The sequence below is a fragment of the Xyrauchen texanus genome, chromosome 25, assembly GCF_025860055.1.
Source record: "Xyrauchen texanus isolate HMW12.3.18 chromosome 25, RBS_HiC_50CHRs, whole genome shotgun sequence".
NCBI lineage: Eukaryota > Metazoa > Chordata > Actinopteri > Cypriniformes > Catostomidae > Xyrauchen > Xyrauchen texanus.
The window spans coordinates 38,074,016-38,127,883 of NC_068300.1; the positions used below are offsets into that span (position 1 = coordinate 38,074,016).

At 40.0% G+C, this 53,868-nt stretch overlaps 2 protein-coding genes across 2 annotated transcripts; one reads left to right on the forward strand and one right to left on the reverse strand.

Moving 5' to 3' along the window:
• The first annotated feature begins 884 nt into the window (after nt 1-884).
• On the forward strand, nt 885-20,392 carry tcp1 (t-complex 1). Its single transcript, XM_052091946.1, has 12 exons — nt 885-1,008; nt 4,410-4,495; nt 4,644-4,772; nt 8,081-8,178; nt 8,279-8,389; nt 10,716-10,897; nt 14,056-14,182; nt 16,319-16,494; nt 16,706-16,829; nt 17,686-17,878; nt 19,542-19,705; nt 19,988-20,392. Exons 1-12 carry the CDS (start codon nt 936-938, stop codon nt 20,199-20,201), a joined length of 1,677 nt encoding a protein of 558 aa, XP_051947906.1. The 5' UTR covers nt 885-935; the 3' UTR covers nt 20,202-20,392.
• A 191-nt stretch (nt 20,393-20,583) lies between these two features.
• LOC127619163 (inactive serine protease 35-like) lies at nt 20,584-25,596 on the reverse strand. Its single transcript, XM_052091948.1, has 2 exons — nt 25,451-25,596; nt 20,584-23,031 (listed from the first exon to the last, which is right to left on the reverse strand). Exon 2 carries the CDS (start codon nt 23,016-23,018, stop codon nt 21,699-21,701), a length of 1,320 nt encoding a protein of 439 aa, XP_051947908.1. The 5' UTR covers nt 23,019-23,031; nt 25,451-25,596; the 3' UTR covers nt 20,584-21,698.
• Between the last annotated feature and the right edge of the window lie 28,272 nt (nt 25,597-53,868).

Below are 53,868 nucleotides of genomic sequence, written 5' to 3' on the forward strand. Positions count from 1 at the left end.
CGAAACATAGACTGATCTGGAGATTCCTTCAGCTTTTGACAAAAGTACCCGCCCCAGAATTGATAGATCCCTTTGTAGCCATGCATTAAACCTCTTACTAGTTTTGATAATAATTGGGTTGAAGTTTAAATTATTACGCAAATTCTCATCTTTACATATAACAACTCCCAGATATGTAACTTGATTTGCAATTGGAATATTACATAAATTAGTTAAACTACATTCTTTAAGAGGAAACAGAACAGACTTATTCATATTCATTCCTAGCCCTGATACATCTGAAAACTCTTTTATGCATTTTACTGCTTTGATGATTTCATTTCTATCCTTCAAAAATAAAGCAGTGTCGTCTGCAAACTGACACAACTTAAATGTTTTCCCTAATGCTGTAATTCCTTGAAAATGTCCTTTTTAACGTGAAGGGCCATTATTTGCGTTGCTAACAAAAACAAAAATGGGGAGATTGGACACCCTTGTCTGATCCCTCTTCCTATTTCAAATCTGCCAGAAGTCCCCCTTGCTAATTTTACAGAACTAGTACATCCTTTATATAGAGTTTTGATAGCCCTTTGAAAATAATTGCCAAACCCAAAAAAATCAATTGCTTTAAATAAAAAATTATGTTCTATGGTATCAAATGCCTTGTGAAAATCAATAAATAAAATAAAACTATCATCTAAAACATAATCACTGTAATCTACCATATCAAGTATCAATCTAATATTATTACTAATGTGCCTTCCTTGAATAAATCCAGTCTGTCTCTTTAGACTTGTTGAATAGTTTATGTATACTGAGTGTGACGTGAAGACTCATCATCAGGATCAATCTGGAACTTTCCACCCGAGGCCACACCCGTGCTCACTCCCATAACCCACCGCGCGCTCATTCCCATAATCCACCGCGAGCTTGCCCATTCTTCTCTCCGGTTCAAAATGTCCATGACAGAGGGTCCGTTAAGCGTGCTCGGCCAGAGAACGACCGGCGAGTCCATTCGGACTCAAAATGGTGAGTCCGAATGAGTCTACATTCACCCGTGAATATAAAACGCGTGGAGTGATGTTTCACCGGCTGTGGCGCGTGCGGCCGGTGTCTAGCATAGCACGTGTGGCCGGTGTCTAGCGCAGCACGTGCGGCTAAGCTCAATAAGCGTATTAGTCGTCCGATTGTTTAATTTAACTCTTTAAAAATTACTATTGTAGCATAAACGTTGTTTTCTAAATCCTCAATTAATATCCGTACCGCTGGTTTGCGCTCTGTTGATCCAGTGGTTTGGTTAAATGCAACATTGAGCTGCATTAATCATTGCGTATATTTCAGATGATTGAGTGCATGTCATATCTGAGGTTACAATGCATTTATTATGTCTGTTGTCCAATCATAAGACCGGTGAAAATATTGCGCGCTTCTCCAATGTGTTGGTCGAACATTGGACATATGAATGAAAGAACAACAGTTAAAGAATGCACGATGTATAATATACGTCAAGTACATTTTATATATTACAGTTGGAGTGTTAAAAGGCTACTTTTGCACTAACAACTATTTTGAATATCGATCAGGCTGTCAATTATTTCTTTTATCAGCCTATTCAAGATTAAAAAGCCAACGTTTCGTTTCCTGTTAAACGTATGAATGAGTGCACGTTACATGTAGTGTCCAAAAAAAAATAACAATAGACTTGCATTTTATTTTATATGTGACGACACTGGCACACGTCCTCCATGCCACAGCGAACATACTTGACTAATTGGTAATGGGATTTTTTGCAGCCCTGTTTATATACTAGGGATGGGCATGGGTGCCAGAAGGATTTAATCGGAGGGTATGTACAGAAGTCTGCCTAGAGGTCTGCATGGGCCTTAAAATGAAACCCGATACCATGTGGCCTGAACACAAAATCGCTTCTAATTTCCTCTAACAAATACTGTAGCAATAGGCTGTATTTTAATACAAGCATATATTCAACGTTCTTGACCGTATTGAAACCGTAAACATGCACTGTTTTAGCAAGGCACGGCAGCCCCTCAGTACACTAGAGCAGAAGGGGGGAAAAAAGCATTGATTTACCATTTATTTGCTGAAACTTCACTTGGTGCAGAACATTGTGGAATTATATGAAACAGTCACCTTATTCAGATTGTTGAATCTTTGTGACAATTGCGCTAAAACATTCTAGACGTGGTGCAAAGAATGAAACGCAGGTGTCTCAACATTTTTTTATTTTTACCCTTGGCATGGTGTTAAAATATGCCTGTCCTGTGTGAGACGCTGAAGAAAAAGCGAGACACGGTGCAAATGTCAAAGACATCCATATAGCAAGTGTTTAAACAATGGGAAAACAGAACGGACGTTGGCAAAACACATTTGGTGTGAACGGCCCCTAACCGTTCGTTCAGACCAGAGGCGGCAAGAGCGTCAAAATTCGCTCTGGCTGCCCTGCCAACAATGCTATAAAAAATTTGTGGATGCTCTGACGTATTTGAAATAGGCGGCAACGTTCGTTGAGTGCTTGGTTTTGTGAACTATATTTAAGGGGGCCACAAAACATCCAGTATCCGACCGGTATCTTTTTGACGACATATCACAAGTAGTGTATATCCTCATGGAATATTTTAATACATTATTATATAATATTATATAAACCATAATATCCACTTCATCAACTCACCTGGCACACTAACAATTTCAGACACCTTTGTCCACTCATCGTTTTCTGAATTTTATTTATATCCCTGTAAGCAAACTGGGATGGATCAAATATTACGGGAAAACCCACCACGGCAACAATCAGTTTCTCCTCCATTTTGTCTTCGGAACTAATGTTTGGTGGAAACCAAAGTTTACACTGTTGTGTTCTCTAGACTTCGCTAGAGCGGAGCACTTCTATATTCCAATAGGTTGCCGCCGAACAAAGCTCATTACCATAATGTTGCCCGCACTTGAACTTTCCTCTGACGCCCACACCGCCCAAGTCTCGCCGCAGAGAGATGCTGGCTGTCATAGAAAATGAATGACTTCTGGTCGATTTGATGCTCTCGACGCCTCTGGTCTTAACGCACGATAACTCGTCCATTCGCGTCTGTGAGTGAGACCGTGAAACAAGTGAGCTTTTGTTTTTTTGTTTTTTTAATTACAAACCTGAACCAAACCTGAAACCTATCTGGTTCACGTGTCCTGTCGGGTAGCAGAACTCTAAATCTGCCTAATAAACCTTGTATCTAGTGGGGTTCTATATATCTAGAAGCATTCATGTAACTGTTGGCTAAAGCATTTCTTCCAGTAACCGTTCAGACAAAAAGTAAAACGCACCACAATAGAGCAGAACGCAGGTGTCTCGAGATGCATTTTTATCAGTTGAAGTTCTTTTTAACTTGACACAGCATCTAAAAATGCAGCGCTCCCATGAGAGATGCTAAAAACACAGTGAAACGTGACGCAGTTGTCAAAAGACATCCATCTAGCAAATGTTTACATGGAAAACGATTGAAAACAGCACAAGCGGATGCAAAAACACATTCAGTTTGAACAGCCCCTTGGCCACATGACACCGCACTAGCTGAAGTTTCTCAAAGTTACCTCTCAAAAAGGCAGCCGTTTGTTTCAGTTGACTGCAGGTAAATTTACATTGTATCCAGCACTGTATTCGTAAACCTCCCTGCCCTGGGTGACAACCCACCTGCATCTCGACGAAATGGGAGTTGAAGATTTCAGCATGAGTTTCCAAGTTAGGAGTCCGACAGAGTGTCATTCCGTTGCACTTACCCCAGTTGAAAGGTGGAAATTACGACTCTGCGAGTTGAATGGAATGGTTCATGAATCACCACAGCAACAACAATATGGAGCATCAATGCTTTCCCCGCATGAGTGAACATTTAGGTACATTTGGGCGTGTTTCAGTGCACTCGATGCGCTGAAGCAACGCCTATATAGCAGGCGAGCGTTTCATACCGTTAGACAGACTAAATGGAACAGAATGCAGCGACTGAACTTTAACTTAAAACGCATAATAAAAATGCTATGGTTATGGCGTCTCCTGTTAAGCCAACTGCGATTTGAAAATAGATGGTTCAGACAGTCAATAAAAAAAACTGGTGTGCGCTTACTAAGAACCTGAAGGAAGAACAGACAGACGTGCGTTGTGCACATTCTTTTGAGCTGGGCAGCGAATCTTCACAATGACAAAATAAGATGCATTATATATTTATTATGCAGTCTTTTGTACATTTTGTAACAATTATTTTATAACAGCCAATAAAAATGAATAGACAATACACTGGAACAACAAGACGCAATGTAGCAGCCAAAGATGTTTGTCAGACATTATTATATACAGTTATGAACGTATCATTGTAGACAACATGCCCATCCCTATTATATACTGATACGGTTCATCTGTTCATACACAGTCGTGGCCGCTTCATCCATCGCTAACATCGTGAAGAGCTCTCTCGGCCCTGTCGGACTCGACAAGATGTTGGTGGATGACATTGGAGTAAGTGCAGACATTTTATATTTGTCAAAGTAACCATTGATATTCACCTAGCATAATGCATACATTTGGAACTATTAATAATTATGTAGTTTATATAATACTATGTTGTCTGTTCTGTTGTAGTTTCTAATGCTTGAATGACTTTCAGGATGTGACCATCACCAATGATGGAGCCACCATCCTGAAGCTGCTGGAGGTGGAGCACCCGGCCGCTAAAGTCCTCTGTGAACTGGCAGATCTACAGGACAAGGAGGTTGGAGATGGAACAACATCAGTGGTGAGACATTTGCTCTTGCTGCATGAACTTATGTTATTCAATAACAAGGTGCCATCAAATGTAGTATGATGTCTTGACATATATTTTGGAAACGTGCCATGGACTAGCAAAGGTAATCTTGGAAGCATGTAAATCGTATGGTACATGTGTGATAATTTGGGGCTGACCGATAAATCAACCAATTTTTTTGTGTTTTTAAAGGGTCAGGAAACCCACCTAGTTAAGCCCCAATTTTCACATATCAGACTGAGAAATTACTTTCAAATTGGTCAGGTAAATGTTTGGGTGGGAAGATGGGAAAACTGGAGGGTGTCTAGACCTACTTCCAAAAACACAGACAGCATGGATGGCTCATATAATGAAAGGAACAATACACAAAAGTTGGATGATAAGTGTGTTTGGAGCAGGACTTGCACAACTGCAGCCAAGGAATGCTCGCAGTGGTCCGGTAATGGACTGTGGTGCATTTTGTGGAGTGATATCAATCTGACCACGGTGTTTAGTGAAAGTCCAATCTCATTTCTGTTCCCCGAGTGCTGTTGAAGTCTCGTGCCTGCGGAACAGCTGTTTTGTCCATGTCATGTTTTTTAAGATCTTCGCTGTGACTAATAATATGATCAATCTAGTGACATAAATGCATGCTGTCCTACCAATAATTCAGTTTACGCAAATGCCTCATTTTTGTGACGTTGCTTCAACTTTTCTTTTGAAACTGAAAGTATGAAATGGCTCAACAAAATGAAAAAATAACCACTTTACCCTTTACAGTAAACACAATGAGTGCCATCATTGATTTCAGGGAGGTGAATCCTGTACATTTATCTGTTCAAATCTCAAAGTTCTTTTGTTTCATGACCCTTTAAATTATCGCCATTGGCCGAAATTTTCCTGTTTTGGCAGATTGGTTTCTCAAGCCGCAACAGTGCCAAGAATCACCTGTTAACCATTGTTTTGTTGTTAGTGCCATTGTGTTTCCACAATAAAAGTCCGTTGTACAACATTTAAACGGTCCAGCATATCATGGCCGCGACAGATGCGTTTGAGGTCATGTTTCAAGTGTTCCGTTGTTCTATTGTCTTCCCCTTCTCAACAATTCCTTGTCTTGTCTAATGATAAAAGGTAAATATCAATAAAACGTGTATATACTGTCTGCAAATAATCAGTTTAGAATATCTTTACATTATTGTGTGGAACTAATTGGGAGTACTCTTTAATATGTAAAGAAACCCAAACCTCTAACTGCACATTATTATAAATGTATAACTTATTAAGAAAAACTTTATTATTAACTAGTCTACTGGATAATGTAGTAGCACAATTAACAGTAATTCCAGTACAAGTAATTTTTTTTTTGTTCAACTGGTTTCTGGACTTTAAAGGATTCAGATTTTTTTTTTTTTTTTTTTTTTGAGATGTAAGATATCAGCTCGTTCACGGAGTTATTTTTTGGAACCCATTAAACTTAAATATTATTATATATGTAAACAAATAATGTTTTAATAGTAATATATCTCAATCATGCACCTTTCATTTTAAAGTCCCCATGAATTCAAAATTGACCATACTTTGTTTGCCTAAATTGATCGTTTTGTGTTGAACAATTCATCCATGCAAGTCAATCCACACAAAAATGTTTGGCTTCGTAATCTTAAATCAAAATCTGAAAATTCCCTGCCCCTCTGCATTGGAGGACCTTGCCTGATGACGTAGGTTTGACGGTTTAGGTGTCTCCTTAACATCCGTAACCACGCCCCTCCAACTGACAGTAGACAGGCTGCCTGTGTGTTTGCGAGCATTGACAGCGTGTGTAAGGAGAGATGGCGAGGAGGTGTATTTTAGGTTGTGACACTCACGGAACACTTTTTACCATTCAAATCCTCCATGTAACGGCTCAAACATGTAAGGTCTGATTCCCCCGTGACGAAATGATCCTCCGTGTGTTCCTCCTCCTGCTGCAGGAAGGGGACTGCTGGCGGTGTTTCAGGCGGCGAGTAATCCTCAACAACCGATTGTAAACTTGCGTTAAGATCTGCATCCATTTCTGAATGAAACACCTACTTTTTTAGATCCAATCAGGTGCTAGTTGGAAAAAAAAGCCAAGGCCACTATTTTGCCTCATTTAGTATTCCGTTTCTCTCGGAAATGCGTCACAACACTGGAGAAAAGTCATTTGCAACTTCCGGTTCACGGGGACTTTAAACCCTCACGCTTTTATTTTGACATTCTGACTCTTCAGGAAGTCCTGTATGTGTCTGTTTGTAGTGAAGTTCACAGTTATTTAATTTGCTTATTCATATTATAAGTGAACCGAACTATTGAGCATCTACAGCCAAGATGTTGCACGTGAGTAGCGCTCAAATATTGCACACTGTGAAGCCTAAAAATAGCCGCGAGTGTGTGTTAACAGAGCAGCGCCATTCACTGATGCACTGGAGCTCTGCATGCATTTTATATATTTGCTTATTAAACAGCCTTTTGTGATTCACAGAGCTGTTGCACGTTTTCATGTGACTTTGAATAAAATCCACGAGTCACATGAACATGACTAACACACCGTATCGGATTTGGATCTGATCCATCTAAAAGCTTCAGTTTCAGAGCAGATACTGAACCAGGTTTCGGATCGGTGCATCCCTAACAGTATCGTGGTTCTAGAAAACCTGGAAATATCAGCGAATTAAAAAAAAAATGCCTGGAAAAGTAATTGAAATTAATATCTTAAGTCTTGGGAATTTCTAAACTGAGTATAAATTTTCTAGTTAATCTCTGCTCAAGTATTTCATCACTTAGGCTTATATATTGCTCTTGGTTAGAGCTTGTGTGAAGTAAAACTCGCAAATGTATGTCTTATTTGTGAGCAAACTTTATTTTCAGTACGTTCTTTTCACTTAATTGTTCGAAATGATTCAGATATCAGCCGGAATGATTCTTTAGTGGTTCTTTCATCATATTAATTTCAAACTGAATTAAATGACAACATACTCTGGTACAATGCAGTTTATTTTGCTGTAGTGCTCTAGAATCAGCAGTGCAGCAAACAGGAAGTTGCTTTGGATAATACTATCTTCCAAATGATAGCTACAAAATGTCCTGTTTTAGTACCATTCATCTGTCCTCTATCAGTATGTGTGGCTATGCTAACAGGATAGATAAAATATGTCATAAATGTTGGAATTGCAGCTCTTCCCCTGCAGCCTCCACGTGTCTGGCAGTACACTAGAAAATGTTCATATTTAAAATTAACTCACCTAACTTAAAAAAAAAAACTTTTAAAAAAGATTACCATTATGTTGTGAAACTGTGTGTAGGTGATCATTGCGGCTGAACTGTTGAAGAGCGCTGATGAACTGGTCAAACAGAAGATCCACCCCACCTCCATTATCAGCGGATACAGGCTGGCCTGCAAGTAAGTCACTTCTTGTGCCAACAAAAAGCCCTATGCGTCTTAAGCATGATTCATAAAGACATAAACATAAAATGACTGACTCATTTGCTGTTGTTCACAGAGAGGCAGTGAGATACATCAATGAGAATCTGACCATCAGCACAGATGACCTGGGAAGAGAGTGTCTCATCAATGCTGCCAAGACATCCATGTCTTCAAAGATCATTGGAGTGTATCCTTTATGGAGTGCTGTTTATCATAGTTTTGTGTTCATAGAATCAAACACTCTGGACGGCTCTATTACTTTTATGAAATTTCTTTAATGGGAAATCAATGATTTTATTTTTCATATCCTTTTTATGTTTTAGTTGTTCTTTCTTTTGATATACACTCACCTAAAGGATTATTAGGAACACCATACTAATACTGTGTTTGACCCCCTTTCGTCTTCAGAACTGCCTTAAAGGGCAACTAAACACCTGCTCAGAGTCTGACTCCACCCACTAGAAATATTTGAAAATGCTGGAAAAGTGGGCAGACCCCGGCGGGGATAGAGGGAACGAACCGAGTGCGGTGCGGGGGGGGCACCTGAGACTCGTAGTGACGGATTAATTGACAGCTGCTGTCAGACTCTGTTATTATTATTCCTCACACGGTCGCAAGACGACATGTACGTGCATCTGGCATGGTGAGCTGGAACCTGCTTACGTCAGCTGTCACCGCTTACGTCACGAAGTACCGCAAACAGCCAATAGGAAAATGCAACTGCAGTAGCCACCGTTCAACCTGAAGAGGGCAGCACTCAGACGTTTTTACACCATATCTTCTAGAATTAAAACACTTTATACACAAATGTCAAAAAAATTACTTGAATCAATGACCAGTACTAATAAAGCCCCATGCTTACAGATCATTAACTAAAAAAAGTTGGTTTAGGGTTTAGTTACCCTTTAATTCTACGTGGCATTGATTCAACAAGGTGCTGAAAGCATTCTTTAGAAATGTTGGCCCATATTGATAGGATAGCATCTTGCAGTTGATGGAGATTTGTGGGATGCACATCCAGGGCACGAAGATCCCGTTCCACCACATCCCAAAGATGCTCTATTGGGTTGAGATCTGGTGACTGTGGGGGCCATTTTAGTACAGTGAACTCATTGACATGTTCAAGAAACCAATTTGAAATGATTCGAGCTTTGTGACATGGTGCATTATCCTGCTGGAAGTAGCCATCAGAGGATGGGTACATGGTGGCCATAAAGGGATGGACATGGTCAGAAACCATGCTCAGGTAGGCCGTGGCATTTAAACGATGCCCAATTGGCACTAAGGGGCCTAAAGTGTGCCAAGAAAACATCACCCACACCATTACACCACCACCAGCCTGCACAGTGGTAACAAGGCATGATGGATCCATGTTCTCATTCTGTTTACGCCAAATTCTGACTCTACCATCTGAATGTCTCAACAGAAATCGAGACTCATCAGACCAGGCAACATTTTTCCAGTCTTCAACTGTTGAGCTCTTGCAAATTGTAGCCTCTTTTTCCTATTTGTAGTGGAGATGAGTGGTACCCGGTGGGGTCTTCTGCTGTTGTAGCCCATCCACCTCAAGGTTGTGCGTGTTGTGGCTTCACAAATGCTTTGCTGCATACCTCGGTTGTAACGAGTGGTTATTTCAGGCAAAGTTGCTCTTCTATCAGCTTGAATCAGTCGGCCCATTCTCCTCTGACCTCTAGCATCAACAAGGCATTTTCTCCCACAGGACTGCCACATACTGGATGTTTTTCCCTTTTCACACCATTCTTTGTAAACCCTAGAAATGGTTGTGCGTGAAAATCCCAGTAACTGAGCAGGTTGTGAAATACTCAGACTGGCCCGTCTGGCACCAACAACCATGCCACGCTCAAAATTGCTTAAATCACCTTTCTTTCCCATTCTGACATTCAGTTTGGAGTTCAGGAGATTGTCTTGACCAGGACCACACCCCTAAATGCATTGAAGCAACTGCCATGTGATTGGTTGATTAGATAATTGCATTAATTAGAAATTGAACAGGTGTTCCTAATAATCCTTTAGGTGAGTGTATATTTAAAGGGACAGTTCACCCAAAAATAAATAAATAAATACTGCTTTTAATCACCCTCTCTGTTCAAAACCAATGTCTCTTTCTTTAGTAGAACACAAAGGAGATGTTAGGCAGAATGTTACAGCCTCTGTCCCCATCACTTCCATTGTGTTTATTGGATACCATTAAATATACTGTATGATAATCATATTTGTGTACAATAGTATGTACAGGTTACTCCACAGTATTTAAACAAATACCAAGTTATTACCTCCATGATAGTGTTCAAAACCCATGATATTAATGGCAAGTCCAAAAAACATGGTAATTCCAATAAACAATGTAAATACTGTTTTTTTTATTTTTTTTTATTATTTTTTTATTTATTTTTCATTATTATTTGCAAGGTTATTCAGCATGCACCATCTTTTCAGAATTTGAAACTTAATCATTTGAAATGAGGATGTTGGTCCTTGACCTTTTTTGTCAGTGATGCAGACTTCTTTGCTAACATCGTGGTGGACGCTGCCCTGGCTGTGAAGTTTGTTGATGGAAAAGGTGTGGCTCGCTATCCCATCAATTCTGTGAATGTACTGAAGGCCCACGGACGCAGCCAGAAGGAGAGTTTCCTTGTCAATGGATATGCACTCAACTGCACTGTTGGATCACAAGGTTTGTCCTTTTGTTTGCAGGTTTTGTTCTTTTGCAGGATGTATTTTTTGCATTTGTGTGGTTTGTAGGTCTAGACAATGGAGCGCAGCGGTGCCCGCCCACTTTTTCAGTCTTCTGCGTTCCTAAAGTATTTCCCATTCATTTCTTCCATAGACTTTTTATAAAATCCTTCATAAAATAGTTTTAATGACTCAAACCAACCAGCTCTGAGGTGAATCGCAACATCACAAACTTTGTTTTGAAGCAAAAAAAGTATTTGAAAATAGAGCATAAAGACAAAGGTATAAGGCTGTGTACTTACTGTCTTTCAGTACGGCACAGGCTACAATCCCATAAAGCATTGCAAATGATGTCATTGAATAAAAACTATGGGAATATATAAAACTATTGATTTTAGATTGGTAATTAGTATAGATACAATATATTGTTTATTGCAAAATACTCATGTCCAAATATATAAAGTAGTTTAAGGGTCAAGTGAAACAGACTTGATTATTTCATTCACAGTGCGTCGGAGTAGGTGGTCGCTCAGAGGCATGTTTCGTTAGCTGCGGTTCTCTGACAAATGAAAATGAATAGCTTAATGGGCCATAGTCCAGCTGAAAGTGTAGGTGAAAGTCCTAACCTCAACTTTTTGTTTTCATTTGTTTAAAGTTACACTATAGTTTTGTTAAATAACGTAATTAATCTGGACAAACTATATATATATATCTCTCATTAAAAAGTTCTAAGCCTCGGGCATCGATTTTAAGACCATTATTTTACAGTAGAAATGATACTGCCAGAGTAATTAATTTATATCAGTGTCAACAGATCAGAAGAGATTATGAAAAGCGTACCTATTGAATGACGTAAAAGTCCTGCTGTTTTATCCAATGCAGACTTCAGTTAACAACATCCAATTGAACATTTAGTCCAAAAGTGTGCATTTACAGAAATATTGACGTATTCTCATTTATTTCATGAAGAATTATTTATGTCAGTTTTCCACTAAATTATGCAATGTGATTCGCTGACATGCTGTAATACTTTCATATGGTGATTTACAATCCACCAGAAATCTAGAAGCACAAGTTCATTACTCATGCCAAATATCTTCAAACAAAGAAGACTTGCTATGACATCATGCCTACCTCAGTGGCCACATGAGGTCATGTGTAGAAGGGATCCCTTTCTTGTCAACTACTCGCGCATGCGCATTCTGTTAAGATGCTTTCGTTTTTTGTTTTTTTGGCTCATCTCAGTGTGTTAATGATGGAAAGTATTAGAATTAGAAACTTCAATAATATAACATTATTATTGTTATCATGGTAACTATTTGCACGAGGTGTAAATGCCACATACTGCAGCTGTTTGCACTGAAATGGTCTGCTGGAAATAAAGAAGTTAAAGACAAACTGCTGCTTGAGTGTCTTTGCAATAGCTTAGTTTATTAGGACGATATTAATGTAATTTTTCTATGCGACTGACCTGGGTTCTAATCATCTTTGACCCAGTTTTCCCGATCCCGTTTCCTGTCTCCACTTCATATTTCTTTTAATACTAATAATAATAATAATAATAATAATAATAATAATAATAAATAAAATTAATATAAAGGTTGATAAGGTGGTGTAGGGTGTCTGTGGGGCACTAAAACACTGCAGTGGTGCTCTGTTAGAATTCCCCCTGGGAATGTGTTGAAAGAAATAAAAGCTGAAATAAATAATTCTCTCTACTATTATTCTGACATTACACATTCTTAAAATATAGTGATCCTGAGCTAATACAGGGAATGTTTTCAACTATTAAATGTCAGAAAAACTAAGTTTAGATCTATTTGGCTAAGGTGTATGTAAACCTCTCACTTCGACTGTATATCGGGCGTGTGCCTTGGGCTTTGAGACTGAGAAAGCATCAAAGATTAATACACATTATTAAAGCTGTGCCCAAAACACATTTATACAGGAGAATATAACGTTGTGGAAATGTTATATAGACGTAAATTGTTGCCTTAAAACCAACCAGTCAATGGAAACGATTGTCACAGTTGTGAACTTCATAACCAAATTGTTTTAAATGCAGGACGTATTGCTCATATCACACAAATGAAAGATTGTCATATATTGAGGCGATCATGTTTATGTCCATTAAATCATACAATGAACCATAGTGCCAGAATAGCTTGTTTTGACATGCAACAAAAAAACAATTGCAAGTTACTAGTTTCACTACAGCACTCTTCCCACTGTTCAGAAATACTGGAATGGACTGCACCAATTAACTAATCTGACCACCAAAGACAACAATATTAACCTGAATCCACAAAGCAAATCTAATGTAAACTTTATTTATTTATTTTTTTAATTAATTAACCGACACTGCACCGTAATGTTAGAACTATAAAACGGAGCATAACACAAGAACATGATTGCCAGATCACCACTTCATAGTGTCAGACTAACCAGAAACAATGACCTAGTATCAACAACACAGATTTGTAATAAATATTAACTTGCCTTTACTTCACAAAATCCATGTGTCTCCCCTTGCAAATGACATCTCCGTCACTTTGTTGTAAAAGTCGCCCGCTTGTTTCAATAGCCTCTCAATTTTCAATTGAAATTAACTAATTAAGCCAAATTCGTGTCGGTCATCAGTGCTTGCAATATATCCATTTTGGCACTTAACTCAGTTACATGAACATGCTAATGCTAAACTAAAATCTAGCCTATCTGATAGTGTGACTGAAGGAAAGAACTCATTTTAGTAAGCATGCTTGCCTTGGTCATTTGTAGTAGCGGGCGTGATTCAGTTTGAATGTATATTGAATAAAAGGACTAAACCGTGCTTCAAGTCAGAGAAAGCATAAAGTGCTTACACCTGAGGGTGATGCTAAAGCTAATAAATTAATAGCTGTCTGTGCTGCTCAGCTGAGATGAAGGATGACGAATTTGAATGAAAACAGTAATTTATAGCAACAATTGTATTTAAATATTTCATAGTGTCATTTCTTTTCTTTCTTCTGTTAGGTAAGCACAGATTACCCTGCTTATGGATAGCAGGTCCCAGATAGATGTTTGTGTTTACATGTTGTGTAATATTACATCTGTTGCCCAATGCCCATCCCTATATGCCAGTATTTCTTTGTGTGATAAAATGTCATCTTGTATGTTCAGGAATGGTGAAGCGTGTGTCCAACGCTAAGATCGCCTGTCTGGACTTCAGTCTGCAGAAGACTAAGATGAAGATGGGAGTTCAGGTTGTCATCAGTGATCCAGAGAAACTCGACCAGATCAGACAGAGGTGAGATCTCATTCTTACACAAGAAACATTCTGAAACTGTAAACTTTCCCATTTCAATTGCTGCCACACCATCAGTGATGTGTGTAGTTATACGCGTGGGATAAAGCACTCTCTGCCCAAAGCAACTTACACACACACACTAATGTGTCTGTTTTACCTTTGGGCTGTACATCTGTCTGGACATAGCAGTCAGAGTTCTCCTAAAATTGTGATTTCCCAGAACCAAGGGTGGGTGGTATAACAAAATTCTTAAGTCGCAGTAGCTGTATACAGTTTAAGTCAGAAGTTTACATACACCTTAGCCAAATACATTTAATCTCAGTTTTTCACAATTCCTGACATTTAATCATAGAAAATATTCCCTGTCTTAGGTCAGTTAGGATCACTACTTTATTTTAAGAATGTGTAATATCAGACTAGAGAGAACTGTTTATTTCAGCTTTTATTTATTGTATCACATTCCCAGTGGGTCAGAAGTTTACATACACTTTGTTAGTATTTGGTAGCATTGCCTTTAAATTGTTTATCTTGGGCCAAAACATTTTGGGTAGCCTTCCACAAGCTTCTCACAATAAGTTGCTGGAATATTGGCCCATTCCTCCAGACAGAACTGGCGTAAATGAGTCAGGTTTGTAGGCCTCCTTGCTCGCACATGCTTTTTCAGTTCTGCCCACAACTTTTCTGTTGGACTGTGGTCAGGGCTTTATGATGGCCCCTCCAATACCTTGACTTTGTCCTTAAGCCATTTTGCCACAACTTTGGAGGTATGCTTGGGGTCATTGTCCATTTGAAAGACCCATTTGTGACCGAGCTTTAACGTCCTGGTTGAAGTCTGGAGATGTTGCTTCAGTATATCCACATAATTTTCCTTCATGATGCCATCTATTTTGTGAAGTGCACCAGTGTGTCCTGCAGCAAAGCACCCCCACAGCATGATGCTGTCACTCCCATGCTTTACAGTTGGGATGGAGTTCTTCGGCTTGCAAGCCTCACCCTTTTTCCTCAAAACATAACGATGGTCATTATGGCCAAACGGTTACATTTGTTTCACCAGACCAGAGGACATTTCACCAAAAAGATCTTTGTCCCCATGTGCACTTGCAAACTGTAGTCTGTCTGTTTTTTTTGCCGGTTTTGGAGCAGTGGCATCTTCTTTACTGAGCAGCCTTTCAGGTTGTCAATATAGAACTTGTTTTACTGTGGATATAGATACTAGCCTACTTGTTTCTTCCAGCATCTTCACAGGTCCTTTGCTGTTGTTCAGGGATTGATTTGCTCTTTGCGCCCCAAACTACATTCATCTCTAGGAGACCGAATGAGTTTCCTTCCTGAGCGGTATGATGGCTGCGTGGTCCATGGTGTTTATACTTTCATACTATTGTTTGCACAGATGAATGTGGTACCTTCAGAAATTTGGAAATTGCTCCAAAGAATGAACCAGACTTGTGGAGGTCCACAATTTTTTTTCCTGAAGTCTTGGCTGATTTAAAAAAAAAATATATATTAGATTTTTTTCCCATGATGTCAAGCAAAGAGGCACTGAGTTTGAAGGTAGTCCTTAAAATACATCCACGGGTACACCGCCAATTCAGTACACGTCCTATCAGAAGCAAATTGGCTAATTGTCTAAAAACTTGACGACATTTTCTGGAATTTTCCAAGCTACTTAAAGGCACAGTTAACTTATATAAACTTCTGACCCACTGGAATTGTGATAGTCAATTAAAATTGAAACGATCTGTCTGCAAACAACTGTTGGAAAAATTACTTGTCATGCACAAAGTAGATGTCCTAAATGAAAAACTATAGTTTGCTAATATTAAATCTGTGGTGTGGTTAAAAAAAGTTAATGACTTCAATCCAAGTGTATGTACACTTCTGACTTGAACTGTATCACATCAATTTTTTGGAAAATCTTTTATTTTTTATTTGGAAATTTACATCTACAATCCAAATATGATTTCATAATAAATGTACATCCAGTAAATAAAGGGTATAGCAGTTTCTATCAGTTGGCACTATTCTACTGTTGTAGGTTACATCATACCACCAGCACTATTCCAGACCCTCGCTCTGTGTAGTTGGTAACTAATTTCCCTCTTGTTTGTTAATCTGCCTTTTGAATTTGTTCCTCAGGGAATCTGACATCACTAAGGAGCGCATTCAGAAAATTCTGGCATCGGGGGCTAATGTGATCCTTACCACAGGAGGCATTGATGACATGTGTTTGAAGTACTTTGTAGATGTAGGAGCTATGGCTGTGAGGAGAGTGCTGAAGAGAGATCTCAAACGCATTGCCAAAACAACTGGAGGTCAGCTGGCTGCATTTTTATTCATAGTTGTATTCACTTTTACACCTGAAAGTGCATTGTGTTTTTGTGTGTTTTTTTTTTAATTTTTTTTTTAACATGTCGCCTTGTGCAAAAAGATGTTCAAATCAAATTAGGGCATGTCTTTAAACATGGAAGTACTATAGTCTTGGCTGTTGATTCTGAAATATGATGTTCCATTTGTCCCCTGCAGCAACTGTTTGCTCATCTCTGTCTAATCTGGAGGGAGAGGAAACATTTGAGGCAGCTATGTTGGGACAGGCAGAGGAGGTGGTGCAGGAGAGAGTTTGTGATGATGAGCTCATCCTAATCAAGAAGTAAGATCATGTTCATAAAATCAATCAATTACGGTCATGCGTTTGTGCCCTTTACACTGCGTCAGCACTAAATGCAGGTGTAAATGGGATTTACTTTTGTGTTTAAGTAAAGATTGAGTGATGGGATCACTTAAACTAAATGCTTATGCATCCCAGACCATGAATAAGGACTGTCTACTTTTAAAAAATTTCTCCAGTTTACTAGATTTGTGTCTCAGCATTGTTGATGTCAAGCATGCACATGTGAAGTACAGTAAATATAATAAAATAACACGAGCGTTCCCCTTGAAATGTCTGCAGAGAGAGTAAAATGTAGAAGTATATTTGGAGCAACAATGTGCTGACTTATTTTTTGTGCTTCATCAAAATCTAGTAACACTTGACATGGTGTGAGTGATGAATCTAGTCCTCAAATCAGACATAATCTAGTTACAGGAGACGCATGTCCGTACCAGGTGAAGGACCTTTAATGTAGAATGAAATGAACAAAAGCAGAATTTAAATGGATCTCCAATTTCGTACCAACCAATGAAACCCTAACTGTGTGTTATTTTTGTCACGCATTGAATGTTTACATGCACAGCAGTATTTGAGATTTATTAGTATTACGTGAGATTTGAAATAATCAGATTATTCTCTGTTTTTGATGTCAATACGTAAACGGGCATTTTGAGGTTTTGGCAAACATCTGCATTATTTTTTTCTCTTTCATTTTGAGATTAATTTGTTGAAGCAGAGTTTTATCAGATGTCCTGTTTTAAATTTATCTGTGTGCATTTATACTTTATTGGACTTTATTGTTTTTTTTTTTGTCTAATTGTATTAAATACTTTACCAATGTCTCTTTCTGTCTCAGCACAAAGGTGCGTACATCTGCCTCAATCATCTTGCGTGGTGCGAATGATTTCATGTGTGATGAGATGGAGCGTTCGCTGCATGACGCTCTGTGTGTGGTGAAGAGGGTGCTGGAGTCCAAATCAGTGGTACCTGGAGGTGGTGCTGTTGAGGCTGCACTGTCCATTTATCTGGAGAACTATGCAACCAGCATGGTGAGGACTTGAGATTTTTGTCCAAATTGGTGTCTCTAGGATTGGTATATTTATACAAATTGTGATTGCATACCAACATCTGAGCTCATGTTAGTTTGCATGTATCAGTTTTATTTTAGACTTTGTCTTCAGACTGTTTTTAAATCACAATGCACTCCCATTTTATTGCTGCCTTGCCTGTATAGTGGTGTGTGCAGTTATACGCGTGGGAGACAGTGAGAGTTCAGAGTGGTTAAAATGGGGCTGATAAATAGCTCTGCTGACAGCTGCATCCATACTGCTCAGAACAAACATGCCTGATTTATCTTTCAGATTTAAGCTCTTATTAACCCTCACTAGACCTGCAGTGTGATTTTGTTAGACTATTCACAAAACTATGGAGTTTTGTGTTCCTTGCAACAGTCGCCTTCAGGTTGCTCACTGGGGTTATTAATACATTTATTATTTAATTACTTATTTTTAAACCCATTTAACAATCGTATTTTATCTTATTACACCGTGAGGACTCATCGACATTATAGACATTAAAGTTTTATCGTCTGTTAATGCTGATCTGCTGTAAAGCTGCTTTGAAGCTATGTGTGTTGTGAAAGGCGCTATACAAATAAAATGTAATTGACTATTCAGAAAAGACTGCAACAATTGGGGTCCAGAAGTCCCACTGATTTTATCCATGGAGGAATTCATTTTTTCATCATAACATTTCAAGATGGGGTTAAAAGATAGAGATGCTTCTGTACAAGCCATTTCGACATTTAAAAAAAAAGTGTAATAGCCAAATTCCAGGTAAAGATGACACTGATTATTAAATTAAAAATAAATTATTTGAAGTTTAGAGCTTGCCGACAAACCACTCTGACTAACTTCATGTTTGCTAGTGTTTAGCGGCAAAAGCCTTGTGTCTGGTAGCGAAAACATGTCACAGTTCAGATTTAGATTAACAAGAACGTCATTTGAGATGCCATGTGATTTATATTGATGATATTTTATGAACAAATTATGTGTTCACATACTTGAGGCAAAGTCACAAGACTTTTTTTCATGTGCATCTATCTATAATCCTATATAAATTCTATAGGAATAGATTTGGCAAATGTGTTTCCTTTGTAGTTTATGCAAATGTATCCATCTCAAGCGAGAGATACATTTTTGTGAATTTTTGATTTATTCGCTTCTAGTTGTTTCCATTCAGCATTTATGTGATTTATATATGGAAAAATTCACACACATGTGAACGGAATCCCAGCTAATGTGTATAATATACCTGTATTTTACAATAAACTCTGCAGATTTCCACAAAATTGCAAGTTCTAGACCTTCTCCACCCTTCATTTTTTTAAATTACCAATAAGTGTATAGTACTCTGCGGCTTTTAACACTTTTTAAATTGTTACAACTTTTTGCAGAAATCCACAAACATTTGAATCAAATGTTAGTCTTTTTTTCTTTTTTTTATCCCATTGAATAAAATGAATGGGAATTATTATTTTGGAACCAAAACCACTGCAAAAGTGGGCCGTTATTGTTGCACTGTGTTTCGAATAGACAGGAATTGAATTTGTGCTTTTCCTTCAATTTCTTTTAAAGTATAGCTAGAGATTCTTACAAAATGTAAATAAAGTTGGGCATAAAAATAACCTTATCACTTGTGTATTTGTTGAAGGGCTCTCGTGAGCAGCTGGCTATTGCTGAATTTGCTCGCTCTCTGCTCATCATTCCTAAAACTCTGGCAGTCAACGCTGCGCAAGACTCCACTGACCTGGTGGCAAAACTCCGAGCCTTTCACAATGAAGCTCAAGTCAACCCAGAACGCAAGAACCTCAAATGGTGAGTCATCACACAGGGAACATTTTCAAGTCTTAGAAATATGAGCGTAGACTGTCAAACATCGGACAAACATACAATTAGGAATATAAATTGTGGTGTTTTATATGTGAAATAAATATGGTGTTGGTTTACTTTTAATTCCCTAAATGTGTCCTTTGAAACCATTTTAAAGTGGAATGGGAGTTAAGACAATGAACTAGAACCACTGTTTGGCACATTATGGAAAACCAGATGGACAATTCGGTTTAAACTGTATTTTTTTTTGTGTTTGTCTGCATTTAGGATTGGGTTGGACCTGGTAAATGGAAAGCCAAGAGACAACAAACAGGCTGGTGTGTATGAACCCACAATGGTTAAAACCAAGAGTCTGAAGTTTGCCACAGAGGCAGCTATCACCATCCTTCGAATCGATGACCTTATCAAGCTCTTCCCTGACCAGAAAGAGGGCGGGCCCTCCTACCAGGATGCTGTCCAATCAGGCTCTCTGGAGGAATAAAGTCCAGCTGCATTGAATGTTTTATTGGCTGGTTCTGGTGTCACTGCTCAGCTTTGTATTTATATTTGAATCCAACAGATGAGCTGTTAGTGTAGACCGTGCACTTTGTTTACGTTACTTTTTTTTGCTAAAATTGTGACCTGGCTCTTTGTCATGTGTAATGTAACAAATGTTCCTTTTTCCTCCATTTAAAAAAAAAAAAAAACAGAATGGTGTGATATTGTGACTTTATTTATTTCTTGGCTTCTTAAAAGTACTGGTTATTTCAGTAAAAGGAAAATTCTTTAATACTGTTTCCACCTAGTATTAAGATGCATTTTGGGAGATCTGTTCACAAGTGGACAATCACATCACCCATCACCATTTACACCTGGTGGTGATATGCGTTGCGTCTCTTTTAGAGACATCACACACTACGTCAGTGTATTAAATAATGATTATAAAGTGCACAAATTAAAGTGAGGAAAAGGTGCTTAAATCTGGTGCAGGTATATCTTAATTACACTTGTACTTAATAAAGTGCAAACATGACGTTTGGAGCTAAATTGTTTTAGTGGAGTACTTCTATTAACTGACCTTCAGATGTGTCTGCTTATGCCAGATATTGATATGTAGCAAAACAGATAAGTGTTGTGCTTGAATGTATTAGTTTTCAAAATTTTCAATTTAGATGATCATTTCCTTTTTAAAGCCACATGTAACTGGTGAAGTTTTAAACTTTTATTTTGATTGATATAAGGGTGATGAGGTGGCATTTCATTACTGTTTGAATGGATAAGTGTCCCCGGAGTGGTTTTCAACCACTTTCAGCTACCTCTGAATGAGGTTGAAGTGGAGGACTATCAAATGTTTTGTATCCCATTTACACTGGTCTCTAGCATTGTCCCATTTTAAATAATCACCCAAAATGCATGTTAATACCAGGTGTGCTTTGTAGCAGTTCAGCAGATTACAGCATAAAGCAGTGCATTTGAAAACAGATGAAGGTAACTTGTAATGCATTTAAAATTATTGAATGAACTGAAAGTGAATTTGCTTTATAAGACAAATGCATTAAATTAAATACTAATACAGTTAAGACTATAATTACTTAATTGGAAATGGTTGAACAAATGTCCAATGATTTGGTATCTGCTGGAGAAACTTTTGAAAAATACCCACATTTACTGTTCATATAAATTTTATGTAATTTCCTAATAACTACAGGAAAATTTTGAACAAGTATCCTCAGCTGGGGATGTTGGTATTGGGACATAAACATGGCCTTGAACATGACATTACAATACCAACAGAAATAAACTCCCTCCAGAGATCCTATGGTTGCGTGTGTGCGGTATTAAAACCCAGTCAAGGTCATGGCTGTTTGGCAACAAACATGACTAGTGTTCAAAAGTGCTTCTATCCAAAGACCATCCCAGCAGTCTAGGACCTGTTGACACCAAGTTAGATGTGATATATGCGGTTACTTTCACCAGAGAATGTGTATTCAGTGACTTCTCAGGCCAATCTACACTGGCTGGCATTTCCATGGATCCAGTGGCATATCTGGGCATATTTTGCAGGTGTTATTCTGATAGCCACATTATAGTCCTTCTGTATTCCATCAACATCCAACCATTGGTGTCCAGAGAACACACCAATTACCTTCCTCTTCCATTTCTCTTTTCCTCCAATACTCCTGTCTGGCTCTCTTAGCCTTACGTACACACCAGCTCCACTGGACCCCTTTTGTGCATCACAGTACTGGTACATGAGGTCATTTGATTCTTCGAGAACTGAACAGAATCGGTAGACCACACCTGACTGATCATTATCAAAACCTGAGAAGTGGATTCTACCTGCAGGGATGTCCCTGACAACAGGAACTCCTAATTCCATGTACTTCATCTTATGGGGTCGTTTGAGCTCTAGTAGGGCGTAATCAAAATCAATCGAGACCTCATTGCCTACTCTCATCATCCAGCCAGTAGGCACTTGTATTACTTTGGTGCGTGTCCACCGGAACATTGGCTGTCTGGAATCTGTACCTGTTAATCTGGACTGATATGAATCAGAACTACGCCTGAAATGGTTCTTCCTTTTCCGCTTGTGTTCCCATTCTCTTTTAACTTGCCCTCTTTCAGTGGCTGCATCTTCTTCATTTCCCACTTCACTTTCTTTCCTCTTTTCTCCTCTCCTCCTGCCTCCTCGTTGGCGTCCTCCACTACGCTTGGAGTGAAGTTTCAGGATACCAACTCTGAGCTTCCTGGTCCCTTTAAGGTAGCCTTGGCCATCATGGACACAGTGTGCAGCAGTCAGTACGTGTCTTGGAGAAACCAGGATCCCAGAGCATCCAGTAGAGAGCTTCACAGAGGCTGAAAACGGGTAGTTGGTTGTAAAGTGTTTATCTGTGATCACAAAGCGTCCGTCCATGCCATAGACCTGACGTTTTCTGCGTTTGAGGTGACCTGGATTGCAGAAAACTGAAGATACATTCCTTAATTCGTTGAGCCCTTCCAGTTTGATTTTGGTGAAGGTGCGCGTTCCGTTCTCGTAGATTGTTTCATAAGACAATAGTCGATTCAGCTCAGCAGGACTCCGCTCTGGCAGGTTCTTTTGGCACTTGATCCCACACGTTACTCGTGGCTCATTGACATCATCAGCAATGAATTCTGGGCTTTGAAGCCTCACAGTGGTTTGGTCTAGAATCATTGGGACCGCCATCTGCGACAAGTGACAGTCTTCTTCATTCTTAGAGCTAGAAGCACTACTGTAGACCAGCGATGAAACCACAGCCAATGTTGTCAGACCGAACAGGAGAGACAGAGAACTTGTCATTTTGCTTCTCGACCTGAGGGTTAAGAGAAAGAGTTCAGAAGTTAAGAGGCTGATCTTCAAGACCCTGGTATGGTCAGGGTATGCCATCATTTTTTGTGAATGAAAACAAGGTTGTGAGGATAGACATACAGTCCAATAATAACCACATAATGTAGGATGGTTGGCACGCCAAAGAATATGTCATATTTAGTTTTTAATCATTGTCGTTTTTACATAAATGGGGAAAAAACAATGTTACGGATGTGATATCTCTTTGTTACGGACGGGACAGTTGTTAAGCAGCACTTGCATCATGAGGGGAAACCATCTAAAACACTTTGAAACCTGCAGACTTCAATATCTGAGATATATTATATTATGTTATAATACCCATCAAGTCTGAATGATGAATTGAAATAAGATTGAAATTAGCATTTTTCCATTGTATGGATGATATTTTTGTGGAATTGTCCAATAGTCGATATTCTATATTGGTGTGTATGGGTATATTTTATTGTGTATTTATATTTCCTTTTTCCCACTGTACTCCCTGAAATGTTTAATTCTCTCTGCTGTGGTGACTTGCTGATATGATGTAGGGCTCCATAACGATTGTCATCTGGTCTGTTCCATGCACACGTGTTGAATATAATCATTAGAATCATTCTGTAATGCTGACATAGCGATTGATGTCACCATGAAATCAAAGGCACTCCCCTCAAAATCCAAACACAAAACGTGATCAAAAGAAATGCACGCATATTATGACCAGGTGTAAATGGTGATGTGTCCTGTTCTTCAAAAAATCTGTTAGAATGCCTCAAATGCATTAACATGACCACATAAGCTGTGCTCTTCTGGTGTGTTTAACCGATTTCACATTGCTTGTAAACACATTTACCTGCGATCTTACCAGCTTACTCAATGTGTGAAAATGTTGCATGCATGCCTATTTGTGTTTTGACATGAAAAGCAGAGAAAAATCTGATGATTTAAAATCACATGTGGCTTCTTGTTTTGGCTTTTTTTATTTTTATAAATAAGCAGATTTTTGATAGTTATCAATAGAAAGTGCTTGTAAATGCGCTCAGTGTTTTGTTGACTAAAAAAAATGAATAAATGAAAATGTAAGTAAAAATTAAGTAAAAGGTGCTGAGGAGACTTGAGCCATGGCAAGTGTGCAAGGCCAGCAGTGACACAGCAGATGGAAGTCTATAAAGGGTGTTACTGATCTGATACAAGAACCCCTGTGTTATAAAACATTTAAGAAGTTTGCAAGGTTTTTTTCCCCGATGTTTTTAAAAAGGCAATTTGGTGCCTATTCAGCTTTTTGCATTTGCTAAAAAATAAAAAATAATAAATAAATAGAAATGTACTTTTATAATATTTTATGTCTTAAAATATTTTATTCATTAAAGGGAAATGTTAAAGGGTTCAATACAAGTTAAGCTCAATCATAAACATTTGTGGTTCCAAAAATCGAGGATCCAATGAGGCACTTGCAATGGAAGTGAATGGGGGCCAATCATTTTTTCTTTTTACATTAAAATACTTTTGTATCATGTGTAAACATGATAAAATCACTTAGGCCTACTAACTTCTTCTGTGTAAAGTTACAGCCAATTTTACAACGTTGTATCCATAATGCTGTAATGTCAACAAAACCTAAAACGATGGTAAAAAAAAAAAAAAAGACTAAACTTTGCAGCTCAAATAATACACAAGTTTTAACAGAATAATTAATGTAAGTGCTTTTATAAAATTACAAGTTTCACATTTATGTTTAAAGCCTCCAAATATTAGTCACGTTCACTTTTATTTTCCCCAATCACTTCCATTGTAAGTGTCTCACTGTAAACTCCATATTTGCTTTTTTTTAATAAAAGGAGGAACAAGTCCTTTTAAGATTTATTTTTGCGGTAATCAAAATTATGCCACAAAAGTCTGTCCATTGAGCTTAACTTGTATTGAACCCGGAATATTCCTTTAAATTCTATGTTATCCAGGTAAAGTTAAATGATTGTAATTCAGTCATACGATCAGTAGTAATGTGTGACTGAATAATACTGTGAAAACACGAGACTTTTGTTGTTGATTAATTTCAGTAGCCTAATGCAAATGAATAATGCTGTAAATAGGAAAGAACAGAGATTTTGTCGTTCTTGGTACATTTAATGAGTAATAAATTGAGTGACTAGGGCTAAAGATAATGACTTACTTTATATAATATCGCCTAGTAAAGTGAATAAATAATACAGTTAAGAGGTCAGGAAGTGAGTTATTCATGCTCTATTTTTTTTAAATAATTAAATAACGCTGTGTATAAATAATGCTGTGCAAAACAAATCGTCTCCGCCTGATTGAAATGTGGATCATCGTTGTAGCATCTGTTAATAATTTCAAATCGGTGCTCTACTGAACTAATAAAATAAATAATAAAATCACAAACTCACCTTCAAATTGTATGACCCCAAAGAGAAAATACAAAAATATCCACAGCGGTTGACTCTTCTGACTACAGTGACTACATGCATCCAGATTTCAGCTAGTTTTACCCGTGAGCTGCTCAGTGAACGTCAGTGTTGTGATGAAGTGTTCACCGCGCGATAGAGGCGGGAGCGACCAGAGGGCGAATACACTTTTATCATATGTGGCAAACACACCCAGCGAGGCTACAGGCTGTTTTTTTGTTGGGTTAAAGCGGGTTCACATTGATTTTATATATTCCTCAGAAAAGTTCCAACTGTAAATTCGTGAAACTGCGTTTCAGAGTTCATGCTAAATGTCTAGAAGGATCCATCGACCACCATATTTTATTTGATCCTCTGACTATGCTTAAAAAGATCAACTCTTATTTCACAGTGGTTAAAACAAACACACATTTGTTTGTCATTTTTTGCTTTTTTAGATGTTTCCTCATACTTCTAAATATTGTGTATACACACACACACACACACACACACACTGGCGGGCAAAAGTTTGGAATAATTTACAGAATTTGATCTTATGGAAAGAAATTGTTACTTTTATTCACCAAAGTAGCATTCAACTGATCACAATGTATAATCAAGACATTAATAACGTGAAAAATTACTATTACAAAAAAAAAAAAGCTTACCATAGATGTGACTGTCTTGTCGGGCAATTCTCACGCACCTTACAGTCTAGCTGATCCCACAAAAGCTCAATGAGGTTTAGATCCATAACACCCTTTTCCAATTATCTGTTGTCCAATGACTGTGTTTCTTTGCCCACTCTAACCTTTTCTTTTTGTTTTTCTGTTTCAAAAGTGTTTTTTTCTATGCAATTCTTCCCATAAGGCCTGCACCCCTGAGTCTTCTCTTTACTGTTGTACATGAAACTGGTGTTTAGCGGGTAGAATTCAATGAAGCTGTCAGCGGAGGACATGTGAGGAATCTATTTCTCAAACTAGAGACTCTGATGTACTTATCCTTTTGTTTAGTTGTACATCTGGCCTTCCACATCTCTTTCTGGCCTTGTAAGAGACAGTTGTCCTTTGAAGAATGTAGTGTACAACTTTGTATGAAATCTTCAGTTTTTTGGGGCAATTTCAAGCATTGTATAGCCTCCATTCCTCAAAACAACGATTCACTGACGAGTTTCTAGAGAAAGCTGTTTCTTTTTTGCCATTTTTGACCTAATATTGACCTCAAGACATGTCAGTCTATTGTATACTGTGGCAACTCAAAAACAAAGTTAAGCTTCATTTAATGAACCAAATAGCTTTCAACTGTGTTTAATATATTGGCAAGTGATTTTCTGTTCCAAATGAGCAATTTATCATGGTTACTCAAAGATGAGTGTATTTGGTGTAAACATTGGCTATACTGACCTTTAAGCCCAAATTATGCTTTGGTTGTCCGCTTTGCTATAAGCGAGACTCAAATTTCATCATCGGCACACACTGCCCACGTGCCGTGAAAATCTGAGCCGCACATGGACAGTCCTCTTCTCTGCACATCTTTTCATGCATGTGCCTGCCATGGACTGTACTAAAAGAGCATCACAAAGCAGTCGTAGTGCGCATGTGTCTAACACGTTCGTATTTGCTTGCCATCAAAAGAGTATACCGAAAGGCAAAATGGTCGACTGAGTGCAATCCGATCCGGAATGCGGAAAAACTAAGTATACCTGGGTTTAAAGGCCAAAGTAACCTTGGTTGTCCGTGCTATAGATCGGAATGCACACATAAAGTGTGAAGCAAACTTTGGCTATGCGCTGCCCAGATTTTCTCGACACATGGACAGTCCTCATCTGTGCGCGTTGTTGGTGCATGCACCTGCCAGTCATTGTTCTAAAAGAGTTTCACAAAGCAGTCGTCGAACGCATTCATATTCGCTTGTGGTTAAAATGGTATACTTTAAAGGCAAAGCGGTCGATCATGTGCGAGGTGATAAAGAATGGGGAAAAAACGGGCATTAAAGTCTCACTCTTATAAAAACACTTATAAGCTACACACTTATATTATACAGCATAAATGTCATTACATTGGATAACAAAATATCAGATCAAGTGGCATCTTCAAACAAATGATGCTAGAGCTTTTCACAGAACTAACTTCACTTTTCTGAGCCATCTCTCGAGGTGAGTGGTTTTTAAGGGATGTATGAAGTTGCATACATTCACATACATATAGACATACATTTTTAAATGTTACATATTTGTCACTTCTCAGGTCACTTCTCAGGTCACTTCTCAGCTGTCTTTTGCTGTGTCTCCAACTGTTTTCACCTCTCATTTTGCCTTGACCACTGAATTCAGATGTAAGCATCAGGGCCTGGCCACAACCTGTTTTCCAGTGTGGACAGTTGATCATAGAGGTATGTGATGCATCTCTCTGGCATAGATGACAATTTCTACTGCTGGCTAATTAGCCACTCTGTTGCCACCGAGCAAGACATTTAATCCCAGGTTGCTCCACAGGGATTGTCGGCTATTTACAGTACACTACAATTTGCACATTGCGGCTTTGATTTAAATCTCTGAAGTCTCTGAAATGTTTCTAAAAAAATGATATATGATTATTATGAGGCTTCAACACCCACATATATTAAGATGTATAACTCTCTGACACACTCTCTATTCATGCCACGTTGGACATTTTAAATTTTAATTTCAATCTGTTGTGAACAAACCACAGCATAAACTCAGCCCTTATTAAACTGCATCAGCATCACAAGTGAGTTTTCATTTTATGAGAAACCAGATCATCAAATATGTATAGATAATACATTACCAGATTTATCTCTCACTCTCTCTCTTTCACGCATATGCACGACATTCATCAATGTTCTGTTTAACTAAACTGTGGACAGGTTGTTTCTTCTGCCAAAATAAAATTACATCTCTAATTCTTTCCAGTCATCAATCAAAAATAACAGCACTGGGAGCGGAGCCCTCTGGATAACAGTGCAAATGACATCATTAAAGGAATATTCCGGATTAAATACAAGTTAAGCTCAATCAACAGCATTTATTGCATAGTGTTTTCTTGCCGGAGACCCTGGTTCGAAACCCGCACGGAGTGGATCGGAAGGACCGGTTACATTTGTATATTATAAACTCAAAGTCATGCAGGTTTCCATTTCCATTTTGCAAAACTACTTGTCCAAAATATCAAGCGAGTCATTGTTACTTCAAATAGGCCAAATTAAATTTGGCTTTCTCTTTTGATTAATCAAAAAGTGAATCAATGGAAAATAACCTATAATCAAAATATTGTTTTATAATGTGATGTATTCAATCATGAATGAATAAATGAATGATGGCTTACCAGTTGGGACATATTATCTTTGCTGGCTCACTATTGGCTGATTCAGTGTTTAAGGGTAGCCAGAAACATCATTGTAGTCTTTATTTCACAACACTTAAGTGAATTTCAGTCAGAATTTAAGATTCAGTCTTAGACTTGGCTAAAAGTTGCATTTAGCATTTATATAAAAAGCTTCTACTCTTACATAAGTCCTACTCTTTACTAAGAATTGTTTGATACTTCAAAGCTTAAGAGCATTTTTGAGAAGTTTTATACATCCAGCCCCAGGTTGCTATCAAGGCATGCAAGAAATTATTGATTCCTGTTTTTCACATACACCAAACAAACCACTGAAAGCCTGGATTGAGACTGACAGGACAAACAATTAATAAGAACTAGTTTAAAGGTTAAAAGTGCTTTTACCAACAGTCAACTTAAACACTACCTCTGAAGCTCAGCTGGTCTGAAATCTGATAGCAATGTCACAGGAGCATGAATGAGCTCCCTATTAGCTACTAGTAAAGTAGGCTATGTGTCTCTTGACTTCAGTTTTTAATATGTAATAGTAAATGTTACAAACATGCTCTTTCTGAACAAGTTTTAAGTGACCGAGCAAGCCTTTTTCAATTGTGGGTACAGGTAAGGAGGCCTGTGTTATGTGCATGCTCCATACATTTTATATATGAAGTCTATATCAAAGAGGAAATAGAAGGAAAATTAACAATAATTGTGGGAGGGCGGGGCCGGATTGTGATTCCACACACCCGGCCCCTAATCAGGCTAATCAAGCCTCAGAGAGGGATAAAGAACGACTGGAAGCTGCAGTGCGAGAGAGAGAGAGAGAGAGAGAGAGAGAGAGATTTACGGACAGCTGTCCAACATCTTGTTTTATATTAAACTATTATTTATATTCTCAAGCTGTTTCTCGTCTCCTCCTTTCCATTAATCCCTTTACAGACATATATAGAGTTATATATTTGTTTTAGTTAAAAACAGTACGGGTCAGGTGCTTCAGTTGATGTGAACATCAACCATCAGAATGGGGAAAAATGTGATCTCAGTGATTTCGACCATGGCATGATTGTTGGTGCCAGATGGGCTTGTTTGAGTATATTTTAACTGCTGTTCTCCTGGTATTTTCCAAAAACATCCAGCGAACGGCAGTTTTGTGGATGGAAATGTCTTAATGATGAGATAGGTCAACAGAGAATGGCTAGACTGTTTCAAGCTGACAAAAAAGCTACTGTAACTTAGATAACCACTCTGTACAATTGTAGTGAGTTGAATAGCATCTCAGAATGCACAACATGAGGCGGATGGGCTACATCAGCAGAAGACCATGTCTGGCACTTTATCAGGACCATAGTGTTCCTAATAAAGTGCTAATTGAGTGCATATTTGAAATATTCTTGTCTGCTTAATTGCCCATTGGTCCCTTGAAGCACCATTATAGCTTGTTTTATCATACATAAACAGCTTTTGCAGATGGCTAATAGACAGTTCACTCTAGAACTCTTGGCTTTGTGATACTAGAAGCAATAGATCCAGGACGTCACATGGCTAAAATTTCAAGAACGCACAAGGCTGATATGCCAGCTAGACAAGCTGCAACCTGAACAGCATCAACTATCTGAGATATTAGAGCAGTACAACAGCACTGAGCAACAGATTAAGTATGCCCGCCTTGATAAACGCAAGTTTATCAGTAACATTGCAGTGAATGCAGAGTATGCTACAAGAAATGGGGATATGTGCGGTGTGTATTAAGCCTTTCTCCAACTTAGCGGCAGGGGTTTGAAGATATCCCCACTGTAATGGCATTCTGAATAGCCGATATGGTACATTTACCAGTAATGGCAATCCATTAATTTAACTGCAATTTACCAGGTTCCATGTGTGAAAGTGGCTCATGTCAATCTTCATTCCAGCCCATGTAAGAATAATAGCCATCCATTCAGTTTAAATGCATATTTTTTATATAAATATCTTTTTACAGAGATTAATTGTAGATTCTGATTATATGAGTAATGTTTCTACTTTTTATGGGCTGGCTTTCTAAACCAAAATCAAAAACAGATTCACTGAACCTGCAAAGTTGTACAATGACACAGATGACAAGCTCATAAGACATAATCTGTTGCAGACGAAACAATCACAATTTATGCTGTAGTGAGGCAGTTTGCCTCTTTAGTATAGTGAAAGTTTTTATGCAAATTACTTTAAATACTGATCTAATGCACAGATTAAAGGGATCTATGCATGTTTGAAACCGAATGTTCCAGTACCCTGACAGTGATCCCATTCTACTTACTGACTTGTGGCATCTCTCATCAGACATCTTTGAAGTTCTTAAGCATTTACCTTATCCTACTGATAGCGGGTTGTGTGAGCAGCCTCAGAAACACAGGAGAAACATGAATTCTGGTCCATTGGAAACCAGAAAGTGATCATGGCTCTTCCTGTCAAAGTGTGTGGTTCTTGGCCATTTAAAGCTGTAATAGAGTCCAGATCTTTTGCTGTAGTTGGATGTCTGTCTACACGAGATTAATCCCATATTTATATTGTCACTAACAAAACTTTACAATGTGTACGTGGCCTTAGAGTCCAAACCAAAGTCAGACAGACTAACACACAGACTCAGCAAAATGTGCAAATGTTATCTTTTAAATTTTTATTTGCTTTATTCTAATGTGACTCATATTGAACAGTCTTATGGAAAAAAGCACACAAAACAACTTTGCACAGCAATGCTCTAGCAAACATCCACAACACCTGAGCATTATGGCAATGAGTTAAGAAAAGGCATTTCACTCATTTTCCCCAGAACATTTAAATATTCGTTTGAATTATATTGCTTTTTAATTTAAATTTAAGGACTATCAGAGTGCATTTTTCAAGATACGCACACATATGTTGGCAGTATCTTCCCATTTATCAAGTTCAAACACAAACACCCAAATGAAAGCTTATTTTAGGCCACACTATCATTTAACATAATCACAGTTTCTTCATTTAACTCTCACCTCAAATTACTGTAGATGAGCATCTTTCCCAACACACATACAAAACCCAAATTTGAGAAGTTTTGATTTAAGACAAGTAAGTTATTTTCAACTGGTTTTTCTTCAAGTGGTGACCAAATACAGTACCAAAATTATTTATCATACAGAGGATAAACAAAATCTAAATACATGTATATTACCATGAACTGCTTAGACACATAAACATGTAGAATTAATGAGACAGTTTGCGGTTTCATATTGCTCTGTGTGCCAAAGTTTTTGTTTGCATTTTACGTGATATGCGTGATATGAGTATGAAGCGATCGTCTGTGTTCTGCAACTGCTTTCGGGTCCTTGAATAATGTATAACGTGCAGGTAAGGGTAGCCGGTGGACTTTCTGGTGCCCTCCTAGGGTAAGATGGTGCCCCCCTAGGGAATTGGTGCCCTATGCAGACTGCGTAATATGTATGTAGGGAGCGGCGGTACTGGACGGACACATAGGCTGCGTCCAAAACCAAAGTTAGCTGTCTTGTTGCCTCGCTGCCTATCAGTCAATGACTCAACAGACAGCGTTTTCATTTGAAGGTACCTCCAGAAACTGGTTTTGGACAGGCAGCATAATGTCACATCTTTGCTAGGATACTGGTTTCCCCAGACACACCATTGCCTGGTCCTCGATCACTCCTCCATGCTCTGGTGGATGACAACCGCTCCTCCCCGGGCGGACAAGAGCCAGTCCTCTGACCCTTGGCAGATGGAACACCCCTCTGCATTTTAGCGGCCTGAATGGAACTCCCCCAACCTTGGCAGTGGCTCATTAATTTCCATCCCCTCAAAATTAAAGTCTCCCGATCATCACGCCGGTGAGGACCCACCTCTTTACATACCCATCGTCTATATCAATAACTGCCGGTGAGAACCCACCTCTTTACATACCCATTGGCTATATCAATAACTGCCCCATCACCCAACAAACAAAGTCTTGGACAGGACAGAACAGAACATGAGTGCCCAGGACCACACAAACAAAATTCTGGACTCTCAACCAAAACTCCTGAATCCTCAAACAAGACCAGAAGGCATGTATTAAATCTCCATCCTCCAACTGGCATCGCCAACAGGTGGGTGTGTCTTTTAAACCCAGACTATACAATCTAGAGGGGGGTCCAATATAATCAATGCAAAATCTTAAATCACATCAGATGCACCCTTGCATCTCTAGATGTAGACTTGATGTTTTTTAGAATCCTAGTCCACACTCCTTCCTCCAATACCAAGTTCAAATCTTTCTCCCACAATCTCTTGTGAAAAGTCAAAGTTCCATCCCCCAGGTGGCAGGCGTGGGCTCTGGCTCGCTGACCGTGGCCGCTGCTGCTGACTGCAGCAGTGAATCTGCCACAGGACACAGGATCGGGTGAGCCCCCCCCAAAAAAAAATATTGAGGGAAGTTGAATGGTGTGGAGTTACCTTGGAGACAGGGGCCGTGGAAGGCTTGGAGACTGGGGCCGTGGAAGGCTTGGAGATGTCCACTGTGGGAGGAGCTTCAAAGTCCTCATCTTCCACACCCACAGTGAAAGGTGGGCCGCTAAGTTTGAGTGCCATCTCCACAAAGTCGCATTCTTCTTGAAGAATTAGCAGCTTCAGTATGTCGTCGGATTCAGCCATCTGTAATGATAAAACATTTGTTCTAGAATTCTAGAATTTTAACATACACGACAGACATTTAATGATCCCGAGGTAGTAAGTTGTTACACTTTTCAAGTGGTTTCACCTGTGACCAATGTCTCCATACGGTACCCAAAACCCCCCTGTCCAGTAGAACAGAGGTGTTAGTGGTCAATACCACCTGATAAGGCCCATCAAATTTCGGACCTAAGGGGGAAACTATCTCCCGCTGTAACATTACATTGTCAACTATTCCAGGCAAAGCAGGCATGTCTTTTTGCTCAACATTATCTCGATCTGCTTGTCGTGTGCTAACACTAACCCGTGTGTCTCACAGACTGTCATCCAAAGCTTTCAGATAATTTTGTAAAGCGTCTTTCAAAGGCCTGGATGGTCCCTCATGTTGCAAGGGGGCATCCCAGGGCAGCCGCATGTAGCGACCTGTCATTACCTCAAAAGGGCTGAGCTGTGTAGTCTTGTTAGGGCTGGCTCTCATGCTTAACAAAATCGCTGGGACAGCCGCATTCCACCCTTTCCCCCACTCCAACAATCTCTTTCTCAATGAAGTTTTAAGTGTACGATTAGTGCGTTCAATAGATCCGCTAGATTGGGGCCTAAATGGAATGTGAAAGTGTTGCCTCACCCCCATCAATTTCTTGACATTTTTCATCACCTTCCCAGTAAAATGTGTACCCTGATCTGAATCAATTTGTAAGGGCAAACCCCATCTTGGGAAATCTTCATTCAACATAATCTTGGCGGTTGCATCTGCGGTGCAGTTTCTCAGTGGAAATGCCTCAACCCATCTGGAAAACAGATCAACAAACATTAGAATGTATGTAAAACCTCCACTAGGGGGCAGTGGACCTATGAAATCAATTTGGAGGTGTGTCCACGGCCCTTGAGGTCGAGGGGCATGTCCTAAGGGAATTTTCAGCTTAGAAGAAGAATTAACCTTAAGGCATACTAGACATCTCTTACAAAAATCATTGCAAAAAGCCCTCAGTCGGGGCCACCACCAGGTTTTGGAAATCATTGCATGTAGTTTTTCAGGACCTGCATGTGCCAAACCATGATACAAAGACATTGGTTCAGTTCTAGCAGAAACATACTGGCGGCAGTAATTCAAAAGACCCATTACTTGCCTTAGACCAGTAACCGTGTTTGGTTTTGGAAGTTCAATGATAGCTTTAACTCGTTCAGGAGTGATGCGTCTGCCGTGCACACCCACAATTTGCCCCAAATAAGTCACTTCAGGCAGTGCTAGCTGTGCTTTCTTCAAGTTCACTTTGAATCCCCCGTTTTGGAGGGCATTCAAAAAAGTCTGTACAGCAGCCAAATGTTTGAACTTGGTTGGACTAGCAATTAAAATGTCATCCACATATTGTAGGACAACAGATCCGTCATATTCAATTTGTTTTCTTACCGGATCGATGAAGGATGCTAGTACCTGATGAAACAGTGTGGGTGAGTTGCAGAAACCTTGTGGCAAACGACTCCGTGTCCATTGGCGACCCCTGCTGGTGAAAGAAAATCTGCCTTGGTCCTCCTTGGCTAGGGGACAAGTCCAAAAACCATTAGAAATGTCTAAAGCAGTAAAAATATAATGTTCAGATCCTATCTCGTGTAGGATAGTTGCGGGGTTGGCCACCAGTGGGTGCATTTTCTCAGACACTGAATTCAGAGAAGTGTAATCAATGGTCAAATGCCGGCTCCCATCCGGCTTTTTGACAGGCCACATGGGAGAGTTAGTGGGAGAGGAGCAGGGAATCACAATCCCCCGTTTGCATAGTTCATCTTCAACAGTGTCAGCTCCCCCTCGAGCCTCATTTTTCAAAGGATATTGTCTTCTGGCTTCATGCAAAGGACCTGGGATGCTCAATGGCTGAATCTGTGCTAAACCACAATCATATTTATCTTTTGCCCATACATCAGGAAATTTGGAAATTATAAACTTCCACTCAGGGCGAGTTTCAGTTAGACTAGCAGGTTCAGCCACTGCACATCTCTGCTCATGGTGGGGGCCACTCTGAGATAAGCGAATTGTTTCATTGCAGCCAAGCACTAGCTTATCTTGAGAAAGCAAAACATCAGCTTCGAGTTCTTTCAGAATGTCAACACCAATTAGAGTCCCTACAGTATTTTTCCCTACCCAAAATTCAGTCCAATAGACTTTTTCAGAGTTAGAAATGGTTAGAGGGATAGGAACAGATTTATGATATACATTTGTGCCATTTAGACCTTCTATATACAAAGTTTCAGAAGTGATCTCAAGATCGAGATCTGTAATTGATACAGTCGCGCCCGTGTCAATCAAAAACAACGCATGTATGAATGGGCGGGTGTCTGCATAATTACATGAACCGGAGGCCGCTGACCCCTATTCGTCCCCTATCAGCTGCCTCAGCTTTTTGAGCTCAGCTGTAGTCAGAGAGTTAAGCTCGAGCATCACTGTTGACAGAAACATCATTTTTAGGACCTTCCTTTTTCTCATTTCTGTGATTTTTTTGTTTACCACTACGACAATGTCTAGCAATGTGGCCCTCTCTGTTACAATTTCTGCATCTGGCAACAGGCTTGGTACAATCTCTAGAGGTATGACCACTCTCGTCACAATTATAGCAGGTTATGTTATTGCGGGGACTCATTTCCACTTCAACTGACACAGCAGATATTAACATCATCATCACGTGTTTGCAAACGGCTCCAGCTTACAGAGCACCAACGAAGCAAATCCTCCCAATATCTGATGTCAATGGCACTGTTCAACAACATGTCTCGGTATTGTTTATTCAATCCGCCTGTAGCGGATTCTATCACTATGGCAGAATCAAGATCTTCTGCGTTGTTGTTTGCAGCACAGTACGTTTCATAGGCTATGCTGAAGCTCAATGTATTCTAAGGGGTTTTCAGCCAGCCCTGTGTTTAATCTGTGTCACACTGGTCCAGGGAAAAGACCCCCGACCCAAAATATCTTTCACGCGTAACTTGTAATCTGAGTAAGCTTCACAAAACTCAGGCCAATCTGTGGGGACTCTGGGGTGGAAAGGAGCAATCTGAACCGCCCTTAATTTGCTGGTGGGAACCAAACCCTCAACCAAAGACTGTATATCTGCCATCCCCAGATTCTGTTGCCTAGCAACGGCCTTAAGCCTGTCCTATAGAATTTTGTTTGGGTTATACAACTTAAAAGGTTCCAACCCTGCAAGCAAACTGTTTTTCTCAGCCGCTGTGAGTCTGACCCATTGACCATCCTCCCAGCCAACACCCATCTCAGTATTCAATCCTCCCCAAGCCTGATGTCGGATTGGGGTGGCGAATGCCATCTCAATGGGTTTAGACATTTCTCTGGGGACAAGTCAAGATTTCCGCCCCCCGGTTTTTGCTTAATCTGCTTTGCTTGCACGGCAGGAATCTCCGAAATGTCATAAGGTGGGGGGCGCGAAACAGCCACATTCAACAATCCGCGCGCCTCAGAATATGGCCCATCGTTCTGATTATCAGTCTGATCAGCAGCGCTGAAAGCAGCAGCTGCCTGAGCAGTCTGAGAAGAGAAGGTGGGGGCCAATGGAGCACGGGGAACTGTCTCATTTTTCACAGCATTTTCTGCCTTCTCACAAACAGCCTCGAAACCCTTACTCAAACTACACAGATCACAGCCGACTTCATGCCCAATAATTTTTGCCACTCTATCACGCTGGGCAATCAAACTAGACCATCCGTCCATCATATTTGGAATTGCCTTTTCATGGCTTAAAGGTATACCACCCAGTTTACAAATCCATGAATAGGCAAACACGGATAGATATTTGGCCCTATCAGAGTCTTTTTTGTTCTGCAGCCAGTCAATCTGCTGCATGACGTTCCAATCAGAATCAAACCCCTGACTGACCATTTTCTTAATGAGCTGTGCACATTTCTTTGATTTGAGCTCGTCAGAGCAGAGCTGTTTACAGCGTGTGCCCTCCTCGTTTTGGTCAGAACTACTCAGAAAATTCCCTTTATCAGTCATTTTTCTTGTTCACAGTTGAAAATTACTAATACTAAATATTTTACACGGATAAATTAACTATAGCAGCAACAATACTGGATTTCTACACAATACACCACAAAGTATTCTTCACAAACATCCTGGTCACATATACTGATCCATACCAATTCAGGTCATAATTTATTTATTTACTTGGGACCGCTCCTGATGCATCCCTGGCAAAACAATCCCTATTGTATTTTATTTTATTTTATACCTAATATCTGAATCCCTAACTGCCTGATTCACTAAGCTCGGGGTACCCCTATCTGAGGTGGAAGAGATTGAGCAGGTTTACGGTGCCACTGGACCTCCCGTCCAGGGACGCACTCTGCCGGGGTGGTGCTACACCAATGCCCACCTGGGCCCCCCACAGAGCACGCTTCACTTGCGCTGTTTGCTGTTTTAACCCTTAATCAGCTGTCTCCAGTGTTCACAGACATTTTCAACACCTCACTGGAGACAGGTCACGTGCCAGCCTGCTTCAAGTCTTCAACTATCATCCCTGTACCCAAGAAGTCAAGGACCACAGGACTTAACGACTTCAGACCCGTCACCCTGACCTCTGTGGTGATGAAGTCCTTTGAGCATCTTGTGCTTTCTCACCTCAAAGTCATCACCAACCCCCTCCTGGACCCCCTCAGTTTGCATACAGAGCCAACAGGTCTGTAGATGATGCAGTCAACTTGGCCCTCCACTACATCCTCCAGCACCTGGACTCCACAGGAACCTATGCCAGGATTCTGTTTGTTGATTTCAGCTCTGCCTTTAACACCATCATCCCGGCTCTGCTCCAGGAGACGCTCTCCCAGCTAAGTGTGCCTGACTCCACCTGCAGATGGATCACTGACTTCCTGTCTGACAGGAAGCAGCATGTGAGGGTGGGGAAACACGTCTCCGACTCACAGTCCATTAGCACTGTATCCCCTCAGGGCTGCGTTCTTTCTCCTCTGCTCTTCTCCCTTTACACTAACAGTTGCACTTCCAGTCACCAGTCCGTCAAGCTTCTGACGACACCTCCCTCATCGGACTCATCTCTGATGGTGACGAGTCCGCCTACAGGTGGGAGGTCGACCACCTGGTGACCTGGTGCAACCAAAACAACCTAGAGCTCAACGCTCTAAAGACAGTGGAGATGGTTGTGGACATCCGGAAGAACTCAGCCTCACCTGCACCTGGCCCCATCACCCTCTGCGACTCCACAATTGACACTGTGGAGTCTTTCCGCTTCCTGGGAACTATCATCTCCCAGGACCTCAAGTGGGAGCTGAACATCAGCGCCCTCATCAAGAAAGCACAACAGAGGATGTACTTCCTGCGGCAGCTGAAGAAATTCAACCTGCCAAAGTCAATGATGGTGCACTTCTACACAGCCATCATCGAGTCCATCCTCACTTCCTCCATCACTATCTTGTACGCTGCTACTACTGCCAAGGACAAGGGCAGACAGCAGGGTGTCATCCTTTCTGCAGAGAAGGTGATTGGCTGCAATCTGCTGCCGCTCCAGGACCTGTAGGACTCCAAGACCCTGAAGCATGCTGGAAAGATTGTGGCTGATCTCTCCCACCCTGGCCATAATCTCTTTGAATCACTCCCCTCTGGCAGAAGGCTGAGGTCCATCAGGACAAAAACCTCACGCCACAAGAACAGTTTCTTCCCATCCGCCACTTGCCTTATCAACAATGCCCGGTACCCACCCTGACACTCTCCACACTCCACCTCTGGCTCTACATTTCACTGCACTACTCTGCTCTTTTTATTCTATACTTACTTTTAATTGATACTGCGTGGACATATTTATATTTATATTTATATTGCTTTATATTTTTATTCTTGTTCATATATTTAGAGACTGTGTGAACGCACCTACAACACCACAACAAATTCCTTGTAATATGCTCTGGTCCCCTCCCTGCTCGTCGTGGTGACGAGGTTTATAGTAGATTAGTGTCACTGAATGGCTGGATGTCTGAAGGTAGACCTGACCTGCTAAAGCGAGACGGACTCCATCCCTCCAGGGAAGGTGCCGCTCTCCTCTCTAGTAAAAAGCTTATGCGTCATACCTCAGTGTCAAGTGAGATGGCAGCGACCAGAGTCTGATCATTCGCCACTGACCACATGATATTGATGAAACGCCTAATGTAATCAGAAGAGCTGCGGCCCAAATAAACCCACCTGATCTATATGTATATGAAATGTCATAACTTTACTTAATCGGTTAGCCAGAATTTTTTACAAAATGTTTACATCTAACTGGATCAGAGAGAAAGGAGCTCTTGTAGGTGCTTTCAGCAGTGGACAGGGGTCAGCATGGTCACTCTGAATGGTCTGCAGCTACGCAGCCCCATACACAGCAAGCTGCTGTAACGGGGTATGTCGTGGAATATCGCGATGAATCTCTCTAAGTTGAAGAAAACTCTCAGAGTCTTGAGTTCCAGATGCCAAAGTTGTAGTTTATTGAAGACCAACAAACATGAGTTCAGCCAGCTGTCTGTCCCGCCTCTATCCTCTTAAGCACTCAATTATATACCTTTGTTATCTTGCTACCTGTTATCTCTGTCCAATGGAAAGTTACCCTAGTCTCTTCTCCCATGCCACCAATATATTTTAATTCTCACTTTAGGTAATTATTGTTGGAAAATTCCCCATCTCTCTATTTTTTAAAAAGACAAAGACATACATACATTATGCATAAAAGAACATATGTCAGCAAAAACATACATACAGCTGGTGACTTTCCCACATTCCGGACACATATCCTAGTTACATACATATCTACTTAAATGCATTAGTACATGGGACTCTTTCACACAATAAGAGACTTTCACACACATCATTCTCCTAGCCATCAACTTAAACATATTGTTTGACTCTTTACATACATCAGCACTTTTCACTTGGGGTGACCTTGTTTGAGCATGTACTGCAACATTAGGGCAGTGGTGGCTCAGTGGTTGAGGCTCAGGGTTACTGACCAGAAGGACGGGGGTTCAAGCCCCAGCACAACCAAGATGCCACTGTTGGGCCCTTGAGCAAGGCCCTTAACCCTATCTGCTCCAGGGGCGCCGTATCATGTCTGACACCAGCTTAGCTGGGATATGTGAAAACTAATAAATTTCACTGTATACATGCAAAAATTGTGTGTATAATGTGTGACCACAATAAAGGATAAAAGGATTCTTTGCATTAACACATTATCAAACATAAAAGAGAATACAAGAGATATTATGTCAAACATACATTATCTTAATCATAAAGGATTTTTCTACCATAGGTTCAGGATGGGCAAGGAGGTTGTGGGAACAGTCAACATAAATTTAATGACATAAATTAAATTAGACAAATAAAACACACAGACAAACACACACACAGTGGCCGCGTTTGTCTCTCTCGAACTGGCACCTGTGGCTCATCTTTATCCCCTTCCACGGCTGATTAGGACAATTCATGGCGTGTGTCCTCACATCCCCGCCACACCCTCGTCACACTCCCCCACGGCCTGATTCAGGCCGGTGAAACCTCTGGTAAACCTCCACATACTCCCCTTCCCTCCCTTCCTGGAGGGGAGGTGTTGCCCTTCCGGATGTCCTTCTGCTGGCAGGTTTCCACACCTCTCTGGAGCCCTGGGAGAGGGGAGGGAAGCGAGAGAAGAGAGGGAAAGAGTGAGGGAGAGAGAGAGAGAGAGCGAGAGAGAGAGAGAGAAAAAAACTCACTTGCCGGTCCCAGGACACGCTGTCACCTGGTCCTCAGTCACTCCTCCACCCCATTTGCGGTTGACAGCTGCTCCTCCCCTGGTGGACTGCAGTGAGTCCTCCGAACCCTGGCAGACGGTAATGGCTCCTCTGCTTTCTGGCTGACAGAAGCAGTTCCTCCAGCTCCCAGTGTTCGGCAGTGACTCCTCCATCCCCTGGCGGACAGCAGCAGTGAGGACTTCAGGGTGGGCAAGGAGGAGGCGGGAACTGGTAGAACAGTCAATGTAATTTAATGAACTTAAACAAACAAACACACAGATACACACACAGCGGTCACGTGTGTCTCTCTCTCTCTCTTTCTCTCTCTCTCAAACTGGCACCTCTGGCTTATCTTTATCCACCTCCATGCTGATTAGGACAATTCAGCACCTGGCGTGTGTCCTCACAGCCCTGCCACGCCCTCCTCCCATCACAGCTGTGATGCACTCTGTGACACCTTTCTATAATAGCCAGCATTTAGTTTTTCAGAAATTTGTGCTACAGTACCTCTTCTGTGAGATCATACCAGATGGGATAGCCTTCGCTCCCCACGCGCATCAATGAGCCTTGGGCGCCTCTGACCCTGTCGCCGGTTCACTGATTGTCCTTCCTTGGGCTGTTTTTGCCAGGTAAACCCCACAAGATCTGCCATTTTGGAGATTCTCTGAGCCAGTTGTCTAGCCATCACAATTTGGCTCTTGTCAAAGTCGCTTGGAGCCTTACGCTTGCCCATTTGTCCTGCTTCCAACACATGAAATTCAAGAACTGGCTGTTCACTTACTGCCTAATATATCCCACCCCTTGACAGGTTTCATTGTAATGAGGTAATCAATGCTATTCACTTCACCTGTCAATGGTTTTTATGTTGTGGCTGATACGGGTATATCATCATTTATTTGGTTGCCTTTTTTCAGCAAACATTGATATATGGGTTTAATTCAATTTATTAATCTGCATGTCACAAAATTCAATAATAACGTTGAATCGATTGACAGCACTAATTATTAAATGTTTTCTTCCTATCCAAGTATTGCTTTTCCCCTGCTGTCCGGGACACTATCAGAACAGACCTGTGACTCACCATTTGTCAGCAGTGAGGGATTCACTTGTGATAAATGTAAGGAATTAGTCAGGCTGACGGAGAAGGTTAATGAGTTAGAGACTCGCATCCGAACGCTAGTAGAAGGCAGTGAGAAAGAGAAGCCGGTAGATACTGTTTCGGACGTGAGTAGTACAGAGAGCAACACACACATTTTGGTTCTGGCTATAGAACCCCTGCAGCAGGGCATTTGGGTGACGTCTCGGCGGCATACTCGTAGGGCACACCCACTGAGAATCATATTGAAAGAGCCCTTGTTATCGGTGATTCTATTGTAAGGAACGTGGAAATAGAGACTCCAGACACTATTGTTAATTGGCCAGAGCGTCTGACATCAAATCAAATTTACAAGTGCTGGCTAATACTAAACGTAGATTTTCTAAAATTGTTATCCATGTCGGCACTAACGATGTCCGGCTTCGCCAGTCGGCGATCACTAAAGATAATGTTAAAGAGGTGTGCAAATTTGCAAAAACTATGTCAGACACTGTAATATGCTCTGGTCCCATCCCTGCTCGTCGTGGTGACGAGGTTTATAGTAGATTAGTGTCACTGAATGGCTGGATGTCTGAGTGGTGTCTGAAGAATAAAACAGGATTTATAGACAATTGGAAGAATTTTTGGGGTAGACCTGACCCGCTAAAGAGAGACGGACTCCATCCCTCCAGGGAAGGTGCTGCTCTCCTCTCTAGTAATTTGGCTCATAGTCTTAATAATGATAGTAATTGACTAACTGGGGCCCAGGTCAGGAAGCAGACAAACTGGTTAATCCGAACGTCTGCTAGCTGCCTTGAGACGTCACACAGGTCACATAAATTACAACACATAGAGACTGTATCACCTAGATATCTCATAGAGACTGTGTCTGTTCCCCGAACTACCAAACACAATACCCTCACTAAATCATTTAGAAAAAATGTGATTAAGGTCAAACTTGAACAAAACAAACAAATTAAAAATACACATCATATAAAAATAGGGCTACTAAACATTAGATCTCTTTCTACCAAAGCACTAATTGTAAATGAAATGATTACAGATCATACATAGATTGGATGCACTCTGTTTGACTGAAACCCGGCTTAAACCGGATGAATATATTAGTTTAAATTAATCTACTCCCCCAGGTTATTGTTATAAACATGAGCCTCGTCTGAAGGGTCGAGGGGGAGGTGTTGCTACAATTTACAGTGAAGTTTTTGGTGTTACTCAGAGGACAGGATATAAATGTAAGTCTTTTGAACTAATAATGCTTAATGTGACACCGTCAAATATAAATAAAAAATCTCTGTCGTCTTTTACCCTTGCTACAGTGTATAGATCACCCAGGCCTTATTCTGATTTTCTTAGTGAATTTGCAAATTTTTTATTAGATCTTGTAGTTACTGTAGATAGAGCCTTAATTGTTGGTGACTTCAACATTCACATAGATAATGAAAATGATACATTGGGATTAGCATTTATCAATATTCTCAACTCTCTTGGAGTCAGACAAAATGTAACAGGACCAACTCATCGCCATAATCATATGCTAGATTTAATTATTTCATATTGAGTTGATGTTGATAATGTAGAAATTCTGCAGCAGAGCGATGACATCTCGGATCATTACCTCGTCTCTTGTATGCTGCACCACGCTATCGTTCAGGTAGATCTATTCTTTCGACCACTAAAGATAGCTTCACTAATACTCTTCCATATCTATCTCATACACTCAATAAACCCCAAAGCCCGGAAGAACTTGATGAAATAACAAACAATTTAAATGCAGTCTTCTCTAGCACCCTTGATATTGTCACCCCACTTCGATTAAAGAAAATTAAAGAAATAAGCCCTGCACCATGGTACAATGTTCACACTCATGCTCTCAAGAGAGCAGCTCGGAAAATGGAGCACATGTGGAAAAATACAAAATTAGAAGTATTTCATGGTGCACGGAAGGATAGTGACTGTAGCTACAAACACGCACTCAAAGCTGCCAGGTCAGCATATTTTAGTAAACTCATAGAAAATAACCACAACAGTCCTAGATGTTTATTCAGTATTGTGGCTAAATTTGTTAGGAATAAAGCCTCAACAGAACCGGATATTCCGTCGCAGCACAAGAGTAATGCATGAATTTCTTTACAGATAAAATTGAAATAATCAGAAATAAAATTGGAATTATGCAATCATCTGTCATAGCACCTCAGAAAACAGTGTCTAATAATTTTCCTCATGTGCAACTCCAATCCTTCGCTATCACAGGTCATGAAGAGCTAACAAAACTTATCGAAACATCAAAAGCCACAACTTGTTTGTTAGATCCTATACCAACTAAGCTCTTAAAAGAGGTATCTCCTGTAATCTCAGAACCTCTTCTTAATATCATTAACTCCTCGCTATGCTTAGGACATGTCCCAAGAAACTTTAAAATGGCAGTTATCAAACCGCTTATTAAGAAGCCACAACTTGATCCTGGAGAACTTGCTAATTAAAGACCGATTTCAAATCTCCCTTTTATGTCAAAAATACTAGAAAAGGTAGTATCCTTCCAAATATGTTCATTTCTACAGAGAAAGAGTATATATGAAGAATTTCAATCAGGATTTAAGCCTCATCACAGTACAGAGACTGCACTTATCAGAGTTACAAATGACTTGCTCTTATCATCTGATCGCGGCTGCATTTCTCTTCTAGTGCTTTTAGATCTTAGTGCTGCATTTGACACGATAGATCACGACATTCTCTTGAATAGGCTGGAGAATTATGTTGGAATTTGTGGAGTTGCATTAGCATGGTTTAGGTCATATTTAGCAGACCGCTACCACTTTGTCTATGTAAATGAGGAATTGTCAAACCAAACAAAAGTAAAATATGGAGTGCCACAGGGATCAGTTTTAGGGCCTCTGCTTTTCTCCATGTATATGCTTCCCCTGGGAGATATTATCAGGAATTGTGGAATAAGTTTCCACTGCTATGCTGATGATACACAACTTTATATTTCTTCAAAACCTGTTGAGATTTCACAATTCTCAAAATTAGCAGAGTGTATCAATGAAATAAAAGATTGGATGGCCAGAAATTTCCTTCTACTCAATTCTGAGGTTCTAATTATTGGACCAAAAAACTCTAAAAATAAGCCGCTAAAATATAATTGGACTCTAGATGGATGTACTGTTACATCATCTTCAACAGCGAAGAACTTAGGTGTTATATTTGATACCAATCTGTCCTTTGAAAATCAAATTACAAATGTTTGTAGAACAGCATTCTTCCACCTAAGAAATATTGCTAAATTAAGGCATATGCTCTCTGTTGCTGATGCCGAACAACTAATTCATGCATTCATGACCTCAAGACTAGATTATTGTAATGCATTACTGGGAGGATGTCCAGCAAGATCAATAAATAAACTTCAATTGGTTCAAAATGCAGCAGCCAGAGTGCTAACAAGAATCAAGATGTATGATCATATTAGCCCCATTTTAGCATCGTTACATTGGCTACCTGTTAAATTCTGTATTAATTTTAAAATTCTGTTAACTACGTACAAAGCTTTGAATGGTCTAGCTCCGCAGTACTTAAGTGATCTTCTACCATGCTATATTCCATCACGTTCATTAAGATCGCAAAATTCTGGCCTGTTAATAGTTCCTAAAATATCAAAATCCACAAAAGGAGGTAGATCCTTTTCATATTTGGCTCCTAAACTATGGAATAGTCTCCCAAACACTGTTCGAGATGCAGACACACTCTCTCAGTTTAAGTCTAGACTAAAGACTTGTCTATTTAGCCAGGCATACACCTAATTTATCCTCCAACCCACAATTAGGCTGCTTTAGTTGGGTCTGCCGGAACCAGAAACTAGAAACAGTGATCATGATCTCTAACTCTGCAATAAATATAATGGCATCTATGCTTACATCTTTTTATTTGTTTCCCTATCTCAACCTCGGGACTCCTATCCTGAGGTCACCAGAACCGGCTGGATCCAGCTCCAATCCTGCTTCATGTTGTACTCAACTGCTACATGTCGCTGAATAATGATGACTATTTAGTCTATTATGATGGACTTCAGAGGATGAACTGATGCCAACTCCAACCTGCATCACCTCGGTCTATTGATGGACTATGATCTTGAAATGGAATGCATAGACTAACTATTGCCAACAAAAGCCTTCATCAGCCAATTAACAAGGACAATTGTTGGACTTCAAAGACTTTGGTCATTAATCTTATAGTTCAAACACAATCGATGTTTAAACACTGACCCTTAACCCTTACTTAGTTTAATCATTTTAAACCATGATTTTAACTATACACAAGTAATATTTACATTACATTCATAATGTTAGCCAGAGGGTAACTGGCCCCTACAGTGAGTCTGGTTTCTCCCAAGATTATTTTTCTCCATTAATCTACATCTTGTGGAGTTTTGTGTTCCTTGCCACAGTCGCCTACAGCTTGCTCACTGGGGTTATTAATACAATTAATATTTAATTATTTTTAAACACGATTAAGAATCGTATTTTATCTAAATTGCACAATGATGATTAATCGACTTCATAGACATTACAGTTTTATCGTCTGTTAATGCTGATCTGCTGTAAAGCTGCTTTGAAACAATGTGTGTTGTGAAAGGCGCTATACAAATAAAATTGACTTGACTTGACTTGACCAGTTAAAACAACTGAGATAAATCATATTTGTGAGTCACTCAGTCAGTCTCTAATATTCCAAATTCAGATTATACTCTCTCTCTGTCTCTCTCTCTCTCTCTGTCTCTCTCTCTCTGTCTCTCTCTCTGTCTCTCTCTCTCTCTCTCTGTCTCTCTCTCTCAGATTTATTGTTTGTCTCACTGTCTGCATAGGTTTGGCTAGACATGAAATACTGAGTATTTTTGGCCTTATTGTGCTGTTCTTATATCATATGAGGTTACACTCTGACATCTCTGTGGCAGTTTATTTATCATTTGGGCTTCAATGTCCTGATAGTGACCCTATGTACTTGATTTTACCCTAGAGCTGGATAGTCTGGGAGGAGCTCTAACCTACAGGGTCTGACAAATGTTTGTATTTTAGTTTGTGGGTGCATGCAGGGCCAGCCCGTGGCATAGGCAGAATAGGCAAATGCAAGGGGCGCCATCCAACCATAGGGGGCGCCCAAATAAGTGAGTGATTAATACTATTTTAATACTATTAATTTGAAATATTATAAAAAGCGTCATCCCAGTTTTGACAATGACCCTAAACATCAAAGTAAATCCACTACACAATGACATTAAAAAAAAGAAAATCAATCTTTTGGAGTGGCTCAGTCAGAGCCCAGACCTTAACCCAATAGAGGTGCTGTGGAATGACCTCAAGAGAGCATTCACACCAAACATCCTAATAATATGGATGAGCTGAAGCAGTTCTGTAAGGAAGAATGGTCCAAAATTCCATCTGAACATTGTACAGGTCTAATCCGCAGCTAACACAAACACTTGGTTGAGGACATTGTTGCCAAATGAGGATCAACCAGTTATTAAATCCAATGGTCTACTTACTTTTTCCACAGCACGGTGAATGTTTAATGTGATATGTTTAATAAATAAATAAGTAATAAAGTTTTTTTTTTTTTTTTGTAAACTGCTATGAGTCCCATCAATGTAATCTGAGATTACTAATCTCCTTTGGTAAATAAAAGGAACAACATCCTTGTGCCATCTTGTGTTCTGTGCATGTGTCAAGCACTAGGAAGTGTAATCAAGCTTGATCTCTTCAGATGATTTAAAACACATATGGATTACCTTTATGCTGCCTTTATGTTCTTTTTGGAGCTTCAAAGTTTCGATCACCATTCATTTACATTGTATGGACCTACAGAGCTAAGATAGTCTTCTAAAAATCTTTCAGCAGAAGATAGTTATACACTTTTGGGATGGCATGTGGGTGAGTATCCAATGATTTTTGTGTGAAATATTCCTTTAACTATGTTCATAATCGATGTAATAGCCATGAGTGTCTGTCATTCATATCTGATCATCAAGCAAACAATATGTACTTAAGTCAAAATTGAAGTGACAATAAATAATGAAATGGTAAGTTAAAGAGACAGAGCTCGCAGGATGCCAGCCTTACCCATTAGCACCATCTTTCTCCACCAAGTGCATCCAGAGGACACTGAACACCCTGTCATTGTTTGTGTATTACTAAACATCAGCTTTTTTTCCCCTTTTAAATCTAGCATCAGATTTCTACAAACTCACAGAACATATGATATTTCTTTAATGCAAATCAAACCTTAAATGAATACTTCTGTCATCATATTGTCTTATCTAAACCCACATGACAACCCACATCTTCATGCAGCTCTTTTACACACAGTGGCAGACCACAGAGACCTCACCTGACAAGCTCCGAAAAACAACACACACACACACACACACACAGCCCTATAAAAGCAGTCCATACGTCTCATGCACTATATAACTTTGTGTGAGGAATAAACTGAAATGTAAGTAATTATTCACTCATAATTTCCCCCTCTGTAGTACTTTATAAAGTACTATGAATGTGAACACGTTTCAGAGCTGCAGCAGAATTTCCTTCCTTTTACTGATTTTCAGTGAAAACAAAATTGTTCCCCTTGTGTGAGTACAAAGGGAATCCCAGTTCCAGAAATACTCAAACCAGCCCGTCTGGCACCAACACACCAACACACACACACACACACACACACACACACACACACACACACACACACACACACACACACACACACACACACACACACACACAAAAGATTTCATGTTTTTCAAATACATCAGTGTATTTGTTTCCTCAAATATTTCTCAACACATGTAATGCAGATTAATGTCAAATATTCTGCCTTCAGATTTAAAGCTAATTTATGAAACAACATTTGCTTCAGAACAACATAAATATACAACAAAAAAGAAGTAAACTCAAGCAGTGTTGCTAGTTTATGAAACGTGTTTTTAATCTTGGATGAGTGGCATTTTCTGTTATTTAGGATGATGTTGATGATATACGTTGCATGTTGGTAATTTACTAGATTAGAGTTTCCCAGTCATGGTGGAGATGTTGAAGCAACCGAGATTCACATATGGGACTGATAAAGATTTTATAAACTGATGCAACACCTGCCAACAAACACACACACACACACACATGTATTAGTAGTGTGTGTGTGTGATGAGCATGTTTATATGGACTGTAAATAACTCAGATGATGGAATGGCTGGTGATGTGTCACCTCCTGAAACTATTTTTCACTCCTTTTTTTAACTAGAGTTTAGTGTGTGTGTGTGTGTGGGTGTGGTTGTGTGTCTGCAAGATATAAAGTCATAAAAAAACTGTGCATATAGTGTTGAGTATAATCTGGTTACAAATTAATTTGTTAATGTAATCAAATTACTTTTTTAGTCAAATGTAGTGTAACTTATTACATTTTAAAGCCCTGTAATCAGATTACAGTTATTGACTTTGTATTAAAGTCATTACTATTAGGTACATTACTTGGGTTACACATATTTCTAAAATAAATATTTATCTATAATACATTTTAAATATGTCATTCATATGTTCAAATGTACGTCTGTTTGTGTTTCTGTAAAAGCTGAAGGCTTCCGTTCAGCGGAAAAAAATAAAATGTTTCTGTGAAGTGCTTTCGAATGTAACTTAATAGTAAAGTAATTAGTAATCTGTTTTATGAAGTAATCATTAAAGTAATCTGATTACAATTTAAGAGAAGCGAAATCCACCAAACTTTGCACTGTCCTTTAGCCTCTTTTGACTTATGCCACATCAACATTAATCCATTTTCATTTCAATTTTCTAGTGTCATTGTTTTTCAAAAGTATGCAGTAATCCAGTGTTTTTTAAACGCTCCATATTTTGGGTGAAGAAAAACATGGTTCTAGTGTGGATGAGAGGTGTATATAGCAAATCAATGTGTTTTTAAACTAAAACGTATAAGTGTGGACGTGGCCTTGTTGTGATATATCTTTTCTAACTGATAAGACAAATGGTTTTCCCCAAAGCAGATCATTAAAAATACATTCAAATATCTCATAGGCTCATAGGAGATTTTAGATCACATGTTGCGGTCCTGCTCCAGCTGAGCACTACTATAGAGATGAATGGAATCCCAATGGATAACTTACTCCAGGTATCTTAAAACTCATTTTTTAGGCCTACTGCATATAACCTTCCAAGTTCAAGGCTTTTTAACTATTTGCAATGCACGTTATTTCTGAACAACATCACTGCATCTGATTATTTCTCTCATTAAAAAGAAAAAAAGAACGAAAGATGCTCCCCACAAATTCCTAGTTTCTCACGCTACACACCCTTCTTGGGTGTCAGCCACAGATATTTGCTTTAATCAGCATGATTATTTTCTTTGAGATTTTAACAAGCCTTTATAAAGTTTAGGTATGCTGGCAGAGAGATAAAAAGCAAATAATCATGGCTAAGACTACTTTGAAATGGTTGAATGTGTTTATACACATGGCTGTGTCCTCAAAAGAGAAGCTAAGTTTACAAAAATACTACAACAACTCATGAAGACAAAGTGACGAACACTTAACCTGCTAAAACGTCTTGGTTTCTGTTGTAATCTCTGTTCCCTGATGGAGGGAACGAGATATTGTGTCGATGTAGTGACACTAGGGGTCGAACTTGGGAGCCCCAAACACCTCTGATACTTGAGAAAAGGCCAATGAGAATTGGCGAGTGGAATTTGCACGCCACTCCCCCGGACATACGGGTATAAAAGGAGATGGCTTGCAACCTCTGTGAAGTTGGCACCCCATATAATTAAATAATCGGCAAAACTATTCCATTCATTTGTGCTGTGTTTGTGATGATTTGTGCTGCAAAAATAAACGTTTGTGCTGTTTTGGTGTTTGAGATATTACCATTCTTTTTTGGGCTGTGTGACGTCACTCTCCACCCCATCTCGCTCAAATCGATCCAAACCGGGGCTGGTCCTTTGTGCCTGTTTGTGCCGTAACTATATGGTTTGTAACTATTTCCATTCCTTAGATATAGCAAAAATGTTTTCAGGGTGGTGATGTCATTCTCCACCCCATGTTGTCTAAATCGCTCCAAACAGGTGCCATTTGTTTGTGCTCGATTTGTGCCGGTTTGTGCTGTTGAAAGAAACAATCTAACTAATTCCTTTACATAGAAATAACAAAATTATCTCACTGGAAACAAATCTAAAATGTCAATAAAATAATTGTATCCAATGGCTGTGAAGAAAGCAGGGAAGGCTGTAATCAAGGGGCTGTTTGATGTCAATCAAAGTGCGCACACGTGGGACAAGTGCAGGTGGACCTGTCACTGTCCTTGCTGCCAACATAGTGCCGGGGAAATTGCGAATTGTTATTTTTTAATTTATATAGTTATTTTTACTTCTCAGCATTGGTAACGTGTCCCACGTTAACATAGTTACTCTTTGTCCTGCATTTGGTTTGTTGGGATCTGGTCACCCCTAGTGTGTGTGTGTGTGTGTGGAGCGCAGCTCCGAAACGGAGTAGAGAGGCTGCAGCAGCGTGATTATAAATTACCCCAAAACGTTAAAAAGAACCGTAATGTCGGAGCTTATCAATACTACGGTCTTTAATAATTTAGTACCTGGGCCCTTTTTATACCAGGTTTTGGTACCCATTCCCTACTTATAAAGGCATTTATATCTATCTATTATATTGATATCTTATCTATTTATGTGAACATGCTAACATTATTTAAAGGTTAATCTAGCTAGCTGCAGTTTTATTTGCTAGTCTACACTAGCTCCTCGCTTTTGCCATGTTCAGCTTCGCCTGTCATACCTAGTGCTTCATGCTTGGCAAGAAATTTGGCCATAGCCTCTCTGCTTCTTTCGTTCACTTTTGCTCTCTGTTTGCTCACTTTTTTTTTTATGCCCCTGATTTTAGCCTTTGGTGAGGCCTTTTGACTCTCTAGTCAGTCCCCGCTTTGCACAATGCACACTGTGTGTGTTCCGCACATCTGATTGGCCAGGTGTTTCAACTGAACCATTTTCACAATAACAGCTGGGGGATGGGGTATCAGAATCAGATGACAATTTGAAATGTGTTTTACTGATAAAAAAAAATGAATGTATTTATCATGTAAATTCATATGCATTCTATTTTCAGTGATATAAGTCAGTAAGTAAATTGTTGTACTTGATCCCATTAAGGATCAACTATAGACCTTTGCATGGGCCCCCCTGAGCCTTGGGCCTGGGGTCATCTGTACCCTTTGACCCCCTTGACGGTGTGCCTGGAGTACCCATAGGGGCAGTGGGAGGATTCCTGGGAAGAAAACAGGTCACGAATTGACTCCAAATCAGCTGAACTACCTGGGGTGGAGCCTCCACTCTCCTCTGGGCGTCACCTGTCGCGAAAGCGCGTCCGTTGTGCGATTGGGTTTGCCTGGGATGTGAGTGGCCCGCAACGACTTCAGTCGCTGCTGACTCCAAAGGAAGAGATGGCAGGCGAGTTGTGACATATACCACCTTGGCAATTTATATATGCTACCGTCGCCATGTTGTCCATCCGAACTAACACGTGCTTGCCCTGGATCAATGGCCAAAACCTCCGCAGAGCCAGCAACACCGGCAGCAACTTGAGGCAGTTGATATGCCAACGCAGTCGAGTTCCTGTCCAGGAGCTCAAAGCTGCGTACCCATTGCAAATGGTGCCCCAGCCTGACCTGGATGCATCTGTTGTGACGACACGCCTGGACACTTGTTCTAGGAGAACCCCGCCTGTAGAAATGTAAGGTCCGTCCAAGGGCTGAACGTGCGGTGACAGATCGGCGTTATGGCCACATGTTGCATCAAGCTGTGCCATGTCTATCTCGGGACTCAAGTCTGAAGCCAGTGCTGAAGCTGTCTCATATGCATCAACCGAGCTGAGGACGCCAATTTTTTCAGTTGGACCACTGTACTTCCCCCAAATGACTTCAAGCAATTCAACACTGACTGTCCAGCTCCATCCTGAGAAAAGAAATGCTCTGCACCGGGACGAGCTGGCTCTTTTCCCAGTTGATCCGAAGCCCCAATGGCTGAGGTGTCTGAGCACCAGGTACCTGTGCGCACACAATAAATCTCGAGAGTAAGCTAGAATCAGCCAATCGTTGAGATAATCGAAGATGCGGTTGCCCACTTCCATTAGCGGGGCAAGGGCTGCCTCTGCGACTTTCGAAAAGATGCAAGGTGACAGAGATAGGCCTAGGGGGAGGACCTTGCACTGGTATGTCTGACCCCCGAAGGCAAACAGGCAGGAACGGTCTGTATCGAGGCAGAATTGAGACATGAAAGTGTGCGTCCTTCAAGTCTACTGCCGCAAACCAAACTTGACACCGGATGCATAACTGCATATCTGCGTCAGCATTTTGAACGGGAGCCTAAGCAGGTCTTAAAGGTCGCCCTCGGCGATGAGCAGATGGTGTACAGGATCTCGACTGCCTGTAGGTGGCGGAGGAATCACACCAGGGCAGTATGCGCCTGCTTTGTCTCTTCTGTCTGCTTCTTGACTGCCGAGAACTGATGGAAAAATTCCTTGGCAG

Coding starts and splice junctions, on each gene's coding strand:
- tcp1 (XM_052091946.1), top strand. CDS start 936: ATGTCCATGACAGAGGGTCCGTTAAGCGTGCTCGGCCAGAGAACGACC. Junction 8,390..10,715: donor TCTTCAAAGATCATTGGAGT/GTATCCTTTATG, acceptor CTTTTTTGTCAG/TGATGCAGACTTCTTTGCTA. Junction 19,706..19,987: donor GAACGCAAGAACCTCAAATG/GTGAGTCATCAC, acceptor GTCTGCATTTAG/GATTGGGTTGGACCTGGTAA.
- LOC127619163 (XM_052091948.1), bottom strand. CDS start 23,018: ATGACAAGTTCTCTGTCTCTCCTGTTCGGTCTGACAACATTGGCTGTG.